Raw genomic sequence first — 69462 nt, forward strand, 5'->3', positions numbered from 1 at the left:
GCAATTTTATAGAGACACTGATCCGTACTGGTGAGCACAGCTGCAAGAGACGCGAGAAAAAGCGGACAGTTGGACAAGCGCTCGTCTATCTCTCTTTGCAAGAGCTACGGTGTGCAATATTTTTTTTATTAGTAAGTTGTGGTATGCAATGCAAGTGCTACATTGTTCCCGAGTAAAGGTGCAGAAGCTGCACCGTGTATTTGCTGTCTTTGTTTGGGCGTCCACATGGGAGAGGTGCAGCCGCACGAACTTGTTTCGGCAGGTGAAGGCCGGTGGTTTAGGACTGGGACATTTGTTTGTGCGACAGATAGTAAACAGGTTTTTATGTTTTAAAAAGAGTTAACAAAATGCAGGTGTCACCCGGAGCCAAGTCTTTCTTTTTCAAGTTACACACTGGAACCTTAACTGTTAAGTCCTTTCTAGAAGAAAGGGGTTTATTTCTACCGTGAGGTTCCCACTGCCTTATATGAGAGCAGCTTGAGACAATAGACCACGTTTTTCTTCATTGCTGGCAGGGGGTATTTTTCTGGGACGTGCTCTAAAGAACCATTAGAAAAGAATTACCGCTACACTCTCACGGGATCGGGCACCTGCCAACCGATAATGAGGACGGCGTCCCTTTTGACCAGATTATGCTGATGGGCCTCCACAGTATGTGGCGCACCCGAGTGGCTGTCTATTCTTGTGATCGGGACGCGCGACCAACACACATGTATTTTCGCGAAGGCGTACACAGATTCCTGGAGACTTTGAAAGCGCAAACAGATGTTCCTGAGTGGCTGTCAAGGCTGGAGCCTTTGGTAGAGCTCCGGGAATTTTGAAGATGACAACGCCAGGCCTCAGTGGCAGTTAGGCCACTTGTGCCTTCTGGCGCACTATATATTTTGTGATTTTTTGTCGTATACTGTGTCGAAGACCGGCAATAAAAAAAATAAAAAAAAATTAAGAAATTGAAAATGAAGGTAGCGTGGCCGAGCGGTCTAAGGCGCTAGTTTAAGGCACCAGTCTCTTCGGAGGCGTGGGTTCGAATCCCACCACTGCCAGATCGTTTTGCTTTTTTACGTACGCGCGTCGGCGAAAGGCGCACGCAATCGTCATAGTGCAGCACAACCGTGGTAGCGTGGCCGAGCGGTCTAAGGGGATTCTACTTCCGGCCGTGATAGCAAACGGACGCGTGTGGAATGTGCTCCGCCGGAGCGGTATCAGCGGCCCAGTCGGGCCGCGGAAACAGGTTTTTTGCTGATGAAGCCCTGGACTATCAAGTTATTATATTCTGCCGTCGCTGCCAACAGGTGCGTCTGTAGCGAATACTGTTTTTCTTCACGGGGATTTAAAAGCCAGGCCTTACCGTGTAGAAGACTTTCGGGACACGTTGGTTCATCTCGGAGTGCTTCCTGAAGTGATAGCTTTGGGGGCGTTCCAGATGAACCATGTTTGGGCCGTCACTTTTAAAAGTGCAGAAGCTACAAAGAAGATGGTAGAAATTGGGGAAGTTCTGGTCAAGGAGAAACGGTGCCTTGTGGTTGACCCCGAAAATCAAGAAGTGCGCATCAAGCTTTACTGGGTGCTACATAATGTTCCGGACGAAGAAGTGCGCTCTGCTCTAGCACCGTACGGGAAAGCAAGCGATATCTACAAGGAGCGCTGGCGAGTGCACGGAATAGCTGACAAAGGCTCGTCTACGCGCACGGTTGGTCTGAAGCTCAAGCCTGGTGTAACTCTAGAAGATTTACCCCATCAGTTGCGCGTTGCAGGAATCATGGCTCTACTCGTGGCGCCGGGACGCCCACCGCTATGTTTGAGGTGCCATGCCACAGGCCATATCAGGCGCGACTGCCGGATACCGCGTTGTGCCAAATGTCGGCGATATGGCCACGATGAAAGCGTCTGCGTGCGAACCTACGCAAACGTGGCCGGAGTCAAAGCAAGTGATGAACTGTCGACAGAACATCTAATGGACGAGGCAGACGCGGCCGAAACTACCCCCGAGGCAGACAGCTCGCGAACTATTGGTGCAGCAAACGTGTCACATGTGAAGCAAAAGGCTGCAGTCATTATTGCGGAAGACGCAGCCATCGCTTCAACAGAGGCTGTGAGGACACAGGCGATGGGCGCTCCAACGAGCCAACACATTGCACCTGGCGCGAGTGTCGAGCAAAGCCCTGAGACTACAGACGTCATTATGGCAAGTACCAGCAGCCCTGCACCAAAACGACTCCATGAGGACGGCAAAGAAGGGCACAAGACCGACCAGAATGCAACGGATGAGCCGCCTGTGAAAACGACACCCCATCGAAGGACTACATTTAAACCCGCACCGAAAATACCGCTCGAGCCACGGCCCGAGCGGAAACCGCCGGCCCCGCCGGTGACGTGACAAGGTGTCGAGCCTTCTTTTTTTCCAACCGGACACTATCAGCGGAAGGGACTGGAAAGACAGTGCGTTGACGTCGTCACGGCGAAGTCTAAATTCTAATCAAAATGGCTGGAACGACTGGGATTTTCTATAAAAAATGTGAGTGTTTTGCCGTCTTGTGATAAGCAAGGGATACTATGCGGTTTGTGTTTATAAAAAAAAAAATGGCTGTTACTCTCCAAACGCCTCTTTATGTAGGCACTCTTAACGTGCGGGGCCTGTCGACACGGAGAAAACAATACCAGCTGAGTCGACTTTTTATGGAAAATGAATTGGACGTAATTGCCATACAGGAAACGAAGATCGAAAGTCGGGAAGGAACAAACCGCATGGTTGAACCTTTTAGGGCGTACTACAATGTATGCGTTGCGCATGCAATAGGTACAGCCGGTGGTTGTGCGCTGTTCTTGAAGCACTCCACAGGTATATCTGTTGATAGTGTGTACGCGTGTGACACTGGACGACTTATTGTATGTGACATAACGTTGCAAGCCCAGAAGTTCCGAATAGTTTGTTTACATGCCACAAATGCACCAAGTGAGCGCAGATTGTTTTTTGAAAGTGTTGAACATTATCTGAATTGTGACAGGGCAATTATAATGATGGGGGACTTTAATTGCGTATCCAGAGTAGAAGACAGGACAAGAGATGCACCGATACGAGATGCGAGTGTGTCGGTACTAAATGCGCTGACTGAAGGTCACCTGTTAGAAGATGTAGGGTGCTTCCTGTCAAATGGCACATTGCCTCGGTTTACCCACTACCAGGGGGACAGCCACGCTAGATTAGATCGTATTTATGTTTGGCAGATTTGGCACACGTCTGCAATAAGTATGACATTAAAAACGTTTTCTTTAGCGACCATAGTTTGGTTGTGTGCGCTCTAGGTCCGAGGAAACCGGCGAAATTTAACTGGCAGCTGTGGAAATGCAATGTTAAACTCCTCAATGATGAGGTATATATGAAGGAAACAAAAGAAAAAATCGGAGACCTACTGGCAAATGAACCGGAGTGTTATGCGGAGGTGTGGGAACATTTTAAGGAAAACGCAAAAATCTCAGCCATCGAAAGAGCCGGGGCACTGCGGAGGAAGCAAAACAAAGAAGAAACTGAGCTCCAAAGCCAGCTTGATTTTTATTTGAATGCAGAAGCTAGAGCCCCGGGTAACTTTGCCAGAGAAATAAAAGAAATTAAAAGCAAACCAGAAATTATTAATACAGAAAAGTACAGGGGCGCAGTTGTACGAGCGCGTGCGGAAAAAATGTATATGGGTGAAACCCCGACCAAACGCGCTCTATCAGATGAAAAAAGCTATGCGTCGCGCAACGAAATAAAGCGATAATGTACAGAGATGAAGTTGTGCAAGACGAGGAACTGATACGTCGCGCATTTGTTGATTATTATCGGGATTTAGTTGGCCACGAACCACAGATTGTGGAAGGTTTTCAAAGCGATTTCCTGAGACACATGCCAAAACTTGAAGCAGAAGTTAAAACGAATCTCGAAGCACCAATCAGCGTTGCAGAAATTGAGGGGGCAATCGATGAATTGAGTGCAGGGAAATCGCCAGGCCCTGATGGTTTTGGCTCAGAATTCTACAAGGCTTTTAATACTGAGATAGCAGTTGTCCTGCATAACGTAATAAAGGAGGCATACAGAACAAAGAAGTTGCCTCCTTCTTTCAGGCAGGGCCATGTTGTACTTTTTCCGAAACCAGAGGATCCAGCTGCCTTGCTCTCTGTACGAGCGTATCGACCGATAACTCTAACGAACACGGACTACAAGATCTTCGCTAAAGTTTTGGGTAGGAGACTGCAAAGTGTTATAACCAGGCTTGTGGGGCCGCATCAGACTTGCGGCATAAAAGGAAGGTCCATTGTAACAAACATACACGTGGCTAGAACCGTCCTGGAGTGCTGTGATGCGTACTGTGGTAAGGTCGCCATGGTACAACTGGATTTAGAGAAGGCATTCGACAGAGTTGTGCATAAAGTCCTTTTCAACATTCTAGAACAAATCAATGTCGGGAAGGTCCTATCAGAAGGTATAGAAATGTGTTACGCAGACATTTCTAGCAGGATTAAAATTAATAAATCATTAACTGCCAGTTTCCAGATAAAGTCCTCTGTTAGGCAGGGATGCCCTTTGTCTCCTTTACTGTTCGCGCTGTACCTGGAACCTTTCTGTTTGAAAATCATGTCATCGAGTGCAATAAAAGGTTTTAGGTTGAGCACAAGCGAGGTTAAGCTACTTACGTACGCTGACGATATTGCAGTTTTCTGTTCTGACCAAGAAAGTGTCAGGAATGCCATCAGTGTGGCGAAGAGTTTTTGTAAAGCGACAGGAAGCGTTATCAACTGGAGCAAATCTTTGGGCTTTTGGCATGGGGATTGGGACGACACCCCGGACGTCTTTGAAAGCATGCAGTGGACGGTTTCGCCAACGAAATACCTCGGGGTGCCTTTAAATCACTACAAAGACACTAGTGATTATTGGAGAAATGAAGCGGAACAAATAAAAGAAAAATCGACAAAATTTGGAGGGAGAGACTTATCTATATTTGCAAGGTCAACAGTATGTAACCTTTTTCTTGTAGCCAAGATTTGGTACGTTCTGCAAAGTACTGTGTGCGACGAGAGCAAGCATTCAAAGACTCCACAGGGTGCTAGCAGTGTATATATGGGGATCAACTTGGGAACGTACAAGCCGTACAAATTTATTCCGGTCAGTGAAAAGTGGCGGACTGGGCTTGGCGCATTTGTTTCTAAAACAGGTAGTGTCCAGATTTCTCTTTATGTGAGAGCAAAGCAATGCTTTCCTACGTACTGTGTTTCAAATGCGATTGTGTGACGATATGCCAGCGTTTATTGTGTCGTCTGATCGGGTTGATGGGCCGAAAGTACGAGGCTTCCTGCGAGAAGTCGTCTGGTCTTACGAGTTCCTCGCAGCACGGTTCTCATTACAGTATCTAAGCAATGTCACACGAAAGAAACTGTACAAAGATGTTGTTGATGTATGTATGCCAGAACCACTGTATCGCACCATGTTGTCAACAGGAGCAAGGCAAAGACGCACTGAAAAGGGTGAAGCGGATGCCAGTACGGTCCACGGTGAAAACGTTCTTCTTTTACTTGCACACCGGAACTCTGCCCGTTAAACCGTGGTTAGAGCAGAAGGGTATCTTCGTGCCTTGGACGATAAACTGCTTATTGTGCAAGCAACCAGAAACTATCGACCATATTTTTCTTGATTGCGTAGATTCCACCTTCTTATGGGACATACTGCAACGTACTTTAAAAAGAGAGTTACCGATTACCCCATATGGCATCCGCTTCCTCCCAACCGATAATGATGAAGGGGTGCCGTATGACATGTTTATGGCTTTATGTCTTCACAGCATCTGGAAAACAAGAATGGCAGTGTATCATGCAGATATGAACGCCCAGCCAGCCAGAGAGTACTTCAAAGAAAGTATCGCGTTTATTCGTGAGATATATAAAGCACAGATTGATCCACCAGCATGGATGCCTGTATTAGATGCTCTTGTCAACCTGAAGCGGTTTTAAATACCCACGCTTGCCCAAAACGGGCAAGCGTTTTTAATTACTTTATGTAGTGTGAATTTGCGATTGTATCGCTTTGTTTCAATCCTGAGAAAGGTAATAAAAAAAAAGTAGCATGGCCGAGCGGTCTAAGGCGCTGGTGTCGGAGGCGTGGGTTCGAATCCCACCGCTGCCAGATCGTTTTGCTTCTTTACGTACGCGCGTCGGCGTAAGGCGCACGCAATCGTCATACTACAGCACAACCGTGGTAGCGTGGCCGACGCGATTCCACTTCCGGCCACCACAGCGGACGGTCACGGAATGTTGTGCTCCGTAGGGGCGGTTCATGCGGCCCAGCCGGGCCGCGGTATCAGGCTTACGGAAACGTCTTCACAGGATTACCAGCTTGTTTTGCCGCATCTGCCATCAGGTATGACCGTGTGTAATACCGTGTTTTTGCACGGTGATTTGAAGGCCAGGCCCTATCGAGTCGAACATTTTCGCGATGCGCTTGACCGTCATAAGCTGTTGCCGGAGGTGGTGGCCCTCGGGGCCTACCAGATGAACCATGTCTGGGCTATAACATTCAAGGACGAAGTCGGAAAAAAGAAGCTGCTGTCAGCGAAGGCCTTTAGTGTCAAAGAACACCGCTGCGTCGCCATTGACCCTTGCAACCAGGATATTAGAATGAAGCTGTTCTGGCTGCTTCACACGACTCCCGACGAGGACGTCAGAGCAGCCTTGGCGCCGTTCGGAACGGTGACCGAAATTTCCAGGGAGCGGTGGCGAGTACCAGGGTGCGGCGACAAAGGTTCTCACACGCGTCTGGTATCGTTACGGCTGAAGGCTGGTATGACCATGGAAGACATCCCGCATCAGCTACGAGTATCAGAGGACCATGCGCTCGTGATTGTTCCAGGCAGAGCTCCGCTCTGCCTCCGATGCCGCGGCACCGGCCATATACGGCGCGAGTGCCGTGTGCCACGCTGTGGGCTCTGTCGTCGTTTCGGCCACGACGAGACCCAGTGCGTGAAAAGCTACGCTAACGTGACCGGGTCTGGCCGGAGCGACGCGTTAGACGAGCACTTGATGGATCAAGCGGACGCGGAAGAGACTGCTGGAGCGGGCGGAGACCCACGAGGCACGGAAGAGAAGCCAGTGGTCATGGCAAGCGTCAAGTGCCAACCCAGAAAGGGCAGTAGCGAGGCAGTGGCCAAGAATGAAGTGCAAAGTGAACCGTCTGCAGAAAATTCTACGGTGCGTGAAAGTGAGGGGGACGCGGAGGCTGCCGAGGGCGTTCTGCGACAGGGCAACTCTGGCGCTGCCTTCATCGAAGAATCCGGCGAGAAAATGGACCAGGCCAGCGCCGTCTCAAAAAGACCTCGCGAAATACCCGATCAAGATGTCAGGCTTGAGCAAGACGACGGTGACAGCAGCGAAGGGCCACCCACGAAGGCTTCCTCTTTCCGGCGGTCTACACTCAAGCCCAAGCCGAACGTTCCGCTCGAGAGGAGGCCGACGCGAGAACATCCACCTGAGGGGCGCCAGACGCCGACCAATCCGCCAGGTGGTCGGCAGACGCCGACCGTCCCACCAGACGGGTGACAGACGCCGACTGTCCCACCAGATAAGCGGACAACGCCGACAGTTCCCCCGCGGTAGCGGGGTGCTGTTCGGTAGAAGGCTCAGTAAGGACTAGGTGCTGCGGAACCTTTAAGTGAATGATGAGTAGCGCATTTGGTAACGTCATGCCTTCGCCGTATGAGACGGAGCTTATAATGGTGTAGGGTTTTGTTTTTTGTAAGTTTGGCGGTCTTTTGATCTCCGAAATGTATTGTAGTTTGTGCTTGCTCTCCTCTTTCAATGGCAAATAATCATGGAATAGCAATACGTATTGGCACGCTTAACGTACGAGGGCTAACGGCTAGACGGCGACAAGCACAATTAAGTCGCCTGATGCTGGAAAACGACATAGATATTCTTGCTGTTCAAGAAACTAAAATTGAAAGCGAAGAGCAAACGGACAAAATGGTTCAGGTTTTTAAATCCCGTTACAACACTTGTGTTTGTCATGGAGTAGGTAAGGCCGGTGGCTGTCTTTTATTTTTGCGTAATTCAATAGGTATTGTTGCGCAGAGTGTAATGTCGGCCCAAGATGGGCGATTGGTCCTATGTGATTTCTCTTTCAATAATATTGATTGGCGAGTTGTCTGTGTGTACGCTCCAAACAAAATTAGTGATAGAAAATTTTTTTTTAACTTTGTTGAGTCACACCTGACGTGTGAAAGAAATGTTGTTCTTCTTGGTGACTTCAATTGTGTTTGCATGTCCGAAGATAGGGTGCCCAGTAAAATAATACGGGATACAAGTGCGCATCAACTCTGCGCAATCGTGGCAGACTATGATTTAGTAGACGTTGGAAGCATATTAAGCGGTAACAGCGTTGTTTTTACTCATTTCCAAGGGCAGAGTCACGCTCGACTAGATCGTTTGTACGTATCAGCAAACCTTGCGCGAACAGTCAATAGCTACGCAGTAAAGCACGTGAGCTTCAGTGATCACAGCCTAGTAACGTGTACATTGGGCACGAAACATAGAGGGTCTCACTTTAACTGGGAACTGTGGAAAATGAACGAAACGATCTTAAGTGATGAATGGTTTGTCAAAACGGTAAAAGGAAAAATGGACGTAATGCAAATAGATGCTACAACAAATTGGGCTGAGCTGTGGGAGCAGTTTAAAATTGAAGTGAAAATGAGTGCGATCGAGAGGGCTGGTGTGATGCGTCATAAAGCTAAACAAAGAGAGAAAGAACTGCAAAGCATGCTCGATTATTTTCTAAACGCGGAGTGCACAATACAGGGATTGTTTTCGAAACAGATTAGAGAAATTAAACGCGAACTTGAAAGGGTGGACGCTCAAATTTACCAAGGAGCCGCGATAAGAGCACGATCCGAGAGACTGTGGCTGGGAGAGGCGCCAACTAAGCGCGCGCTCAGTGACGAAAAGGGTTACGCATCCAAAAACATAATAAAAGAAATTTGTTTTAACAACACAATGTCAAAAGACCCAGAAGTAATTGAAAAAGCTTTCGTTGAACACTACCGAGCGTTGCTCGGTAGGCAGGTGCCCGTAACAGAAGAGTTTGTGAACACCTTTCTAACACTTCTGCCAAAATTACAAGACGAAATAAAAGAGGGACTCGAGAGACCGATCTCTGCGAAAGAAATTACAGAAGCCATAGAAGACTTGGGTAAAGGAAAGGCGCCTGGACCAGACGGCCTAGGAGCAGCTTTCTATAAAACTTTCAAGGCCGAAATAAGCGAGATACTGCACTGTGTAATATCAGAAGCTCATGAAACTAAGCACTTGCCGCCATCATTTAGAAAAAGTCATGTTGTGCTTATACCGAAAACCACCGATACGGTAAAGCTGAAATCTGTCGCTGGATACAGGCCCATAAGTCTTACGAATTCGGATTATAAAATCTACATGAAGGTGCTCGGAAAAAGGATGCAGTCAGTTATTAAATCCATAGTAGGCCCACACCAAACATGCGGTATTAGGAATAGAACAATATTGTCGAATATTCACATCGCTAGGAGTATATTGGAATGCTGTGATGCGAACCTCGAAGGTGTAGCAATGGTTCAGTTAGACCTAGAAAAAGCTTTTGACAGGGTTGCTCACAGCATACTTTTTGCCCTGCTAAAACATATTAATGTAGGCGAAGTGATTCAGGACGGAGTAGCCATGGCTTATGAGAACTGTTCCGCTCACCTTATAATCAATAAAAGACTCAGCGAAAATATACCAGTATTATCCAGTGTGCGCCAGGGGTGCCCTTTGTCGCCCTTACTTTTTGCGATTTTTCTTGAACCTTTCTGTTTGAAGGTACGAGAAAACGAAAACATTCGCGGCTACCGTCTTTTAACTCAGGAAGTAAAAATACTAGCTTACGCAGATGACATCGCACTTTTTTGCATTGACCAAGAGAGCATTCGGGAGGCAGTCAAGGATGCAAGAAAGTTTTGCAGTCTAACGGGGAGTGCCATAAGCTGGCCAAAAAGCTTAGGCTTCTGGCACGGTGAATGGGACAGCCGGCCTGCAGTGTTAGAAACAGTACCGTTCACAGATACGCCAACCAGTTATCTTGGTGTTCCTTTGGAATACTATCGCGATACCACGACGCAATGGACTGAACAAACTGAGCGGGCTAAAGCACAAACAACGAAGTGGGGAGGCAAGAATCTGTCAATATTCACGAGAGCCACTGTCTGCAATTTATTTCTTGTCGCTAAAGTGTTTTATATGTTGCAAGTTTTATGTATATCCCGAGTGTGTGTACAAAAGTTGCACAGGGTTTTTGCTATGTTCGTGTGGGGATCAGGATGGGAGCGCACGAGTCGTCTGAATCTGTTTCACGCTGTGCAGAAAGGAGGGTTGGGTTTGTCGCATTTATTTTTGAAACAAGTAGTGTCGCGTTTCATGTTCTTGCGCGACGAAAGCGATTGTTTTTTGCGGTGCGTTATCCAGACGCGATTGGGTGACGCACTGCCAGAATATGTTGTGACGTCGTATGGCATACGTCAAGTGGTTGTCCGAGGTTTTTTGTTTGAAGTGATAAGCTCTTTCCGTTTTCTAAAAGTACACTTTTCTTTGGAATACCTGAACACTGTCGCAAGAAAGCGATTATACCGAGATTTATAATATCATGTGTCCAGTACCAATATACCGTGCAGTATATGCACTGGGGCGTGAGCAGAATGTCTTAAAAAGAGTAAAGAAAATGCCTGTAAGAGCAACAACAAAAACTTTTTTTTTCATGCTACACACTGGCACGCTTCCTGTCAAGCCATGGCTGCAGGAGAAGGGGATCTTTGTACCCTGGAGTGTGAATTGCCAGATATGTCAGAAACCGGAGACAATGGAGCATATTTTTCTGGAGTGCAGGGACTCAGTCTTCCTTTGGGACATTCTACAAAGGACACTAAAAAAAGAATTTCCTTTAACACCTTTTGGAATCCGTTTTTTACCGTTTGAAGAGACAGAAGGCGTGCCATGTGATATGGTGATGTTACTCTGCATGCACAGCGTGTGGAAAACACGAATGGCGGTGCGTAATGAGGATGTTGACGCAAAACCGGCCAAAGAATATTTTGCTGAAAATGTATTGTACATTCGCGAAGCGTTTAAAGCGCTCAGCGAACCACCTGAGTGGTTAACAGCATTTGAACAGCTTACAAACATTCAGCCTTTTTAAACCAAAATTAAACGACAAGGTACACCCGCACATTGAACTGTCTTTTTTGTTTTGTAATCGCAGCGGAGAATAGCTGTGAATCGTGTATTTGTTATAAAACAGGCAATAAAGAAAAAAAAAAAGTGGTAGCGTGGCCGAGCAGTCTAGCACTTGTTTAAGGCACCAGTCTCTTCGGAGGCGTGGGTTCGAATCCCACCGCTGCCAGTTCGTTTTGCTTCTTGACGTACGCGTGTCGGCGAAAGGCGCACGCAATCGTCATACTACAGCATAACCGTGGAAGACGGCGTTCCGAACGGTCGCTTTTTTCATGTTCTCCGCTCCAAAGGTTTTATCGGCCCCTGGCCGAGGTACTGCTCAGGCTTCAGCCAGCAGCAATGACTACCGTGTTGTGTTACCCCGTCTTCCTACCGGTAAGCTGGTTGCGGACTCCGTTTTCCTGCATGCTGACTTAAGTGGTCGACCGTACAGAGCCCAAGACTTCAGAGACGCCCTTCGGAACGTTATTGACCTGAAGGAAATAAGTTCCATCGGACAATTTCAGATGTCGCACGTGTGGATGGTGACGTGCAAATCATCAATTACAAAATCAAAGCTAGTCACGTGCGGAGAATTATCCGTAAAAGGTAGACGCTGCCTCGTTATTGACCCCGAGCCCACGGAAGTAAAAAGGAAGCTTTTATGGCTTCCTGAGCGTTTGGAAGACGATTACATTCGAGATGCGCTCCAGGCTTACGGGAAAGTGAAGTCCATATCGGTAGAAAGCTATAGAGTATCGGAAATGGAGCAAATGCGTACCCTCAATCGTGACGTGGTGTTGACTCTTGCCGATGGAGTCGGCGTGGGCGACGTTCCACATCTGCTACACGTTTGTGGAGTGCAGAGCCTTGTATTGATCCCAGGCCGGCCCCCGCTTTGTCTCCGCTGTAACAAGGTTGGACACATTCGTCGAAACTGCAGAACCCCACGTTGTGAAGCCTGCCGACGCTTTGGTCACACAGATGAAGAATGTGTTGTGACATACGCCGACAAGTTACGGCACAGGACAAGGCCTCCAGAAGAAAGCTTGCAGGAACACATAATGGATGTTACTGAGGTTCTCGATGCAACGGGAGACGTTCCCTCTTGCGCGGATACCAGCTGTGCCAGTAAGACCCCTCTACATGTTAAAGAGAATGACATCGCAGAACTGCCCGTGGAAAAGGAAAGTACCAAAGAGAAAGAAGCGCCCGCTACCACGCAGCCAGTTGCCGCCCAGCCAGCGAATGAGACAGCCGCTGATGACTCATCTGCTGCACCGAAGCACCTCAACACGTGCGCTGTGCTGGCAGAGGACAACCGAAGTAGCGCGGATACGTCAATTCCGAAGCGCCGTGCGACTAACAGATCAGAGTCAAGCACGGACAGCGAGACGGCCAGTACCACAAGAAAAGCACGTCGGCGCAAAACATCGACACATTCAGGAAAGTGCCGGCGATCACGGTCCAGGAGGCCTGGTGAGAGTTCGGAGGGAGCCTCGCCGTTACCCTCTAGGACCGACCGCATAGAGAATCAAGTCTAAATAGTGGGTAGTCACCATGGCCCTGTCCCAGCAACTTCTCTTCGCAACTTTGAACGTGCGAGGCCTTAGGTCTTTGCAGAAACAGGCGCAGCTTCGCCGGCTTTTGTCTAGGAAGCGCCTCGACTTCGTCGCCGTGCAGGAGACGAAGATTGAGAGTGATGACGAGACAGAAAGGGCTTTGCGACCTTTTCTGTCTGAATATAACGTCTGCGTTTCACACGCTCTTGGTTTATCCGCGGGCTGTTTCCTGTTTCTGAAAAAGAGCCTATTTTGTTCAGCACTTAGTTACCATGTAGACACTGAAGGTCGATATATATGTTGTGATTTTGTGTTGCAGGGTGTGCCATGGCGATTAGTCAACGTCTATGCATTTAATGACGCTGCAAAACGAATTGTCTTCTTTGATACTGTGCGTAGTCTAATGGACTGTGATCGTTGCATTGTGTTAATGGGAGATTTCAATTGTGTATGTGATCCGTGCGATCGAAGCGGCATTAACACTCAGCGGGACAGGAGTGGTGAAGTTTTATCTAACCTATTAGAAAGTGCAGGGCTCATTGATATAGGAGTGTCGGGACAGGGAGCTCGCTCTTATACACGAATTCAAGGTCGCTCTTATGCCCGCCTTGATCGGATTTATGTTTCTTCATCCCTCCTCTCCCGGGAACTGTCCTGCACTACTATCCCAGTTTCGTTCTCTGATCATTGCATGGTTATCGCAAAAATTGGTGAGAAATCTGTAACTAATTTCCGACCACAGTGGGCACTCTGGAAGCTTAACTCTGAGCTCCTAAATGATCAGGAATTTATTAATCGCGTGCGCATGACCCTAAAAAATTCTTTTTCTACTGACTTGCCGTTATTTGCAGCTTGGGAACTCTTTAAACAAGAGGTTCGTACAGTGGCTATAGAAATTGGATCGCTGAAAGCATTCCATAGAAAGAATGAAGAAACAATACTTCTTAAAAGCCTACACAACCTTTATCAGATGGAATGCGAAATGCCAGGCACTTACATTGTTGACATAGAAAATCGTAAATGTGAGTTGCAAAAGTATGACGCACTGCGTTACAGAGGTGCGCGAATTCGATCTCGAAACATGCGTGCTCTGCAATCTGAGCAACCAACACGTCAAGCTTTACTTGACGAGCGACGTCACGCTGTTTCCAAAGTAATTCCGGAAATATACTCCGAAGGTAGTCTTCTAACAAATACTAATGACATAATTTCTCAGTTCGAAACTTTCTACACTATGTTGTTTAGTGCCCCTCCGGATGATCACGATGCAAAAGTTTTAGAGAGTTTTGTATCTCTTGTAAAACCATTACAGGATGATGAATGTGCAGTTATGAGTGGTAGCCTTACGATCCAAGAAATTGAACTAGCTATTGATCAGCTGCCTATGTCGAAAACACCCGGCCCTGATGGACTTTCCTGTGAATTTTACAAAACTTTCAAACCAATTATCAGCCCCATATTATTGGACATTTTTATTACAAGTTTAGAGGTAGACGCCCTTCCGCAATCTTTTTGCAAAACCCACACAGTTTTAATTCCAAAAAGTGCAGATAAGGAGAAACTGCGTTCTGTTGAAAGCTACCGACCAATCACACTGTCAAACGTGGATTATAAAATTTTTGCAAAAGTTTTATCGAATAGATTGCAATTTGCGATGTCAATTCTCATTGGTTCCCATCAGACGTGTGGAATTAGGGGCCGATCCATTCAAACCAACATACATATCGCCCGTACACTCCTTCAATACTGTTACGGTTCCACTGAGCAGCTTGCAATGCTCCAGGTAGACCTTGCTAAAGCTTTTGATCGTGTCAGTCACTCCTATTTATTTACTCTTCTGGAGCATGCCAATGTTGGCTCCGTTGTGCTTAAAGGCGTTAAGCTTTGTTATACGTGTTGTACTACTCGTTTAGTTATTAATGGCCAACTCTCTAAACCCGTTTCCATTTGCTCTTCGGTAAAACAAGGATGCCCTATGTCCCCATTACTATTCGCCCTTTATCTGGAACCGCTATGCTTAAGTGTTATTCAGTCGAGTTACATCCATGGCTTCAATATACTGGGTCATGAAGTAAAAGTCTTAGCTTATGCAGATGATTTAGCGTTCTTCTGCACGGATAAGTCGAGTGTTGAAAAGGTAGTATCAACAATAGAGGAATTTGGCAGCGTATCAGGAGCACGAATGAACTCCGCAAAAAGCTTAGGCTTATGGTTTGGCTCATGGTGCTATACACCAGAACAGTTTGCAGGCGTTAATTGGACCGGTGTCCCGCCAAAGTATCTCGGCGTGCCGCTAGACGCATATAAATTAAGCGCACACTATTGGAAAGAACAAGTTTCGGCCCTGCAAAGTTACGCCCAGACATTCGTTCCACACCGACTTTCTATTTTTGGGAAAGCCGAGGCCTGCAATAAGTTCTTGGCAACAAAAATTTACTATGTATTGCAAGTTATACATTGTGCCAGGCTCTACATCCAACGCTTTCACCGAATCTTTGCAACCTTCGTATGGTCTTCAACTTTTGAGCCCATGAGGCGAGACAATATTTTCAGGCCCGTTAGTGAAGGTGGGCTGGGTTTAGTGCATCTTTATGTGCGGCAAATAGTGTCTCGTTTCTTCTTTTTTCGCGATACATCGCATCCTATACTTCGGTCATTCATGCAAGTCACACTTGTTAATGCGTTACCCGACTTAATTGTTTCTTCGAATTTTTCTTCGCGTTTATGCTTGTGGGGATTCATGCAAGAAGTTTACTTGGCGATTCGTTTCCTGACAGTTCGGTTTTCCACTGAATACTTGTACTCTGCGTCGCGTAAAACGTTATACAAAGATCTATTGTGCATGCTTTTTCCGCCTCCATTTTACCGATCACTATACATTCAATGGCCAGGTCACGATGTTCTAAAGCGAGTTCGTAAAATGTATGTATCCCCTTGCTGCAAAACGTTCTTTTATAAACTTCATAGTGAAACCATACCGGTTAAAACATGGCTACAGAAAAAGGGTATCTTTGTCTCTTCTGTTAACTGTCGCCTTTGTGACGTGCCAGAGACGATTGAACATTGTTTTATTAGCTGCACTGACGCCATACTATTTTGGGATGTCCTCCAACGGACTTTACAAAAAGACTTTGACATCAACGCTCATACTGTGCGATACCTGCTGCCGACCGCTGATAATAGTGCCCCTTTTGATATGTTTTTTCTCATCGGAATGCACAGTTTGTGGAAAACGCGAATGATGGACAGAAACGCCGAAACGGTTGTACCTACAAGGGTGAATTTCATCCAAATGACCCTACACCTAAAGCAGGTTTATGATGAACTTGATACCCAGCCGGACTGGTACCCCATTTTGGTGAGGTGCCTATCCTTACCACCCTTCTAAAGTGGAACCACATTTCTACCCACAGTATGCACGATGCCTTTTCTCTGAGTGACTGTCAGTGTGCTCTCCATTCTCTGACTATGCACAACTGGTGAATATCGGGTTCTTGCTACTGTAATAAATACCATGAAAGAAAGAAAAAAAAAAAAGTGGTAGCGTGGCCGAGCGGTCTAAGGCGCTGGTTTAAGGCACCAGTCTCTTCGGAGGCGTGGGTTCGAATCCCACCGCTGCCAGTTCGTTTTGCTTCATTACGTACGCGCGTCGGCGAAAGGCGCACGCAATCGTCATACTGCAGCACAACCGTGGTAGCGGGGCCGAGCGGTCTAAGGCGCTGGTTTAAGGCACCAGTCTCTTCGGAGGCGTGGGTTCGAATCCCACCGCTGCTGGTTCGTTTTGCTTCATTACGTACGCGCGTCGGCGAAAGGCGCACGCAATCGTCATACTACAGCATAACCGTGGTAGCGTGGCCGAGCGGTCTAAGGCGCTGGTTTAAGGCACCAGTCTCTTCGGAGGCGTGGGTTCGAATCCCACCGCTGCCAGTTCGTTTTGCTTCTTTACGTACGCGCGTCGGCGAAAGGCGCACGCAATCGTCATACTACAGCATAACCGTGGTAGCGTGGCCGAGCGGTCTAAGGCGCTGGTTTAAGGCACCAGTCTCTTCGGAGGCGTGGGTTCGAATCCCACCGCTGCCAGTTCGTTTTGCTTCTTTACGTACGCGCGTCGGCGAAAGGCGCACGCAATCGTCATACTACAGCATAACCGTGGTAGCGTGGCCGAGCGGTGATTTCGGCTTTCTGCCGCGCTAGCGAGCGGACGTGCCGATCATGAGCTCCGTAGGAGCGGCTTCAGCGGCCCAGCAGGGCCGCGGTACCAGGAGTTTTGCCTCAGAAGACCCGGAATACCAAGTTTTGCTGCCTCAATTGCCGACAGGTCGGATAGTTTTAAATACAGTTTTTCTGCATGCGGATGTGCGTGCCAGGCCGTATCGTGTGGAACATTTCCGAGATGCGTTGGCTAGCTTAGGCCTACTTGCTGATGTCATCGCCCTAGGGGCGTATCAGATGAGCCACGTTTGGGCGGTTACTTTCAAGAGTGACGAAGGCGTGAAAAAGCTTTCAAGCGCCAAGAACCTCAAGGTAAATGAACATCGGTGCATTGTCGTTGATCCTGCCAATCAGGCCGTGCGGCTGAAGCTGCATTGGATGCTCCATAACGTGTCGGACGAGGATATACGAACAGCCCTGTTACCGTTCGGAAAGGTCACGGACGTTTTCCATGAAAAGTGGCGTGTTCAAGGAGTTCAAGACAAAGCATCGTCGACACGGGCGGTGTCCCTGGTACTGAAGACGGGTATGACCGTAGAAGATCTGCCCCATCAACTTCGTGTAGCTGGTGAGCAGACCCTAGTTGTGGTACCGGGCAGAGCACCCCTTTGCCTGAAGTGCCGAAACACCGGACATGTCCGACGTGACTGCCGCGTCCCGAGATGTGCAGTATGCCGTCGCTACGGCCACCAGGATACGGAATGTGTTAAGACTTACGCATCCGTCGCAGGACCTGCGCTTCGAGAGGACGTGGCTGACCTGTTAATGGACGAGGCTGACGTTGATGAGGCTTCCCGCGTGCTAGTACCACCGGCGGACAGAGTTGCAACACCTTCTGGGCCGGTTGCTAAATCCACGAAGGTGGAAAATGTGCTGCCTACGGGCCCGAAAGATGCAGTGCAAAGGGCATGCGACGAAGGAGCCAAAGAAGAATCGGCCGTAAAATCCGCCACTGCCGAGGAGGCCGCCACGGAGCACGGACCGGCAACTCCCTTGATGGACGTCGAAGAATCGAGTGCAAGCAATGCGGCTATGAAAAGAGCGAGGGACTCGACCGGAAACCTGGACGGCAACCTGGACGGCAACCTTGACAACGGGGCCAAAGACGAGCCGCCGCCAAAAGCGCAGGCGGGTCGTCGTGTGCCCGTGCGCCTGAAGCCAAACATCCCGCCGGACAGACGGCCGGCGGCAAAACCGCCTAAGTAGGACCCGGCGCCTACTGGGGCGCCCGGACTAACGTCGTGAAGAGATGGCGTCCTTTTTGGAATCGGGCTTCGCGTACCCTTTAAAGGTACGCGTGTGGATCGAGTGGTTTTCAGTGCAGAAGTTATGCATGCAAATTTGGCTACAGTGTGTCCGGATCGCGTGTTCTTCAGCGGCACCGTGCGATCGGCTTGCTTTTGCAGATAAATGGCGGTGAAACTAGAGAGAGCACTGAGAGTTGCCACGTTAAATGTTCGTGGCCTTGGAGCGCGAAGGAGGCAATATCAACTTAGCCGCTTGTGTATGGAGAAGGAACTCGATGTAGTTGCCTTACAAGAAACTAAGGTCGAAACCCAAGAGCAGACCGATCGCATGGTGACGCCTTTCACGGCGCATTACAATGTGTGCGTGTGCCATGCGAATGGCACATCAGGCGGATGTGCGTTGTTAATACGGAAGAGTGCTGGTATTATTGAAGAAAGTGTAACTGTTTCTGAAACTGGCCGCTTGCTTATTGTAGATTTTTCCTTTTCTCACGATTTGTGGCGGTTCATATGCGTTTATGCGCCAAACAATGTGAATGATCGATTTTTGTTTTTTGAATGTATCGAGCAGTATCTAAGATGTGATCGCTTCGTCATATTTCTTGGTGATTTTAACTGTGTGTGTTCTCCGGAAGACCGACTAAAAAGGGAAAGGGTTCGCGATAAAAGTGCTCTCCTTTTGAGCAGACTAATTGAAGACCACAACTTAGAAGATGTTGGCCTAACCCTCACTGATGGTATGATTCCGCAGTACACGCACATTCAGCGAAATAGCCGAGCAAGGCTGGACAGAGTGTATGTTTCTGACGACTTGATCACCCTTTGTAATAGTTATAACGTCGCACCGCAATCGTTCACGGACCATAGCTTGGTAAGCTTCTCGATTGGGGAAAAATTTAAAAGAACACGATTCAACTGAAACATGTGGAAATTCAACGAAAAGCTGCTTGATGATGAACCATTTGTGCGCAGAGTTAAGGAAAAGATAACAGAGTTGATGACAAATGAGGATGAATATTTTACTGCCACATGGGAGGAATTTAAGATTCAAGTTAAGTTCATTGCAATAGAAAGAGGAAGCAGCCTTCAGCACGATAAAGTACAGAAACAAAGAGAGCTGCAAAGACAGCTAGAATATCTGTCAAGCGCACAAAATGCGGGTCACGATCTATTAGCTGAAAACGTAAAGAAAGTAAGACGCGAGCTTGAAGTTATCGACGCCGAGCGATACAAAGCAGCAGTTATACGCGCTAGAAGTGAACGCCTATGGATGGGTGAGATACCAAACAAACGGGCAATGAGCGATGAAAAGCGTCACGCGTCAAGAAATGAGATCCAACAGATACGTTTTCAAAACGAGGTGACGTCAGACGCTTCGTCGATTGAGAAAGCTTTTGTGGAGCACTATCGCGAATTGTTCGGCAATGTGACGCGTTCTGGACTGGTCTTCGAGAGTGAATTCATGAGCGAGATGCCAAGGTTGGATGACGACGTTAGAGAAAGTCTTGAGAGACCAATAGCTGTGTCCGAGATCGAAAGGGCGATAGAAGAACTGCCATCAGGCAAATCGCCAGGGCCGGACGGCCTAGGCGCCGCTTTTTACAAGGCATTCAGTCAGGAGTTTGCGTGTATATTGCACCGACTACTCTCAGAGGCGTATGAAATTAAAAAAGTACCACCCTCATTCCGGACTTCACACATAGTATTAATTCCGAAAACCGATGACCGGGAAAAACTCCTTTCAGTAGGTTCATACAGACCGATAAGTCTGACCAACACAGATTACAAAATATTTATGAAAGTACTGGCTCGACGATTTCAAAGCGTGATTCAGCAGCTTGTAGGGCCACACCAGACGTGTGGCATTAAAGGCCGCACCATTTTTACGAACACCCACATTGCAAGGAATGTGCTCGAATGTTGTGATGGCATTGGGGGTCGGGTGGCCATGTTGCAGCTAGACCTTGCGAAGGCGTTCGACCGGGTGTCACATGAGGTGCTTTTCGCTATACTGCAGTACTGTAATGCTGGGAGTGTCATTGTACATGGCGTTAAAATGGCTTATGAAGACTGTTACACGCAGCTTATAGTTAATAAGTGTCTTAGTTCGCGGGTGCCACTCCGCTCGTCTGTACGGCAAGGCTGTCCCTTGTCTCCTTTGCTTTTTGCCCTGTACCTCGAACCCTTTTGTATGGCAGTCATACGGGATGAAAACATTCGTGGTTTTAGGCTGCACGCCGCAGAAGTTAAAATGCTAGCTTATGCAGATGACGTCGCCGTCTTTTGTGAAGACAGGGAAAGCGTGGTCGAGGCTGTCCGCCTTGCAAGATCCTTTTGTAGGTACACTGGTGCCCAGATAAACTTCGAAAAAAGTGTTGGGATATGGCATGGAAGCTGGGACGCGACACCCACGAAATTCGCCGGTATGCAGTGGACTACAGTGCCTTCACTGTATCTAGGAGTGCCCCTTGAGCACTATCGGGACTCGACACAGTTGTGGACCGGACAAATAGAATCAATGAAAGAAAAGATAAAAGGATGGCAGGGCCGGGGATTGTCAGTGTTTGCACGTGCTTCAGCTTGCAATATATTTTTAATTGCCAAAGTTTGGTACATACTGCAAGTAATGTTCATGTCCCGTGTAAACGTTCAAAAAATGCATCGAGTGTTTGCTATCTTCATCTGGAACTCCACTTGGGAGCGATCCAGTCGAACAAATCTTTTTCGCACAGTTCGAAATGGGGGCCTTGGGCTCTCACACTTGTTCATTAGACAGATCGTATCGCGGTTTATCTTCCTGCGAGATGAAAGAAATGTTTTTCTACGTACAGTCATTCAGGCGAAAATGGCAACAGAACTGCCTGAATTTGTTGTGTCCACATCTAGTGCTATCACTAGAGCGACTGGTTACTATCGTGAAGTCGTTGCAGCTTTTAGAATACTCTGCGCACGTTTTTCGCTGGAGTATTTGTGCTCAGTGAGAAGAAAGAAACTGTACGCAGATTTAGTTGACAGCATGTTACCTATCCCACTGTATAGGAGTGTTCACTGTGGATGCCCAGGAAAAGATGTGCTGAAACGAGTCAAAAGGATGCCTGTAAGACCTGCTGCGAAAACTTTCTTTTTCCACCTACACACGAACACCCTCCCCGTTAAAGTATGGCTAGAACAGAAAGGAATATTCGTACCCTGGACTACCGATTGCCTGCTGTGTAAAAAGCCTGAAACAATTGAACACGCCTTCATTGAGTGTTGGGACGCTGTCTTTCACTGGGACATCTTGCAGCGCACTCTTAAAAAAGAACTCCCCATAAACCCCTATGGAATTCGGTTCCTTCCAGTTGAAAGCGATGACGGGCCACCGTTCGACATGTTCATGTTGCTGGGCCTCCACAGTTTGTGGAAAACAAGAATGGCTATACGTCATGCTGATGTGAATGTGTGCTCTGCGCGAGAGAACTTCATTGAAAGTATGTCACTATTACGAGAAGTGTATCGTGCACAAGGCGAAACCCCAGACTGGGTTAGCATCCTTGATGAGCTGGTGTGCCTCAAGAAATTTTAGCGACCATCCCACCTGATGTGATGTGGGTGCACTGTGTATATGAATTTGTTTTTTTTGTGTGTTAATGTCTAAGCAGGCAATAAAGAAAAAAAAAAAAAAGCGTGGCCGAGCGGTCTAAGGCGCTGGTTTAAGGCACCAGTCTCTTCGGAGGCGTGGGTTCGAATCCCACCGCTGCCAGTTCGTTTTGCTTCTTTACGTACGCGCGTCGGCGAAAGGCGCACGCAATCGTCATACTACAGCATAACCGTGGTAGCGTGGCCGAGCGGTCTAAGGCGCTGGTTTAAGGCACCAGTCTCTTCGGAGGCGTGGGTTCGAATCCCACCGCTGCCAGATCGTTTTGCTTCTTTACGTACGCGCGTCGGCGAAAGGCGCACGCAATCGTCATACTGCAGCACAACCGTGGTAGCGTGGCCGAGCGGTCTAAGGCGCTGGTTTAAGGCACCAGTCTCTTCGGAGGCGTGTGTTCGAATCCCACCGCTGCCAGTTCGTTTTGCTTCTTTACGTACGCGCGTCGGCGAAAGGCGCACGCAATCGTCATACTACAGCATAACCCTGGTAGCGTGGCCGAGCGGTTTAAGGCGCTGGTTTAAGGCACCAGTCTTTTCGGAGGCGTGGGTTCGAATCCCACCGCTGCCAGATCGTTTTGCTTCTTTACGTACGCGCGTCGGCGTAAGGCGCACGCAATCGTCATACTGCAGCACAACCGTGGTAGCGTGGCCGAGCGGTCTAAGGCGCTGGTTTAAGGCACCAGTCTCTTCGGAGGCGTGGGTTCGAATCCCACTGCTGCCAGTTCGTTTTGCTTCATTACGTACGCGCGTCGGCGAAAGGCGCACGCAATCGTCATACTGCAGCACAACCGTGGTAGCGTGGCCGAGCGGTCTAAGGCGCTGGTTTAAGGCACCAGTCTCTTCGGAGGCGTGGGTTCGAATCCCACCGCTGCCAGTTCGTTTTGCTTCTTTAGGTACGCGCGTCGGCGAAAGGCGCACGCAATCGTCATACTGCAGCACAACCGTGGTAGCGTGGCCGAGCGGTCTAAGGCGCTGGTTTAAGGCACCAGTCTCTTCGGAGGCGTGGGTTCGAATCCCACTGCTGCCAGTTCGTTTTGCTTCATTACGTACGCGCGTCGGCGAAAGGCGCACGCAATCGTCATACTGCAGCACGACCGTGGTAGCGTGGCCGAGCGGTCTATGGCGCTGGTTTAAGGCACCAGTATCTTCGGAGGCGTGGGTTCGAATCCCACTGCTGCCAGTTCGTTTTGCTTCATTAAGTACGCGCGTCGGCGAAAGGCGCACGCAATCGTCATACTGCAGCACAACCGTGGTAGCGTGGCCGAGTGGATAATGACTTACATATAGTAGGAATCCAAGAAACGAAAATTGAGAGCCAAGAGCTAACCGACAGAATGGTGTCCAATTTTAGAGCGCACTTTGATGTGTGCGTTTGTCATGCGGTTGGTGGATCAGGCGGCTGCGCTATATTCCTAAGAAATAATTTTGGCATTTGTATGCAGTCAGTGTTTTCGTGTGAAACTGGGCGCCTCTTAGTGGCTGATTTCTGTTTTGAGGATGTGGATTACCGTGCTATTTGTATCTATGCGCCGAATATTGAAACGGACCGTCGATCTTTCTTTGAGCGTCTTGAAGCGTACGTAAACTGTTCCAAGGTCGTAATACTGCTGGGTGATTTTAACTGTGTTTGCTATGCTGAAGACCGAGCAAAATGTTCACGCGTTCGTGATAAGAGTGCCGAATTTCTTAACGCAGTGGTGCATGATTATGACCTGGAAGATGTGGGTAGTGTTTTTGCCAGCGGTACTCGCCCGCGTTTTACCCACTTCCAACGTGACAGCCACGCTCGATTAGATAGATTATACGTGTCAGCCGAACTAGTGCCCTTATGTTGCGAATATGATGTGCAAGCTGTAGCATACAGTGATCACTGCTTGGTAACTGCCACGTTCGGGAAAGGACAGAGCAAACGGCCCTTTAACTGGGATCTCTGGAAAATGAATGCGCAGTTGTTGAATAACGATCCTTTTGTCGATGCTGTAGCGAAGGAACTAGAAAACCTGACTTCAGCCAAGCCATTAAGCTTTGCCATTCAATGGGAAGAATTTAAACAGAAAGTAAAAACAATGGCCATTGAAAGAAGCAGTGTCATTCGACACAATCTGAAACAAGCAGAAACAAAGCTTCGCCAGCAACTGCAATTTTTTATTAGCATGGAAAGTGTCGAGCCTGGTGTGTATGTTAACGAATTAAAGGAAGTGAGAACTGAACTAGAAAAGATAGATACAGAAAAATACAGAGCAGCACTTGTGAGATCAAGGTCTGAGAAGTTGTGGGCGGGAGAAACTCCAACGATACGAGCTTTATCAGACGAGAAAAAGTACGCTTGTCGGAATGAAATCCGCCAGCTAGCTAAAGGCAATCACATTACATCCGACAAAAATAACATCAAGCAAGGGATCGCCGATCACTTTAAAGCAATTTTAGCTCATCCGCGGAATCCTAAATGTAACTACCAGAATGAATTTCTCTCGCTGATGCCAAAGCTCGATGAAGAAGTCAGGACACGGCTGGAACTGCCAATTAGCCTGAGTGAGATAGAGTGCGCAATAGACGAGTTAACCATCGGTAAAGCACCTGGGCCAGATGGCTTGGGGGCCACTTTCTATAAAACCTTCAAGTCTGCATTGGCCCCTGTTCTTCACGAAGTTATCAGCGAAGCGTATGAGCGAAAAAGATTGCCCTTGTCATTCACAACCTCGCATATCGTGCTAATTCCGAAGAGTGATGACGAGGAAAAACTTTCGTTGCCAGGGTCATATCGTCCGATAACTCTAGCCAATGTCGACTATAAAATATTCACGAAAGCTTTGGCCAAACGACTGCAAAGTGTAATTAAGACATTGGTAGGGCCGCACCAGACTTGTGGCATTAAAGGCCGCAGCATTGCAACGAATGTACACACGGCTCGAAGTGTGCTTGAGTGCTGCGATGTGATTGGCGATCACGTCGCGATGATGCAGATCGATTTGGCAAAGGCTTTCGACCTCGTCTCGCACAAGGCTTTGTTCTCCATGCTGGAACATGCGAACGTTGGCAAAGTCATAACGGAAGGCGTCATGATGGCGTACAGAGAATGCTTAACGCGCATCATTGTTAATGGGGAGCTCACCGATAGCTTTCCCGTGCTCTCGTCGGTGCGGCAAGGATGCCCGCTGTCGCCCCTTCTATTTGCTGCTTATCTCGAACCACTCTGTTTGGCGATCAGAAATAACGAGCGCATAGCAGGCTATCGGCTGCAGGCAGCACACGTTAACATTTTGGCATATGCCGACGATATCGCGATTTTCTGCACAACCAAAGCGAGCATTAAGGAGGCAACGACTGTGGTTGAAAACTTTTGTGATTCAACTGCAGCCCAGATAAACTGGGATAAGAGTTACGGCTTCTGGCATGGTAGTTGGGAAGACACGCCGGAGACCTTTTATCGACTGAAGTGGTCGACGTTACCAACCCAATACTTGGGTGTGCCTCTCGGAAATTACCGTGAACCTGAATCGTACTGGCTAGATCAAGTGTCGAAAGCAAAGGAAAAGGCTGACGGGTGGAGAGGAAAAGAATTGTCAATGTTTTCTAGAGCCACTGTTTGCAACCTTTTTTTAGTTTCTAAGATATGGTACGTTATGAATGTGTTGTGTGCTGCGAGGGTAAGCGTACAAAAAGTTCACCGTGTCTTCGCCATATTCATTTGGGCCTCCACCTGGGAGAGGATGAGTCGAATGAACTTGTTCCTCCCGGTCAAGAAAGGTGGGCTTGGTTTAGCTCATTTGTTTCTGCGACAAGTTGTCTCACGCTTTGTGTTTTTACGGGATCAAAACGATCCTTTTCTCCGGACAGTGATACAGGTACGGCTGTGTAGACAACTTCCAGGATTCATTGTTTCGACTGTTCACGATATGCCAGGAGCAGTGACTGGTTACCTACGTGAAGTGGTATGTTCATATAAGATGTTGAACGTACGTTTTTCACAGCAATACCTGTCTACCGTTACCAAGAAAAAACTATACAGAGATCTCGTGGACACGATGTTCCCTCCACCTTTGTACCGTTCTCCGCAACGTGGAGGCCCAGGACAAGACGTTTTAAAGAGGGTGAAAAAAATGCCAATACGGCCGTCAGCTAAATCTTTTTTCTTCAAATTGCACACAAACACACTTTCCGTTAAGACCTGGCTTCATGAGAAGGGTATTTTCATCCCCTGGAGCACCGACTGCTTATTATGTAAAAAACCGGAAACAATAGAACATGCATTCTTAGACTGCTGGGACGCCATCTTTCACTGGGATGTTCTGCAGAGAACATTGAAAAAACAGTTACCCCTGGACCCATATGGAATACGCTTCTTACCGTTTGATAACGCCGAGGATGTCCCGTATGACCTTATTATGATCCTGAGCCTCCACGCTATGTGGAAAACTAGATTGCAATTTCAAAACGGAGACATTGTTGTTCGATCGGCTCGGGAAAACTTCATTGAGAGTGTTGTGTGTGTAAGAGATGCGTTCAAAGCGCTGCCTGATCCACCACAATGGATCTCCTTATTTGGTGAATTAGCGTTGTTAAAAAGATTTTAATACCGTGTTGGCCAAAGTGTGGTCCACACGTTTTATCTTTGTAAACCTTGATTGAGTACGTCGAAGTCGGCAATAAAGAAAAAAAAAGTGGTAGCGTGGCCGAGCGGTCTAAGGCGCTGGTTTAAGGCACCAGTCTCTTCGGAGGCGTGGGTTCGAATCCCACTGCTGCCAGTTCGTTTTGCTTCTTTACGTACGCGCGTCGGCGAAAGGCGCACGCAATCGTCATACTGCACACAACCGTGGTAGCGTGGCCGAACCATGGCGTACCGGAGTTGCTATACGAGACTTATAATTAATCAAAGGCTGGGGGCCCCCATTAACGTGAAGCGCTCCGTTCGCCAGGGTTGTCCACTCAGCCCACTCCTGTTTTGTGTTTACATAGAAACGCTATGTCAGGCCATCATTGAAAATGAATACATTAAGGGATTTTGCCTCCAAGCAGCAGAGGTGAAGTTATTGGCATATGCTGACGATGTGGCCGTATGTTGTAAAGATACGCAAAGTGTATTGAACGCTGTGAGTATCGTCAGACTGTTTGGTAATGCCACTAATAGCTTCGTGAACTGGCAGAAATGTTTGGGGTTTTGGCACGGGGGATGGGCGTCCACCCCAGACCACTTTTCGAACGTCACCTGGGTCACGACGCCAGTTAAGTACCTTGGCGCACCCCTTGATGCCTACAAGGACAGTAGCGAGTACTGGAAGGAGCGGACAAAAGAAATAAAAGAAAAAGCCGACCGATGGAACGCCGGTCACCTGTCAATGTTCGCGAAAGCAACAGCGTGCAACATGTTTCTCGTAACAAAGATCTGGTACGTAATGCAGGTCCTACAGTGCTCTCGGATTAATGTGCAGAAACTGCACCGCGTGTTCGCTGTTTTCGTGTGGGCATCGAGCTGGGAGCGATGTAGCCGAGATAATCTCTTTCGGCGCGTGAAGGATGGTGGTCTGGGGTTGGCGCACCTCTTCTTGCGTCAACTAGTAAACAGGTTCTTCTTTTTTCGAGACACAAATGACCCATTTCTACGCACCGCTATCCAAATGAGGTTGTCAAGATCACTTCCCGAATTCGTTGTAGGCACCGAAATAATGCCAGGACCAGTTCGTGGTTTCTTTAGGGAAATAATTCAGAGTGTTTCCTTTTTGCGTGTTCGTTTTTCTAGTGCATATTTGTGGAGTGTAAAACGGAAAACGTTATATCGTGATTTATGTGACAGTGTATTGCTGGTACCCATGTACAGAGCCCTGTACAGTGGAGGCCCAGGCCTAGATGTATTGAAAAGGGTGAAGAAGATGCCAGTTCAACCAGCCACTAAATCGTTCTTCTTTAAATTACACACCGGTACTCTACCTGTTAAAATCTTTCTTGAACAACGTGGGTTCTACATGCCATGGGGAACCCACTGCCTTATATGTAAAAAAGCAGAAAGCATAGATCATGTCTTCATCCACTGTTGGGAAGGGGTCTTTTTCTGGGACGTGTTACAAAGGACTCTAAAAAAAGAGCTACCTATAGATCCCCACGGAATCAGGTTTCTGCCAGTATATGACGACGAAGGTTTCCCGTACGACGTCATCATGCTTACGGGCCTCCACTGTTTATGGCGCGCAAGAATGGCGGGCTACCATTGTGACCCGGATGCCCGACCAGCGCGTGTATACTTCCGGGAATGCATGCAACGGTATGTGGAAGTGCAGAAGTTGCAACAGCCTGTTCCTGAGTGGCTGTCGAGGGTTGAACCCCTTACAGCACTAAAGGAATTTTAATCCGACAACGTCGTGCCACAGTAGCGGACGGCAACGAATGTAAATATTACTGTTCTTTGTTCCGTTTGTGTATTCATTCGTTTTTGCTTCTTTGGTCTTTGTTTATATCATTTAAGGAATGTGTGTTGTGGTGACATGTCGAGGATTGGCAATAAAGAAAAAAAAAAAAAAAAAAAAAAGGTAGCGTGGCCGAGCGGTCTAAGGCGCTGGTTTAAGGCACCAGTCTCTTCGGAGGCGTGGGTTCGAATCCCACTGCTGCCAGTTCGTTTTGCTTCATTACGTACGCGCGTCGGCGAAAGGCGCACGCAATCGTCATACTGCAGCACGACCGTGGTAGCGTGGCCGAGCATTCTGCTTCCGGCAGCCGAGCTGAGCGGTCAGCAGAGTCATGGGCTCCAGTGGAGCGGCGACAGCGTCCACTTTTGGCCGCGGAAACAGGCAAAGTGACGATAAGGAGTATGCATTTATCTTGCCCCAACTGCCTAAAGGACAAGTGGTGATTAACACCGTCTTTTTGCACGGTGATATTCGCGCCAGACCTTACAAGGTCGAAGATTTCAGAGACGCCCTACTGCCGACGGGACTATTGCCTGACGTGGTATGCATAGGGGCGTACCAGATCAACCACGTCTGGGCAGTGACCCTCAGCGATGCGACTGCCACAAGAAGGATGCTGGACCTCAAGGAACTACAAGTTAAGGGACGACGGTGCGTCATCGTTGACCCGCAGGACCAGCAGGTTAAGATTAGGCTTCACTGGTTGCTGTACGGCGTTGCCGACGAGGACGTCCGGACGGCGTTCGCGGCTTTCGGCAAGGTGGAGGAGGTGAGCCGTGAGCGGTGGCGCGTGGAAGGCATGGGCACCAAGACCTCAACGACCAGAACCGTCCTCCTCAAACTGAAGGGCAGCGTGAAGGTGGAGGACCTTCCTCATCAGATCCGCGTCGGCGGTGAGCTGGCCTTGGTCGTCGTTCCTGGTCGACCGATGCAGTGCCTACGCTGTCACGGCACGGGACACGTCCGCCGAGAGTGCAGAGTCCCTCGCTGTTCCCGGTGCAGACGTTTCGGCCACGTCGACGCTGATTGCGTCAAGTCTTACGCCGCTGTGACAGGCCCACCAGCTATTGACGTGGCGGCAGAGCACGTGATGGACGTGGCCGAGGCGGAGGACGCGGCTAAAGGAACCGGTGACATGGGGTCGACAGCGACAACTACAGGGACGACGACTTTGGAGGTAGACGTAAAGGCGGCTGAGGCTACCCAGAAACAGAGTAGGGCGGAACAGGTCGCTACGACTGAGGTGCAGGCGACGGGAAGCGTCAGTGAAGACGCACCTGACGACGCGACCGCAATGCAGCAGGACGAGGGCGTCACCGACGACGACCGTACTGGGGCTCTTGCGGCTTCCGTCAAGCGCTCCCACGACCAGACGAAGGACCGCGAGGATCGGGCAACCAGCACCAGCGACGGACCGCCGACGAAGACGCCTCATGGGAGGCGGATGGGATTCAAGCCAAAGCCCAACGTACCGCCTGAAAAGAAGCCTGTCGACAAAGCGCCCACGCCTAAGGATACCAACAAGCCGGGAGGTCCCGGAGGCGGCTAGCCGATGGCTAGTCGTGAGCGGTAAGCACCATGCTCCGGGCCTACTTTTCTTTTAGATCAAGATGGCTCAAATACCGTCCCTTAGGATTGCCACATTAAACGTGAGAGGGCTGGCGGCTAGTCGTAGGCAAAGTCAGGTCCTACGGTTGGTCACTGACCACGACATAGACGTACTAGCCGTCCAGGAAACTAAGGTTGAAGGAGAGGAGGGGACCGGGAGCATGGTGCGACGTTTCACGACTAGGTTTTTTGTGGTAGTTAGCCATGCGTTAGGCACGGCTGGAGGGTGCGTTCTTCTTGTGAAAAAGCTGCCTGGACTGCAGATTCAAAATATTTTTTCGTGTCAGTCAGGAAGGATTGTTCTCTGTGATATTGTTATGTGTGATGCTGAGTTCCGCGTTATATGCGTATATGCGCCGAATTCAGTAGATGAGCGCGTCCGTTTTTTTTCGAACCTTTCACAATATGTATGTTGTAATATGCGCGTGATGCTGTTAGGTGACTTTAATTGTGTGTTAGGTGCTGGAGACAGAGTCAATAATACAGGTGTGCGTGACCGAAGCAGTGAAGTGTTATCAAATTTAGTTAATGAAAATGAACTCGATGATGTTTTTGAATGTCTGGAAGGGGGGCGTCAAGTGACTTTCACCCGTTTCCAGGGCAGCAGCCACGCGCGTTTGGACCGAATTTACATTTCATTGGATACAATTCCAAGATGCCACAGTTATTGTGTAGTACCAGTGTCGTTTTCAGATCACTGCCTGGTGAAATGTAACGTAGGTATAATGAAAAGGAGACATGTATTTAACTGGGATATGTGGAAAATGAATGCCTTGTTACTAAATGACCAGCCCTTTTTACAGGTAGTACGGGATGCGGTTAATGAAGTTCAATGTGATGCTGCGGGAACAATCGTCGACAAGTGGGAAAGTTTTAAACAAAAGATTAAAATGAAAGCTATAGAAAGATCCAGTTGTAAAAAATTCGAGAAGGAAATGAAAGAAAAGGGTTTAAGAACACTGCTTGGGCAGCTGCTAACGCTTGAGTGCAAAGAGCCTGGTGCGTACAAAGACGATGTGCGAAACGTCAAAGAAAAACTTGAACTGTTTGACAAGGAACGCTATCAAGGTGCCATCGTGCGAGCACGAGCAGATGCACTAGCGGCAGGGGAGACGCCCACGAAAAGGGCGCTCGGTTTAGAGAAGGCGTATGGACGAAGAAACCATGTCGACCAGATTTTAGTGAATGGGAATGTCGTTGACGACAGTAATAGCATTCGTCAAGCCTTCTTTGAGCACTACCAGTCGCTTTTTGCATTTCAGGAAGCGAATGTTGACGGTTTTAAAGCAGGTTTTCTGCATCGCATGCCACGTTTGAGTGATGATGTTAAAAAGCGATTAGAAGAAAAAATAATGGAGAGGGAGGTCGAAAAGGCAATCGACGATTTGAACATGGGTAAATCACCGGGACCTGATGGACTCAGCGCAGGTCTATATAAAGCGTTTAAAAGAGAGCTGGCGCCTTTGCTAGCACACGTATTTAATGATGCATACGAGAAGAAATCGTTACCACCTTCCTTCGGAAAAACGCACACCATTCTAATACCGAAGAGCGATCAAATAGACAAACTCAGATTCGTGTCATCCTACAGACCGATTTCACTAACAAACGTCGATTATAAAATATTTATGAAGGTTTTAGCTAGCAGGCTTCAAGGCGTCATCAGGGAAATAGTCGCAGACCATCAAACTTGTGGCATCAAAGGGCGATCTATTTTTTCAAACATCCATAAGATGCGATGTGTGCTCGAGTGCTGTGACGTCACCGGTGGCGGTGTTGCAGTTCTTCAGCTCGACCTAGAGAAAGCGTTCGATTGTGTTGCTCACGTTATTTTGTTTGCCATCTTAGATCATGTTAATGTCGGTTCCATCATCACTGAGGGCGTGGCCTTGGCGTACCAGAATTGCACAACAAGATTAATTGTTAATAAGTCTCTGGGGGCCCCCATTAACGTCATGCGTTCAGTGCGCCAAGGCTGCCCCCTCAGCCCGCTGTTATTTGCTATCTACGTAGAAGCAATGTGTGTAGCAATTAATGAAAATGACGAAATGCGGGGTTTCAGATTGGCAGCGACAGAAGTGAAGTTGCTTGCATATGCAGATGACATTGCAGTGTGTTGCACTGACCAACCGAGCGTAACGGAAACAATATCTGTAGTTAAGCATTTCTGTGCCGTAACGGGTAGCAGAGTGAACTGGGGCAAATCGCTAGGGCTGTGGCACGGGGACTGGTTTTCTGCACCCGACTGTTTCGCGAACGTGAACTGGGTGAGAACTCCGACAAGGTATCTGGGTGTTCCCCTAGACAGGTACAATAGCAGCGACGAATACTGGAGGAACCAAACCAAAGAACTGAAAGAAAAAGTAGATAAATGGAAAGGTTATAACCTGTCTATTTTTGCAAGAGCGACAGTTTGCAACGCGTTTTTTATTACTAAGTTATATTACGTCCTGCAAACACTGTATTGTTCTAGAGTAAATGTGCAAAGGCTGCACAGAGTGTTTGCGGTTTTCATCTGGGGATCAACATGGGAACGGTGCAGCCGAACAAATTTGTTCAGAAGAGTGAAGGATGGGGGTGTGGGGCTGGCGCATCTTTTTGTTCGTCAAGTTGTAAACCGATTTTTGTTTTTTCGCGATGTGCGCGACCCTTTTCTGCGCACCGTATGTCAGCTAAGGTTGAGTAACGCTTTGCCGGCACATGTTGTTAGCACGGCAAGCATGACGGGAACGCTGCGTGGTTATTTCAAGGAAGTGGTCGACAGTGTACACTTCCTTTCTGTTCGTTTTACAAATGATTATCTTTGTGAAGTGAAAAGGAAAATATTGTATAGAGATGTATGCGACATAGTGTTCCCAGTGCCCTTATACAGATCCATATACAGTGGAGGGCCAGGACAGGACGTACTTAAACGAGTAAAACATATGCAGGTGCCACCAGGGGTAAAGACCTTCTTCTTTAAGCTACACACCGGAACGCTCTCCGTGAAGACGTTTCTGGAGGAAAGGGGTTGTCTCGTACCTTGGGGGTCGCACTGCTTGATATGCAAGAAGCCCGAAAATATAGATCACGTTTTCCTACATTGCTGGGCGGCAGTTTTCTTCTGGGACGTCTTAAAGCGAACCCTGAAGAAAGAGCTACCGGTGGACCCCCAAGGTATCAGGTATCTGGCCATTAACGATGACGACGGGGTTCCCTATGACTTTGTTATGTTGAATGCTCTACACTATATATGGCGGGCCCGTATGGCAGGGTACCATTGCGATCCTGACGCTAGGCCAGCTCGTGCTTATTTCAAAGAATGTATCTCGCGATTTATTGAAATTCAGAAACTAGAGGAATGTGTACCGGATTGGCTGTTAAGGCTAGAACCCCTGACAGCCATGAAGGAATTTTAGTTTGACAACGCCAGTCCAATATGGACAGACGGCTCAATTGTGCGGTTCCTATCCTTAGGCACCTTCCGTTGGTGTTTCTTTTTTTGTGTGTTTCTTCCAATGGTTGGAATTTGTGATAAGTGTGTGATAACTGTATCGTCTGAGTAATGTCGAAGACCGGCAATAAATAAAAAAAAAAAAAAAAAAAAAAGTGGTAGCGTGGCCGAGCGGTCTAAGGCGCTGGTTTAAGGCACCAGTCTCTTCGGAGGCGTGGGTTCGAATCCCACCGCTGCCAGTTCGTTTTGCTTCTTTAGGTACGTGCGTCGGCGAAAGGCGCACGCAATCGTCATACTACAGCATAACTGTGGTAGCGTGGCCGAGCGGTCTAAGGCGCTGGTTTAAGGCACCAGTCTCTTCGGAGGCGTGGGTTCAAATCCCACCGCTGCCAGATCGTTTTGCTTCTTTACGTACGCGCGTCGGCGAAAGGCGCACGCAATCGTCATACTACAGCACAACCGTGGTAGCGTGGCCGAGCCATTCCACTTCCGGCCACAACAGTGAACGGTCCTGCAAGCATGTGCTCCCTCGGAGCGGTTACAGCGGCCAATGGCCGCGGAACTAGGTGTTCTGACAAGCAGGCTGAAGATTACCAGGTTCTTTTACCGCATCTGCCCACAGGTGTTTCCGTTTTGAATACGGTTTTTTTGCATGGTTGCCTTAAGGAAAGGCCGTATCGCTGCGAGCATTTCCGCGACGCACTCGACCGCCTTTCACTGCTGCCGGAGGTGGTTGCCCTTGGGGCGTACCAAATGAATCACCTGTGGGCAGTGACGTTCAAGGACGAGGAAGGAAGGAAGAAGATACTCGCTGCAGACACCTTCAATGTCAAGAATGAGCGCTGCATGGTTATAGACCCCTGCGACAGAGGAGTACGCCTGAAGCTCTACTGGCTACTCCATGGTGTGCCGGACGACGATGTGCTAACGGCTCTGGCGGCCTTTGGAAAGGTGACTGAAATCACGAGAGAAATGGAAGGTGAAAGGATGCATTGATAAAGGATCAACAACGCGCTCCGTAACACTAAAACTGAAAGTGGGCGTCACCATCGAAGATTTGCCTCATCAATTGCGTGTTGCTGAAGATTTCGCACTCGTCCACGTTCCAGGCAGAGCTCCGCTCTGCCTCCGGTGCCGCGGCATCGGCCACATACGTCGGGAGTGCCGTGTTCCACGTGGCGGGCTCTGTCGTCGCTACAGCCACGACGAGACCCAGTGCGTGCGCTCCTACGCCAGCGTAGCAGGCCCAGCGCGGAGGGATTTGGTTTCCGAGCACATGATGGACGCAGTTGATGCAGAAGAAGCCACCAGAGAACATGGCGAGGAAGGAAAGACTGAGGCAGCAGTGCTTCTGCACACCCCAGGCGGAGACGCCAACGAGCCGAGTAGCGAGGAAAACCCTGGGCCTATCGCTACCGCAGTGAGCAAGGCACACCGAAAGAAGACGCAAACAACACCCAAGACCACAGCAGCGATTCTCTTCCGGAAAACAAGAAAGCCACAGAGGAAATTTCCACAGATGTCGATATGGCAGCGTCTGGCAGCGGACCTGCAAAGAGAACCCGAGAGGAAACTGGGGACACCTCTGCAAGAGGTGATGTAACAAGCACCGGAGAACCTCCCACAAAGGCTGCAACGTCGAGACGGCAGTCTTTCAAGCCAACGCCAAACCTTGCGCCGGCCCGACTGACTAATTCAAAACTGCCGCCTTCTTAGCGGCGACTTTTTCTTTTTTCTTTTTTTTCTTCCCTTGTACAACCCCGCTCAGTCAGCGGAGTACTTGTTAGCGTTAATACCCTGGAACGGCCACATACATGGAAGCCTTGTCAGCCCATGCCCCTGTTTGACGTAAAAAAAAAAAGTGAGTAAAATATTGGCAATAATCCCAACTTGATATGGCGGTAAACTTTAAAAATGCCTTGCGCATCGCAACTATTATTTCAAGAGGCCTTTCTGCACGAAGACGGCAATATCAGCTAAGTCGCATTCTCTTAGAAAGTGATATAGACTTGTTAGCGGTCCAAGAGACCAAAATCGAAAGTGAAGAACGTACTGATAAAATGGTTGAAGTCTTCCTTAGCAGATATAATGTATGCGTGAGTCATGCAGTTGGTAGGTCCGGTGGTTGTGCTATCTTTATTCGAAAAATCATTGGGGTTATTGAATCTGTGTCTAGTAGTGAAAATGGCCGGCTAGTATTTTGTGATTTTGTGTTTGCTGAAATTGCCTGGCGTGCTGTTTGTGTCTATGCACCGAATAGAATCAATGAGAGGCAAGATTTCTTTAATACTGTGCGACCTTGTCTAGAAGGCGAAAGGAGTGTATTACTTCTTGGCGACTTCAATTGCGTATGTCGACCTGAAGATCGATCTAGTAACAGAAATCATAGAGATAAAAGTGCCGAAGTGTTACGCGTAATGATTGAGGAGAATGAACTCGAAGATATTGGCTTAGTGTTGACGCATGAAGACCAAGCAAAATACACTCACTTTCAGAATGTGTCTCATGCTAGATTGGATCGAATTTATGTGCCTGCTCAATTTGTACCTTTGTGTTCCCAGTACCATACGCAGCATGTGAGCTTTAGTGATCACTGCTTAGTCATGATTACGTTAGGTGCAAAGAAAAAAGTGTCAAAGTTCAACTGGGAGTTGTGGAAATTCAACAACAAATTACTAAAGGATGAAATTTTTGTTGCAAAGATAAAGGAATATATAAACAGTATGCAGCTGAATCAAACATGTAATTTTATACCGGTGTGGGAACAATTCAAGATAGACTTCAAGATCGCCGCTTTGGAAAGAGCAAGTATTTTAAGGCAGAAAGAAAAACAGCAAGAAAAGGAGCTGCATATTGCGTTAGATTACATGGTCAGCGCAGACAATGCTAAGCCCGGGTTGTTCTCGAAAGAAATAAAAGAAGTAAAGCCGAAGCTTGAGATCATAGAAACAGAAAAGTATCGCGGCGCAATGATAAGGGCGCGGTGCGAGCGCCTATGGTTGGGTGAGACGCCCACAAAGCGCGCGCTCAGCGATGAGAAGAGACATGCAGTATCGAAGGAAATTAGTGAAATCAGTTTTCAAAATAACGTTACTCGAGAGAGTGAAATGATAGAGCGTGCCTTTGTTGAATAATACAGAAAACTTTTTAGTCATAAAGCATGCGATACTGAAAGGTTTCGAAGTGTTTTTCTACCGCTCATGCCTAGTCTTGATGACGAGACAAAACAGTCACTTGAAAGGCCAATAACAGTCGCAGAAGTTGAGCAGGCCATAGACGATCTAAGTCCTGGTAAATCACCTGGCCCAGATGTTCTCGGGGCAGCTGTATATAAGTTCTTCAAGAGTGAAATGGCAGAATTTCTACACCGAGTTATTGAAGAGTGCTATGAAAAGAAACTAACACCAGCGTCCATTTCGAACATCCCACGTCATACTCATTCCGAAAACTAATGACCCGGTCAAACTGCTTTCAGTAGAAACATACCGACCGATAAGTTTAACGAATACTGATTACAAGGTCTTCATGAAAGTTTTGTCTCGCCGTTTCCAAAGTGTTGTAAAGTCCCTTGTATGTCCGCATCAGACATGCGGAATTAAAGGAAGATCTATTCTTACAAATATCCATGTAGCAAGAACTGTTCTTGAATGTTGCGATGCCATGCAGGATCGAGTTGCTATGCTTCAACTAGATTTGAATAAGGCATTTGACAGAGTCGTGCACGAAATATTGTTCCTTATACTGAACCACGTCAATGTAGGATCTTTAGTTCTAGAGGGCGTGAAAATGGTGTATGACAAATGTACAGTGAAACTTGTGATTAATAGGAAACTGAGTGAAAGTATTTGCGTTGAAACTTCTGTAAAACAAGGCTGTTGTTTATCATCCCTCCTTTTTGATCTTTACCTCGAACCCTTTTGTTTAAAAGTACTTGCAAATCCGATTATTCGGGGCTACACTTTTTTCAATACTGAAGTTAAGGTCCTTGCTTACGCTGACGATATAGCAGCATTTTGCGAAGATGAAAGAAGCGTGCGTGAAGTTGTACAAGAGGCTAAGGATTTTTGTACAGCAACAGGAAGAGTGATTAATTGGTCAAAATGCTTTGGCTTCTGGCATGGCAACTGGTAACACGCGCCAGACACGTTGTGCAACATACAATGGAACACCACACCGGATAGCTATTTGGGAGTTCCACTGAAACACTATAAGGATAGCAAGGACTATTGGGCAGATGAAGCAGGAAGAGTTAAGTTACAAACAGAAAAATGGGGGCGACATAATTTTTCTATGTTTTCGAGAGCCGCTGTTTGTAATGCGTTTCTAATTGCTAAGTTGTATTATATACTGCAGCTGATAGGAATTACTAGACTTTCTGTACAAAAACTGCATAGGGTCTTTGCAGTGTTTATCTGGGGGTCCACTTGGGAGCGCATGAGCCGTTGCAACCTTTTTCATCAAGTTAGAAACGGGGGCTTGGGACTATCACATTTATTTTTCAAGCAGATTGTGACGAGATTTTTTTTTTCTTGCGTGAACAGGCTGACGTTTTTCTTCGAACTGTAATCGAAGTGCGGTTACAGGATTCCTTGCGAGACTACGTAATATCAACGTATTGTTTGAGGCCAGCAGTCTTATCTGGTTACCTACAAGAAGTTGCACCTTCGGTGCAGATTCTTAAGGCAAGATTCTCCTATGAGTACCTAACGAGTGTGACACGTAAGCGCTTATACAAAGACCTGCTTGATGTTTTTTTGCCGATTCCTGTGTACCGTGAGTTGTACAAGCTGGGCCCTGAGCGGGACGTCCTCAAGCGTATAAAGCGAATGCCGGTGAAACCTTCAATGAAATCTTTCTTTTTCCAACTGCATACCGGCACACTACCCGTGAAGCCATGGTTACAAAGCAAAGGCCTTTTTGTTCCATGGTCTGACAATTGCTCCATTTGTAGAAAACCGGAAACAATTTAACATGTTTTTCTCGACTGCCATGACGCGATGTTCCTATGGAATGTACTTCAAAGGACTTTAAAAAAAGACCTGCCTTTAAGCCCTTCCGGAATCCGGTACTTACCTTGTGCTGAGCCAGAAGGAGTACCCAGTGATATGTTCATGGTCATGTGCATGCACAGTATCTGGCGAACAAGAATGGACGTCGGACATGCGAATTTGTATCCCCAATCGGCAAGACACTATTTCGTAGAAGCTGTCATTTATATTAGGGATGTTTATAAGGCCCTAAATGATCCTCCGGGGTGGATTACTGTTTTTGATGAATTGGCCAAAATTAAGCGATATTAAAACATACGAACTAGGCGAATGGCTAGGGATTTGATGTATTTTGTTTGCTGTTATGTTTGTACAATGTTCCATCACAAGGTAATAAAGAAAGAAAAAAAGGTAGCGTCGCCGAGCGCTACAAGGCGCTGGTTCAAGGCACCAGTCTCTTTGGAGGCGTGGGTTCGAATCCCACCGCTGCCAGGTCGTTTTGCTTCTTTACGTACGCGCGTCGGCGAAAGGCGCACGCAATCGTCCTACTGCTGCACTTACGTGATAGCGTGGCCGAGCGGCCACTGGCCGCGGTAACAGGCTTATCGACAATAACGAGGAAGCGAGCTGTCCTGACGAGGAAGCGAGCCCAAGGAACCTGTCGCGAAAAACACCGTGTTTTTGCATGGCGACGTGCGAGCAAGGCCCTATACTGTCGAAGACTTCCGAGATGCACTCGTCCCGACTGGATTGCTGCAGGAGGTCATGGCCCTTGGAGCCTACCAGATCAATCACGTATGGGCAGTCACCTTCTCGAGTGATGAGGCAACGAAAAGGATGTTGGTGTTGAAAGAGCTCAACGTGAAGGGGCGTCGCTGCGTAATCGTCGACCCTGAAGACCAACAGGCCTCCGCCTTCATTGGCTGCTGTATTGGGTGGCGGACGAAGATATAAAGGCAGCGCTAGCAGCCTTTGGCAAGGTCGTGGAAGTGACGAGAGAACGGTGGCGTGTCAGAGGTGAAGCCGACAAGGACTTAACGTCGCGGACCGTTCTCTTGAAGTTGAAGAGCGGGATGAAAGTCGATGACCTCCCGCACCAAATCCGAGTTGCCGGTGAACTGGCCCTTGTCATAGCGCCTGGACGGCCGATGCAGTGCCTACGATGCAAGGGTGTCGGACACGTCCGTCGCGAGTGCAAGGTACTGCGTTGCGCTCGATGTCGCGGCTTTGGACACTCCGAAGATCAGTGTGTGCGCACGTACGCTGCAGTCGTGGGGCCACCAGCGAACGAGGTCGTCGCGCAGATGAGGATGGACGCTGCTAAAGCTGAGGACGCTGCCAAGGGGGATGGTGACAAGGAGAGCGCCAGCAATGCAGAGGCGACATCGAAGGCAGCGAAAGATACAAAAGATGTATTTGTTATCCTCGAAAAGAAAGATGGGACGACAACGGGTCTTGCAGAAGAGCGGGCGAAAAGCAAGGAAAACTGCCTTGTAGTTGATGAAACCGCATGCGAGACAGAAGGTGGGGATCCGCCCCCAACCAGCGACCCTATGAATACGAGCGGCAACGCTACCTTTAAGAGGCCGCTAGACGCTACCGACGGGGAAACAGCTGCAAAGAACCATGCCGACGGGCCACCTGCAAAGACAACTTTGACGAGAAGGAGCAGCTTCAAGCCCTCTCCAAACATTCATCAAGATAGGAAGGCCGGCGACAAGTCACAACCGTCAGCGGACCACACCAGACCACCGGACGGTCCCGGAGGCGTCTAGCCGCTGGCTAGACGTTGCGGTGAGCACCGTGCTCCGGGCCTCTCTCACTTTACCGTATTAGCAATAGCAACCAACCCAACGCTTAGCTTAGGCACGCTAAACGTGAGAGGTCTGGCCGCCAAGCGTAAACAAAGCCAAGTGTACCGGATGATGGTGGACCAAGACCTCGAAGTTCTGGCCGTGCAGGAGACAAAGGTTGAAGGGGAGGAGGAGACCCGGGGCATGGTGCTAGGGTTTACGTCTTTGTACTACGCGGTAGTGAGCCATGCTAAAGGTGCGTTGGCGGGTGTTATTTTATTTATTAGGAAACTTCCCGGCTTATCTATCGAAAATTAATTTTCATGCCCTTCAGGCAGGTTAGTGTACGTTGACTTTAATGTTGGTAATGATTCGTGGCGTGTTTTGTGTGTATATGCACCCAATGTTTGTGAAGAGCGCACTCTGTTTTTTTCATCCATAAGGACGCACATTTGCATGAACAGAAAAATGATAATTCGGGGGGACATTAATTGTGTACTCAGAGATCGGGACAGAACAGGCCGAAGAACAAATGACAAAAGCTGCCATGTCCTTACTGAATTATTAGCCGAGTTCGACCTAGGCGACGTGGCTGACTGTCTGGTTGGAACAGGCGACGCTCATTACACACACTTCCAGGGCAATAGTCACGCTCGTCTAGATAGAATGTACGTGTCACTAGACGTAATACCCCTGTGTAACAGCTACGGTGTCACGCCTCTTTCATTCACTGATCACTGTTTGGTCAAGATGTATGTTGGACGCAAAGCAACACACCACACTTTCACGTGGGAGATGTGGAAAATGAATTCCAAATTGTTAACTGACAAGCTTTTTCTAAGCAAAGTACAGGAATATTTGAAAGAAGTGGGAAATAACAACGTGGTGCGAGTCACCGAAAGGTGGGAAAATTTTAAACAACGAATTAAACTAGCCGCCATCGATCGCTCCTGCAAAATAAAGTACGAAGGAAGTGTTAAAGAGAAAGAACTAAGGGTGGTGTAGGAAAAGTTAACGGCCTTAGAGTGCAGCCAACCGGGCGCATACAAAGACGATTTGCGTAGCATCAAATCGAAATTGGAGCTATGCGATGAAGAGCGATATCGGGGAGCGATTATACGCGCAAGGGCAGAGACATTGACAGCAGATGAGGCTCCAACTAAACGTGTGCTCGGTCTTGAAAAGAGGCACGCACGGCGTAACAACGTAGATGTACTCTAAGTGGATAATCACGAAATAACCGACATTGAGGACATAGGACATCTGTTTTTCCAGCACTTTCAACAGCTTTTTGCATCGAGTCCTGTTGACGTAGATGCCTTTAGAGCCACGTTTTTGGGACGCATGCCGCAACTCGGCGACGACACGAAGAACAGACTAGAGGCACCGATATCAGCACATGAAGTGGAAAAGGCAATTGATAATATAAAAACTGAAAAATCGCCGGGTCCGGATGGCCTTTGCGCCACCTTTTATAAACAGTTTAAATCAGACTTGTCGCCTCTTCTCGCTGACGTCTTTAACGAAGCGTATGAAGTAAACTCATTGCCATGTTCTTTCGCGGAAGCGCACACTGTACTCATCCCTAAGACCGACGAGCCTACGAAACTAAAACATGTAACGTCGTACAGACCAATATCACTTACCAACAATGATTACAAAGTATTCACGAAGATGATCGCTGGCAGGTTACAATCAGTAATGGAAACCATAGTAGGTAGTCACCAAACATGCGGCATCAAGGGACGTACCAATAGCACAAACATACACATAATGAGATCAATTCTAGAATGTTGTGACGCCTTAAGGTCGCGAGTTGCTATTCTCCAACTTGATTTGGAGAAAGCTTTTGACTGTGTTGCTCATGTTATTTTAATTGCCATTCTAAAGCATATAAATGTCGGGTCCATAATTACTGACGGGGTGGTCATGGCGTACCGGAACGGAAGTACTAAGCGTATAATTAACAAGTCAGTGGGGGCCCCCATCAGCATTCAACGTTCCGTGCGTCAGGGCTGCCCAGCCAGGCCACTCCTGTTCTGTATTTATGTAGAGACTCTGTGTTCGGCAGTGATTGAGAACAAATGTATTCATGGGTTTACAGTACAAGCATCAGAAGTTAAACTTCTGGCCTATGCTGATGACGTAGCCGTGTGTTGCAAAGAAAAGGAGAGCGTTTTGCAAACGACAAATGTTGTTAAAAAATTTGGCGAAATCACTGGACGTAGAGTAAATTGGAGCAAGTGCCACGGTATTTGGCATGGGGTGTGGCCTAAGACCCCCGCTATCTTTGAGAATGTGACGTGGTCGACAACGCCAGTAAAATACATGGGTGTACCCCTTGAAGCTTATAAACAGAGCGATGAATACTGGCAGTGCGAGCTTAAAAGGGTTAAAGAGAAGGCTGAGGCGTGGAAAGCCAAACACCTTTCAGTATTTGCCAGGGCTACTGTGTGCAACTTGTTTTTCGTAGCTAAGCTATGGTACGTTATGCAATTCATTTTTTTTTTGTAACAGAGCCAATGTACAGAAATTGCACAGAGTTTTTGCCGTGTTTGTGTGGGGTTCTGGATGGGAGAGATGCAGCCGCAACAATCTGTTCAGACGGGTGAAAGATGGAGGGATAGGGCTGGCCCACCTGTTTGTGAGGCAATTAGTCGGACGGTTCTTTTTCTTCAGGAACAATGATGATCCATTTCTTCAATCGGTCTGCAAGGTTAGACTTGCGCATTTGTTACCAGAGTTTATTATAAGCTCTCAATGTGTACCGGGGGCAGTGTTCGGTTTCTATAAGGAAATTGTGCTGAGTGTTCGTTTCCTTGCTGTACGGTTTTCCAAAGAATATTTGTTTACGGTCACAAGAAAAAGGCTGCGCAATGATCTATTGGACAGCCTTTTGCCTCCACCTCGGTACCGAACTATATACAGTCGAGGCCCAGGCCAGAATGTTTTGAAACGTGTTAAAAAAATGCAGGTACCGCCTGGTGTGAAAACGTTCTTTTTCAAACTACACACAGGAACACTATCAGTTGCAACATTTTTAGAAGAAAGGGGCTTTTACATGCCATGGGGCTCACATTGCTTCATATGCAAACAACCAGAAACAATAGACCATGTTTTTTTTACACTATTGGTAGGGAGTTTTCTTTTGGGATGTTCTACAGCGAACAATAAAGAAAGAATTTCCTCTTGATCCACATGGCATAAGGTATTTACCGATAGATGACGAGGACGGAACACCATTCGATCAGATAATGTTAACTGGCCTCTACTGTATATGGCGAGCCCGCATGGCTGGCTTCTATTGCGATCCCGATGCAAGACCAGCCCGTGTTTTCTTTCGAGAACAAATAACACGTTTTCTTGATGTGCTTGCTACACATGAGTGCCCTCCGCCTTGGATGGCCAGGATAGAACCCCTGGCTAATCTTAAAGAATTTTAAACAACGCCAGCTCACATATAACAGGCGGCTTTTACTTATTAATTTTTCTTAACGGATGAGAAGTTCATCTGTCTGTGTATATATTTTCATTATGTTGTCCTTCCGATGTACTGCTGATCACCGGCAATAAAGAAAAAGAAAAGTGGTAGCGCGACCGAGCGGTCTAAGGCGCTCGTTTAAGGCACCAGTCTCTACGGTGGCGTGGGTTCAAATCCCACCGCTGCCAGATCGTTTTGCTTCTTTACGTACGCGCGTCGGCGAAAGGCGCACGCAATCGTCATACTGCAGCACAGCCGTGGTAGCGTGGCCGAGCGGTCGGATTACACTTCCGCCCACCGAGCGTGATGGACATGTATATCATGGGCTCCGTAGGAGCGGCTTCAGCGGCCCAGACGGGCCGCGGTAACAGGATTTCTGCCTCCGACAACGAGTACGAAGTTGTTTTGCCTAGTCTGCTGACAGGGCGTTTCGTTTAGAATACGGTTTTCCTACACTGTGATATCAGGGCCCGCCGATACCGGGTGGAAGATATTCGCGATGCGGTCGCTCAGTTATCGCTCCCGCCGGAAGTGGCTGCTCTCGGGGCCTACCGTACGAGCCATGTGTGGGCCGTGACCTTCAAGGACAGCGACGCGGTGAAAAAGATCGTCAGCGTTGGAGAGCTGCAGGTCAAAAAGGGCCGGTGTCTCGTCATTGACCCCGCCAAACAGGACGTACGCCTGAAAGTGCACTGGCTGCTGCCCAGCGTTCCTGACGAGGACGTAAGCCTTGCGTTCGCGCCGTTTGGAAAGGTCACGGACACCGTCCGCGAGCGCTGGCGGGTTCACGGCGTGGCTGATAAGAACTCAACAAGGCTGGTTACGCTGAAGTTGAAGCCTGGCGTGAAGCTCGACGACCTTCCGCATCAGGTGAGCGTCGCCGGCGAATTGGCTCTCGTGGTTGTGCCGGGCAGGGCTCCTCTCTGCCTACGCTGCCGCGGCACGGGCCACATTCGTCGGGAGTGCCGTATTCCACGGTGTGGTGCCTGCCGACGCTTCGGTCGTGACCGGACCCATTGGCAACGAGGATAACTGTGCCCTACTCATGGACGAGGCGGACGTGGAAGACACGTCGTCCGCGGTGGGTGAAGCAGCTGGCTGGCGTCGTGGCAAAGTCGGTGGTAAGGCTTGAAGCTGAGGAGAAACAAGTCGCTCAAGCTGTAGCCACAGGACACCAACAAGCAACTGCAGAGGGCATTGCGGCCATGCCGAATGCTGAAGAGAAAAACCCCGCCTGAGACGGAGGCGACCTCCTGCCTCGTTGAACCTGAAGGCATGGATACCCTTACCGGCCCAACTAGCCAACCGACGGGGAAACGGCCCCACAACCAGACCGTTAACCGGACGGCGAAACAGGACGGCAGTGGCGGAGACGAGCCACCGCCCAAAGCGTCAGGTATAAGAAGGTCGACCTTGAAGCCGCGGCCGAAAATTACGGTCGATACACGGCATGCGGGTAAACTGCCTCCGTAATTCCGTGCTGTCTCGCTCGAGTGGGGTTGCGGGGTTGGTGAGTGCAATAGCCGTCATCCTGCGCGCCAGTTTTTTAGAACCTTGCCAGGAAGGGGGGCCCAAGTTGCACTTGAGTGCCCTTTCCGGAAGGTTGAGCTGCGTCTCCTTTAGAGGCATTCGACGTGGTTATCGGCGCCCCTTTATGAGCGCTCATACTTGTGTAACTGTCATGGGCACCATTCTACCGTGTAGCCATGGCGGTTAATGTCGAAGGAACGCTACGTGTAGCTACGTTAAATGTACGAGGGCTCAGTGCAAGAAGACGGCAATGTCAGCTAAGTCATCTCCTCTTGGATAATGACTTACATATAGTAGGAATCCAATAAACGAAAATTGAGAGCCAAGAGCTAACCGACAGAATGGTGTCCAATTTTATAGCTCACTTTGACGTGTGCGTTTGACACGCGGTTGGTGGATCAGGCGGCTGCGCTATATTCATAAGAAATAATTTTGGCATTTGTGTGCAGTCAGTGTTTTCGTGTGAAACTGGGTGCCTCTTAGTGGCTGATTTTTGTTTTGGGGATATGGATTACCGTGCTATTTGTATCTATGCGCCGAATATTGAAACGGACCATCGATCTTTCGTTGAGTGTCTTGAAGCGTACGTAAACTGTTCCAAGGTCGTAATACTGCTGGGTGATTTTAACTGTGTTTGCTAGGCTGAGGACCGAGCAAAATGTTCACGCGTTCGTGATAAGAGTGCCGAATTTCTAAACGCAGTGGTGCATGATTATGACCTGGAAGATGTGGGTAGTGTTTTTGCCAGCGGTACTCATCCGCGATTTACCCACTTCCAGCGTGATAGCCACGCTCGATTAGATAGATTATACGTGTCAGCCGAACTAGTGCCCTTATGTTGTGAATATGATGTGCAAGCTGTAGCATACAGCGATCACTGCTTGGTAACTGCCACGTTCGGGAAAGGACAGAGCAAACGGCCCTTTAAGCGGGATCTCTGGAAAATGAATGCGCAGTTGTTGAATGACGATCCTGTTGTCGATGCTGTAGCGAAGGAACTAGAAAACCTGACTTCAGCCAAGCCATTAAGCTTTTCCATTCAATGGGAAGAATTTAAACAGGAAGTAAAAACAATGGCCATTGAAAGAAGCAGTGTCATTCGACACAACCTGAAACAAGCAGAAACAAAGCTTCGCCAGCAACTGCAATTTTTTATTAGCATAGAAAGTGTCGAGCCTGATGTGTATGTTAACGAATTAAAGGAAGTGAGAACTGAACTGGAAAGGATGGATACCGAAAAATACAAAGCAGCACTAGTGAGATCAAGATCGGAGAAGTTGTGGGCGGGAGAAACTCCAACGAAACGAGCTTTATCAGAGGAGAAAAAGTACGCTTGTCGGAAAGAAATCCGCCAGCTAGCTAAAGGCAATCACATTACATCCGACAAAAATGACATCAAGCAAGGGATCGCCGATCACTTTAAAGCAATTTTAGCTCATCCGCGGAATCCTAAATGTAGCTACCAGAATGAATTTCTCTCACTGATGCCAAAGCTCGATGAAGAAGTCAGGACACGGCTGGAACTGCCAATTAGCCTGAGTGAGATAGAGTGCGCAATAGACGAGTTATCCATCGGTAAAGCACCTGGGCCAGATGGCTTGGGGGCTACTTTCTATAAAACCTTCAAGGCTGCATTGGCTCGTGTTCTTCACGAAGTTATCAGTGAAGCGTATGAGCGAAAAAGATTGCCCTTGTCATTCACAACCTCGTATATCGTGCTAATTCCGAAGAGTGATGATGAGCATAAACTTTTGTTGCCAGGGTCATATCGCCCGATAACTCTAGCCAATGTCGACTACAAAATATTCACGAAAGCTTTGGCCAAACGACTGCAAAGTGTAATTAAAACATTGGTAGGGCCGCACCAGACTTGTGGCATTAAAGGCTGCAGCATCGCAGCAAATGTACGCACGGCTCGAAGTGTGCTTGAGTGCTGCGATGCGATTGGCGATCACGTCGCGATGATGCAGATCGATTTGGCAAAAGCCTTCGACCTCGTCTCGCACAAGGCTTTGTTCTGCATACTTGAACATGCCAACGTTGGCAAAGTCATAACGGAAGGCGTCATGATGGCGTACAGAGAAGGCTTAACGCGCATCATTGTTAAGAGGAAGCTTTATCTCGGGCCCAACTCCGACGCGGCCTATTCAAATACATGTAAAACGCAAAAACGTTTTTCTGAGATAACCCCTGGGCCAATTTTAACGAAATTTATTGCATTTGAGAGAGAAAGCTAAATTCTAGTGACTGTTGGAAGCGGAATTTCGATTTAGGGCTTGAATTTTCTTAAAACGATTTTCAAATATTTGGCCATTTGAAAAAAATAGAAGCACGAAGCCTACAATTTTATAACTCTGCATCAAGAACTGATATCGCGGTTCTGTAAACGGCATTCATTAGACCATTGAAAGCGGACAAATTCGATATGTCATGTTACATCTTACGTGAATTTACGTTGGTTACAAGGGCTTTGCAAAAGTTGTATTTCCCTATTATTAAATTTTTTTATATTCTTGTGTAGCATATCAATTTTGTCCGCTTTAGATATACTATTAGATGCAATTCACAGAATTGTATTATCATTTTTAGTTGTTGAGTTGCAGAGTTGTAAACTTGATAGTTTCGTTTTTTGAAAATTTTGGATTTTTGCCAATTTTCAATAAAAAATTGACAGCCTAACTCAAAATTTCGAAACCGACAGTCACTAGATTTTAAGTTTTTCTTTTAAATACAACAAACCTCGTCAAATTTGGTGGAGTGGTTGCCGAGAAAAACGAATTCTCCTTTTACATGTATTTAGATAGGAGCACTCGAGCTGAAGCTTCCTCTTAATAGGGAGCTAACCGATAGCTTTCCCGTGCTCTCGTCGGTGCGGCAAGGATGCCCGCTGTCGCCCCTTCTATTTGCTGCTTATCTCGAACCACTCTGTTTGGCGATCAGAAATAACGAGCGCATAGCAGGCTATCGGCTGCAAGTAGCACACGTTAAAATTTTGGCATATACCGACGATATCGCGATTTCTGCACAACCAAAGCGAGCATTAAGGAGGGAACGACTGACGTTGAAAAGTTTTGTGATTCAACTGCAGCCCAGATAAACTGGGATAAGAGTTACGGCTTCTGGCACATGGTGTTGGAAAGACACGCCGGAGACCTTTTATCGACTGAAGTGGTCGACGTTACCAACGCAATAGTTGGGTGTGCCTCTCGGAAATTACCGTAAACCTGAATCGTATTGGCTCGATCAAGTGTCGAAAGCAAAGGAAAGGCTGACGGGTGGAGAGGAAAACAATTGTCAATGTTTTCTAGAGCCACTGTTTGCATTTTTTTTTAGTTTCCAAGATATGGTACGTTATGAATGTGTTGTGTGCTGCGAGGGTAAGCGTACAAAAAGTTCACCGTGTTTTCGCTATATTCATTTGGGCCTCCACCTGGGAGAGGATGAGTCGAACGAACTTGTTCCTCCCGGTCAAGAAAGGTGGGCTTGGTTTAGCTGATTTGTTTCTGCAACAAGTCGTGTCACGCTTTGTGTTTTTACGGGATCAAAACGATCCTTTTCTCCGAACAGTGATACAGGTACGGCTGTGTAGACAACTTCCAGGATTCATTGTTTCGACTGTTCACAATATGCCAGGAGCAGTGACTGGTTACCTACGTGAAGTGGTATGTTCATATAAGATGTTGAAAGTACGTTTTCCACAGCAATACCTGTCCACCGTTACCAAGAAAAAACTATACAGAGATCTCGTGGACACGATGTTCCCTCCACCTTTGTACCGTTTTCCGCAACGTGGAGGCCCAGGACAAGACGTTCTAAAGAGAGTGAAAAAAATGCCAATACGGCCGTCAGCTAAATCTTTTTTCTTCAAATTGCACACAAACACACTTCCCGTTAAGGCCTGGCTTCATAAAGAAGGTATTTTCATCCCTTGGAGCACCGACTGCTTAATATGTAAAAAACCGGAAACAATAGAACATGCATTCCTAGATTGCTGGGACGCCATCTTTCACTGGAATGCTCTACAGAGAACATTGAAAAACAGATACCCGTGGACCCATATGGAATACGCTTCTCACCGATTGATAACGCTGAGGATGTCCCGTATGACCTCGTTATGATCCTGAGCCTCCACGCTATGTGGAAAACTAGACTGGAATTTCAAAACGGAGACATTGTTGTTCGACCGGCTCGGGAAAACTTCATTGAGTGTTCTTTGTGTGAGAGAGATGCTTTCAAAGCGCTGCCTGATCCACCACAATGGATCTCCTTATTTGATGAATTAGCTGTGTTAAAAAGATTTTAGTACCGTGTTGGCCAAAGTGTGGTCCACACGTTTTATCTTTGTAAACCTTGATTGAGTACGTCGAAGTCGGCGATAAAGAAAAAAGCCTGGCCGAGCGGTCTAAGGTGCTGGTTTAAGGCACTAGTCGCTTCAGATGCGTGGGTTCGAATCCCACCTCTGCCAGAGTGTTTCGCTTCTTTACGCACGTGCGTCGGCGGAAGGCGCATGCAATCGTCATACGGCATTAGAAACGTGGTAACGTGGCCCATTCCACTTCCGGCCACCGCCGTGAACGGTCGAGGAATGTTTCGCTCCTCTGGGGCGGTGTCAGCGGCTATGTCTAGCCGTGGAAACCGGAATGCTGCCAGTGCCAACCAGGATTATGAAATTCTTTTACCTGCTCTACCAACCGGTCGTATTGTTTTAAACACTGTATTTTTTTCATGCGGATGTTCGTGGACGGCCCTACCGTGTCGAAGATACTCGTGATGCACTAGGTGCTTTGGCAATGCTCCATGACGTTGAAGCGTTAGGGGCATACCAAATGAACCATGTGCGGGCGGTCACGCTGAAGACTACGGATGCTAAGAATAGCTAGCTTGCTTTCTGCAACTGAAGTGACCGTGAAGGAGTACCGTTGTCTCGTCGTAGATCCAAATAACCAAGATGTTCGACTAAAGCTGCATTGGGTCCTTCATTATGTGGACGACGAAGACATACGGACCGTGTTTGCACCCTACGGAAAAGTCACCGAAGTCGCAAGAGAGCGATGGCGAACGGTAGGGTTATCGGACAAAGGTTCTACTACGCGTATTATCAGTCTTCAGCTCAAGGCAGGCTACACGAAGGAAGGCATCCCACATCAACTACGAGTAGCAGGTGACCTGACATTAGTCGTAGTGGCTGGACGAGCTCCACTCTGCCTACGGTGTAAAGGGACTGGCCACATACGACGCGAATGTCGTGTTCTTTGGTGCGCGCTGTGCAGACGTTTTGGCCACGCTGAGGAAGAGTGCGTGAAGACTCATGCGAAGGTTACAGGCCGATCTGCGCGGGACGACAACGCAGAGCTACAAATGGATGAATCGGAACCTGAGGATGTTTCTACCAGCAAGACCAGAGAACCCGAACAAGAGGAAACGCCCCCTTCGTCGCATTCGCCCAACGTAAACAAAGAGAAAGAGGATAACGGTGAGCAAGTTGTGCAACCTGCGCTGCCTCCTGCTACGAATACCAGTGCGTCTAACAGTTCAGGAAAAAAACCCATCAAGAGTCAATCAACGCCTCTGGAGAAATCCGAAGATGTCGACATGAAGGATTCGAAGACCGGTGCAGGGAAGAGAACACGCGAGGAAACAGCAGCAGCGAACGGGGCCTCAAACGAGCCCACTGCCGGCGAGCCACCCCCTAAAGCGGCCCAAGGGCGCCGCACGAGCTTCAAGCCATAGCCCAACGTACCACTGGACCGTCATATTCCGGGGGGCACGTAGCCCCCTGGTTCAGTGAATCCCGGGTAAGCCTCCTGGTTCCGACGCTACACATGCTAAAAGTGGGCGAGGGCAAGCTAAGGGGCTGGAACCCCAGTTCCTTCTTTCTGAGGCACTCATGGTGTGTTAGCACGTGGCAACTGAAGATAGAAAAGCTTCCAGTCAACATTTTCAGCCTCGCACAGAACAAGGTTAGCGCCATGCGACCTGTTTGATCATTCTCATAAATGGCAGTAAAACTTGACGCGCCGCTTAGCATAGGCACGTTAAACGTGCGGGGCCTTTCTGCAAGGCGTCGACTGTACCAAGTAAGCCGTCCTTTACTGGAAAATGACCTTGACATCGTAGCAATTCAAGAAACCAAAGTCGCAAGCCAAGATCAAACAGATCGCATGGTAGAACCTTTTACTCGACGCTATGTATGTGTGTGTCACGCAGTAGGCTCGTCCGGAGTGTGTGCCTCGTTACTACGCAGCCCCCTGGTAATTATAGTAGAGACCGTGACAGTGTGTAAAACTGGGCGGTTAGTCGTGTGTGATTTTCTTTTCTCTGCTTTGAAGTGGCGAGCAATATGTTTGTACGCGCCTAACAGAGAAACCGAGCGCTCAGTTTTTTTTGAAAGCCTTGGATCCTTTTTAAATTCTGAAAGAATGATTCTAATGCTTGGCAATTTTAACTGTGTGTGTGCTTCTGCCGATAGAATAAAGAACGAACCGGTACGCGATAATAGTGCCCTGAAATTAAGCACGATAGTTCAGGATCACTGCCTAGAAGATATTGGTCATATTGCAGCTGGCGGAAAACGGCCACACTTCACTCACTTCCAACGCACAAGCCATGCACGCTTGGACAGATTATACGTATCTGCAAATATAGTGCCGCTGTGCCAAGATTATAACGTAAAACATGTTTCATTCAGTGATCACAGTTTGGTTATGGTTTCCTTAGGAGCAAAGCACAAAGGGTCGTCATTCAGTTGGACACTTTGGAAGTTTAATGATAAGCTTCTGGACAGTGATAACTTTGTGAGCAAAGCAAAAGAATGCATAGAAAGACTACTGTGTAAAACGGATAGTTTCATCGCTAAATGGGAGCTGTTCAAGCAAGAGATTAAGATCATTGCAATTGAGAGGGCATGCGTACTACGCCGCAGTGAAAGAAACGAAGAAAATGTGCTCCGTAGTCAGACTATTTGCTGAACGCAGAAAGCACACAGCCAGGAGCATTAAATAATGAAATTAAATATGTCAAAAACAAACTGGAAGCAATGGTTATCGAAAGATATAAGGGAGCCATTGTTCGCGCTCGTGGCGAAAGACTGTGGTTGGGAGAAACGCCTACTAAGCGCTCACTAGCGGATGAGAAAAGTTATGCCGTCAAAAATGAAATAAAAGAAATACAGTACGAGGGCGTTATTACAAAAGACAAACGGATAATTGAACTTGCTTTTGTAGAGTACTTTAAAAATCTGTTAGGTCATAAAATTGATACTGCAACCGGCTTTGAAAATGAGTACCTTCACTTAATGCCAAGGTTAGATGATGACGTGAAGACCCGCCTTGAAGCAGATATTACCGTACGCGAAATTGAAGACGCAATTGATGAATTATCTGTAGGCAAATCTCCAGGCCCGGATGGTTTAAGCAGTTGTTTTTACAAAGCTTTTAAAGTGGATCTGGCAAAAGCCCTGCATCATGTAATAACCGAAGCATATAATGAAAATGCAGTGCCCCTATTTTTCAACTGTTCTCACGTTGTATTAATACCCAAAACAGATGACCCAGTTAAACTTCTATCGGTCTCATCCTATCGACCGATAAGCTTAAGCAATGTAGATTACAAAATATATATGATTACAAACCGTGATCACAGTTTTGGTAGGACCCCACCAGACATGTGGGATCAGGGGACGCTCGATATTTACTAACATTCATGTTACCAGAAGTGTACTTGAATACTGCGATGACTTTTCAGAACGGGTAGCGAGGTTACAGCTTGATCTAGAAAAAGCTTTCGATTGTGTATCACATCAAATTCTCTTTAGTCTTTTGGAATATATTAATGTTGGGTTTGTGATTGCGACTGGTGTGAAAATGTGTTACAGTCACAGTTCAGCTAGCATAATCGTAAACAAAAGTGTCAGCGAAAGTTACAAAGTTTAGTGTAATATTAGGCAAGGGTATCCATTATCATCATTATTGTTTGCAATTTTTCTCGAACCTTTCTGCTTAAAAATTCTTCATAATGATACAATACATGGTTTCAAATTACTCGCAAGTGAAGTTAAAATAATGTGTTATGCTGACGACATATCAGTCTTCTGTGGCGATAAGGAAATCGTTAAGGAGACCATTAAAGAAGCAGAACTTTTTTTGCTCGCTCACGGGCAGTATAATAAATTGGAACAAATGTTTAGGCTTCTGGCAAGGGCCGTGGGAGAACACGTTAGATTATTTCGCTAACATGAAATGGACTGTGACACCTGTCAAATATCTCGGAGTGCCCTTAGAACATTATCGCGATACCACGCAATACTGAAACGAGGAAACCAAACGTGTTAGGGAACAAACAGATAAATGGGGTGGGCGGGATTTCTCCGTTTTCGCGCGTGCTACAGTTTGCAACGTGTTTTCAGTCGCGAAAGTGTGGTATGTTCTTCAAGTGCTTTGTATGTCTCGTACCAACGTGCAGAAGTTTCACAGTCTTTGCAGTGTTCGTGTGGCGTTCAACATGGGAATGATGCAGCAGAACTAATTTATTTCGATGAGTGCGTAGCGGCGGACTAAGTTTGTCATTTATTTCTCAAACAAGTCGTGTCAAGATTTATTTTTTGCGCGACCAAAATAACGGATTTCTGCGAACAATTTTACAATTACGAATGAGTGATGTAATTCCTGAATACGTTGTATCAAATGTCACAAAAAAAGGGAGTGTTCGCGGCTTTCTTCGTGAAGTCGTTATGTCTTTTCGAATGCTAAAAGTGAGATTCTCAATGGAGTACCTAAGTAATGTACCTAAAAAGCGTTTATACAGGGATCTGATTGATATTATGTTGCCAGTGCCCATATATCGTGCCATGTATTGTGTAGGCTCAGAAGGAGACGTGTTGAAACGTGTTAAAAGAATGACAGTCCGCTACTCAGTTAAGGTGTTCTTCTTTCAGCACCATACCAATACCTTGCCAGTTAAACCATGGTTGCAAGAGAGAGGACTGTTCGTACCGTGGTCAGTTATTTGTCTCATTTGTTCAAAGCCTGATACAATCGAACACATTTTCTTAGACTGCACGGATGCAATATTCCACTGCGATGTCTTGCAGAGAACGCTGAAAAAGGAGCTCCTTATATCACCCTACGGTATCCGCTTTCTCCCAGTTGAAAAAGAAAACGACGTGCCCTATGACATGATCAGGACGCTGAGCCTACACAGCATATGGAAAACACGAATGGCCGTACGAAATGCTGATGTGGACGCCAAACCAGCCACACAATATTTTGTTGAAAGTGTTTCACAAATAAGAGAAGTGTATAAATCTCAGGCTGAACCACCAGACTGGTTACCTGTACTGGATACACTGGTGACCTTAAAGCGTTTTTGACACGTGCATTTCGAGAAGTATATGTAATGGCTATGTAACACTTTGTTTTGTTCTTACCTTAGTATGGTCAATGTCCTGTATCTGTGATTATCCGGCAATAAAGAAAAAAAAGTGGTAGCGTGGCCGAGTGGTCTAAGGTGCTGGTTTAAGGCACCAGTCTCTTCGGAGGCGTGGGTTCGAATCCCACCGCTGCCAGATTGTTTTGCTTCTTCCCGCCCGCGCGTCTGCGAAAGGCGCACGCGATCGTCATACTGCAGTATAACCGTGGTAGCGTGGCCGAGCGATTCTGCTTCCGGCAGCCGAGCTGTACGGACGTGTGAATCATGGGCTACGAACGAGCGGCTTTTGCGGCCACTGGCAGCGGTAACAGGCTTATCGGCGATAACGAGGAAGCGAGCTACCAGTTTATTTTGCCACCACTGCCCAAGGGACCTGTCGTGAAAAACACCGTGTTTTTGCATGGCGACGTGCGAGCAAGGCCCTATAGGGTCGAAGACTTCCGAGATGCACTCGTCCCGACTGGATTGCTGCAGGAGGAGGTCATGGCCCTTGGAGCCTACCAGACAACTCACGTATGGGCAGTCACCTTCTCGAGTGACGAGACAACGAAAACGATGCTGGCGTTGAAAGAGCTCAGCGTGAAGGGGCGTCGCTGCGTAATCGTCGACCCTCAAGACCAACAGGTACGCCTCCGCCTTCATTGGCGGCTGTATTGGGTGGCGGACGAAGATATAAAGGCAGCGCTAGCAGCCTTTGGCAAGGTCGTGGAAGTGACGACAGAACGATGGCGTGTCAGAGGCGTAGGCGACAAGGACTCAACGTCGCGGACCGTTTTGTTGAAGGTGAAGAGCGGGATGAAAGTCGATGACCTGCCGCACCAAATCCGAATTGCCGGTGAACTGGCCCTTGTCATAGCGCCTGGACGGCCGATGCAGTGCCTACGTTGCAAGGGTGTCGGACACGTCCGTCGCGAGTGCAAGGTGCCGCGTTGCGCTCGATGTCGCAGCTTTGGACACTCCGAAGATCAGTGCGTGCGCACGTACGCTGCAGCTGTGGGGCCACCAGCGAACGAGGTCTTCGCGCAGATGACGATGGATGCTGCTGAAGCCGAGGACGCTGCCAAGGGGGCTGGTGATAAGGAGAGCGCCAGCAATGCAGAGGCGACATCGAAGGCAGCGAAAGATACGGAAGATGTATTTGTTACCCTCGAAAAGAAAGATGGGACGACAACGGGTCCTGCAGAAGAGCGGGCGAAAAGCAAGGAAAACTGCCTTGTAGTTGATGAAGCCGCATGCGAGACAGAAGGTGGGGATCCGCCCCCAACCAGCGACCCTATGGATACGAGCGGCAACGCTACCTTTAAGAGGCCGCTAGAAGCTACCGACGGGAAAACAGCTGCAAAGAACCATGCCGACGGGCCACCTGCAAAGACAACTTTGACGAGAAGGAGCAGCTTCAAGCCCTCTCCAAACATTCATCGTGATAGGAAGGCCGGCAACAAGCCACAGCCGTCCGCGGACCACACTAGACCACCGGACGGTGCCGGAGGCGTCTAGCCGCTGGCTAGACGTTGTGGTGAGCACCGTGCTCCGGGCCTCTCTCACTTTCCCGTATTATCAATGGCAACCAACCCAACGCTTAGCTTAGGCACGCTAAACGTGAGAGGTCTGGCCGCCAAGCGTAAACAAAGCCAAGTGTACCGGATGATGGTGGACCAAGACCTCGACGTTCTGGCCGTGGAAGAGACAAAGGTTGAAGGGGAGGAGGAGACCCGGGGCATGGTGCTAAGGTTTATGTCTTTGTATTACGCGGTAGTGAGCCATGCTAAACGTGCGTCAACGGGTGTTATTTTATTCATTAGGAGACTTCCCGGCTTATCTATCGAAAATTATTTTTCATGCCCTTCAGGCAGATTAGTGTACGTTGACTTTACTGTTGGTAATGAGTCGTGGCGTGTTCTGTGTGTATATGTACCCAATGTTTGTGAAGAGCGCACTCTGTATTTTTCATCCTTAAGGACGCACATTTGCATGAACAGAAAAGTGATAATTCTGGGGGATTTTAATTCTGTACTCCGAGATCAAGACAGAACAGGCCGAAGAACAAATGACAAAAGCTGCCATGTCCTTACTGAATTATTAGCCGAGTTCGACCTAGACGACGTGGCTGACTGTCTGGTTGGAACAGGCGACGCTCATTACACACACTTCCAGGGCAATAGTCACGCTCGTCTAGACAGAATGTACGTGTCACTAGACGTAATACCCCTGTGTAACAGCTATGGTGTCACGCCTCTTTCATTCACTGGTCACTGTTTGGTCAAGACGTATGTTGGACGCAAAGCAGAACACCACACTTTCACGTGGGAGATGAGGAAAATGAATTCCAAATTGTTAACTGACAAGCTTTTTCTAAGCAAAGTACAGGAATATTTGAAAGAAGTGGGAAATAACAACGTGGTGCGAGTCACCGAAAGGTGGGAAAATTTTAAACAACGAATTAAACTTGCCGTCATCGGTCGCTCTTGCAAAATAAGGTACGAAGAAAGAGTTAAAGAGAAAGAACTAAGGGTCGTGTTGGAAAAGTTAACGGCCTTAGAGTGCAGCCAACCAGGCGCATACAAAGACGTACGTAGCATCAAATCGAAATTGGAGCTATGCGATGAAGAGCGATATCGGGGAGCAATTATACGCGCAAGGGCAGAGGCATTGACAGCAGATGAGGCTCCAACTAAACGCGCGCTCGGTCTTGAAAAGAGGCATGCACGGCGTAACCACGTAGATGTACTTAAAGTAGATAATCACGAAATAACCGACATTGAGGACATAGCACATCTGTTTTTCCAGCACTTTCAACAGCTTTTTGCATCGAGTCCTGTTGACGTAGATGCCTTCAGAGCCACGTTTTTGGGACGCATTCCGCAACTCGGCGACGACACGAAGAACAGACTAGAGGCACCGATATCAGCACGTGAAGTGGAAAAGGCAATTGATAACTTAAAAACTGAAAAATCGCCGGGTCTGGATGGCCTTTGCGCCACCTTTTATAAACAGTTTAAATCAGACTTCTCGCCTCTTCTCGCGGACGTCTTTAACGAAGCGTATGAAGTAAACTCATTGTCATATTCTTTCGCGGAAGCGCACACTGTACTCATCCCTAAGACCGACGAGCCTACGAAACTAAAACATGTAACGTCGTACAGACCAATATCACTTACCAACAATGATTACAAAGTATTCACGAAGATGATCGCTGGCAGGTTACAATCAGTAATGGAAACCATAGTAGGTAGTCACCAAACATGCGGCATCAAGGGACGTACCATTAGCACAAACATACACATAATGAGATCAATTCTAGAATGTTGTGACGCCTTTTTTTTTCAACCTCCGATAGGCTATAAATAAAAGACAAGTTCATCTAAAACAATAATTTTATTACCAAAAGATTAGTACAGTTACGGTTACTTTTCGACATAATCACCGAAGAGATTGAGGCATTTGTCATATCTGAGGACAAGCTTTGCAATACCCTCTTCAAAAAAAGTTGCCGCCAATGAATTCAAGTAGTCCTCGACGTTGGTTTGAAGGTCGCCATTGGTTTGAAAGCGCTTACCACCAAGCCACGTCTTCAGTCCAGGAAAAAGATGAACGTCGCAGGGTGCTAAGTCTGGACTGTATGGCGGATGATCGAAAATGTCCCATCCAAATTGTTAGAGAAGCCGTTGAGTTGCTCCAGCAGTGTGTGGACGGGCATTGTCATGGATCAGAAGAACTCCAGTGGTCAGCTTTCCTCTTCGTTTGTTCTGAATGGCTCTACGCAAACGTCGTAAAGTTTCACAATAAACAGCTGCAGTGATTGTGGTTCCGGGCTCCATAAACTCCACAAGCAACACACCTTGTTGATCCCAAAACACAGTAGCCATGGTCTTTCTTTTGTTTAAGGGTTTTTTTGAATTTCTTTGGTTTGTTTGGTGAATTTGAATGCATCCATTGTTGCGATTGTCGTTTTGTTTCCGGCGTGTCGTATTGAATCCAGGTTTCATCCCCAGTCACGATTGATTCCAAAAGGTTGTCTCCTTCATCCTGATAACGCTCAAGGAACTCCAAAGCTGACGCCATTCTTCGAGTTTTGTGGCCGTCCGTCAACATTTTTGGGACCCAACGTGCACAAAGTTTTTTGTAGCGTAACCGTTCAGTAACAATAGAGTACAAAACAGACCTTGAAACTTCTGGAAATTCCGCAGATAAAGCAGTAATGGTGAATCTGCGGTTTTCTTTAACCATTCTGTCAACTCGTTGAACCAGGTCATCTGAAACGACAGATTTGCGTCCTTGGCCCCCTTCATCATGCACATCATTTCGTCCATCTTTAAAATTTCGACACCATTCACGCACAACACCATCACTCATGCAGTTTTCCCCATACACTCGACTCATTCTCCGATGGATTTCTGCAGCACCATGGCCTTCAGCCTGTAGAAAACGAATAACACTTCGCAATTCACACTTGGCGGGAGCAACAATAATGGCAGCCATGTTTATGTGGCTGTAGCACAATGCCGACTGACGCCTGAATGTCAACAATGGCGGAGTGTGTAGTGCGAGAGCTGCGCAGTTACCTACAGCGCATGTCCGCTTTCTGCTGCCCGCGTAGCGCCTGCACGGAGCGATCGGAGATTGAAAAAAAAAACGGCCCTCGTACTTGGAGCCTTTTTGTTTACGTTTGTTTGCAACACCATGTATTCGAGGCTACACGTCTTTCAGCAGTGAAATTAAGGTCTTAGCGTACGCGGACGACATAGCCGTGTTTTGCACTGATGCTAGAAGCGTGCAGGAAGTTGTCTGTGTAGCTAAGGCGTTCTGCATAGCAACTGGTAGCGCGATCAGTTGGCCGAAATGCCTTGGATTTTGGCATGGCAACTGGCAGAGCACACCCGAAGTGTACTGTAATATGAATTGGACCATCTCCCCAGGAAAGTACCTCGGTGTCCCGCTAAATAACTACCGCAATGCTGATGAATATTGGTCTGAGGAAAATAAATGCGTCAAAAGTGCTACCGATAAATGGGGTGGCCAAATACTTTTCAATGTTCGCAAGAGCTTCCGTTTGTAATATGTTTTTAATTGCAAAAGTGTTCTACGTGTTGCAAGTGATGGCCATGGCAAGAACTTCGGTTCAAAAAATGCACCGAGTGTTTGCGACCTTTATTTGGGAATCGCAATGGGAACGCACAAGCCGGTGCAATTTGTTTCACAAGGTGAAAAATGGTGGGCTAGGGCTCTCACACCTATTTTTCAAGCAGCTGGTGAGCAGATTCTTCTTTGTGCGGGATCAAACTGATGTTTTTCTGAGAACTGTGATCCAAGCACGATTGCGGGATTCTTTATCTGACTTTGTCGTATCATCTTTTTCTTTGGAAGCTGGACCGCTCAGTCTCAGTCCTTATTTGGGTGAAGTAGTCACTTCTGTACGCCTGCTCAAGGCAAGGTTTTCATATGAATACTTGTGTGGTGTTACGAAAAAGCGTTTGTACTCTGATATTCTTGATGTATTTTTACCATTACCGGTTTACCGAGCGGCCTACAAGCTAGGTCCTGAGCGCGGTGTGCTAAAGCGTGTTAAAAGAATGCCAGTGAGACCCTCAGTAAAAGTGTTATTTTTTCAAATACATACCGACACTCTCCCTGTAATGCCGTGGTTACAAAGTAAAGGTTTCTTTGTACCTTGGTCAGTAAACTGCTTAATCTGTAATAAGCCGGAAACCATAGAGCATATTTTTCTGGACTGCCACGACGCCGTATTTCTGTGGGACGTCCTACAAAGACCATTTAAAAAAGAATTGCCAATAAGCCCTTTTGGAATCCGGTTTCTTCCACGTGCAGAAACACGGGAAGTGCCGAGTGATATGCTAATGCTGCTTTGCATGCATAGCGTATGGAAGACGAGAATGAATATCAGGCATTGTCATATGCAGGCTCACTCAGCAAGACACTATTTTGTTGAGAGTATTACATACACACGCGACATGTTCAGAGAACATGTCGCGCAGGAACCCCAGGAATGGCTACCTGTACTAGACCAATTGGCTTCTGTGAAGCCATTTTAAGCGCCTTATACTGGCCGAGCTGTGGCTGGTGTTTTTAGAATATCTACATATTCTGTATTTCATCCTTTTTGTTGGTGTTTGTGAAAAGGCAATAAAGAAGAAACAAAAGGTTGCGTGGCCGAGTGGTCTAAGGCGCTGGTTTAAGGCACCAGTCTCTTCGGAGGCGTGGGTTCGAATCCCACCGCTGCCAGATCGTTTTGCTTCTTTACGCACGCGCGTCGGCGAAAGGCGCACGCAATCGTCATAAGCAGTAGAAACGTGGTAGCGTGGCCGAGCGGTCGATTCTACTTTCGGCTACCGTACGGTAGCCGATTGTCTAGCCGGTACGGTAGAATGTCGCAGAATGTCTTGCTCCGTTGGGGTGGTTGAAGTGGCCCAGCAGGGCCATGGAATCAGGTTTACGGATACGACTACGCAGGAATATCAGCTTGTTTTGCTTCATCTGCCATCAGGTATGACGGTTTCTAAGACAGTGTTTTTGCATGGTGACTTAAAAGCAAGACCGTATCGCGTAGAACGTTTTCGCGATGCGCTTGCCCGAGTACAGCTTATGCCAGAAGTGCTGGCCCTTGGGGCCTATCAAATTAATCATGTGTGGGCGATAACCTTCAAGGATGAAGACACGAAGAAAAAAATGCTTTCACTCGAGGCGTTCAGCGTCAAGGAGCACCGGTGCGTCGTTATTGACCCGTGCAAACAGGATGTGCGGATGAAGCTTCACTGGCTCCTGCACACCACGCCCGACAACGAAGTTCGAACAGCTTTGGCACCTTTTGGCAAAGTTATTGAAATTTACAAAGAGAAGTGGCGTGTCTCAGATTGTTACGAGAAGGGCTCTTACACACGTTTGGTGTCCTTGCGCCTGAAGTCCGGCTTGATGGTCGAAGACCTGCCGCACCAGTTGCTCATAGGTGAAGACAACGCACTTGTATTCGTATCTGGTAGAGCGCCGCTCTGCCTCCGGTGCCACGGCACCGGTCACATACGGCGCGAGTGCCGGGTACCGCGCTGCGGTGCCTGCCGCCGCTAGGGCCACGAGGAGAGCCAGTGTGTACACAGCTATGCCAATGTAACCGGAACAGGCGGAAGCAACATTGTGCAAGAGCACCTTATGGACCAGGCCGACGCCGAAGAAGCTTCTGTGGGAAGTGGGCATCAGGCGAGCAGGCAAGAGAACCCGCCTGTAGCGTCTTCTGTAAAGGACGAAGAATTAAGTACAGTGGACGAAAAACGACAACCGGCCCACCCAAGCACACCCGAAAGTACTCCCGAGATGGAAACAAATCTTGGAGGTGGCGCATCGACTTCGCAGAATGACTCGGAGAACGAGGCACTCCCGAAAAGTGAAAAAGAAAGTCAACCTGCAACAGCTGTTACTAAGAGATCTCATGAGAAGGTGGCTAGCGACGAGGATTGCTCCGACCCAACGAGCGCTGTGGGACCACCGCCGCTGAAGTCAACGACCCCTCGTCGGAGCAGCTTCAAGCCCAAGCCGACGGTCCCACCAGACCGGTTGCAAGGGCCGCGAGTGCCTCCGCGCTAGCGGGGGTACTTTCGTGTCTTCTTGTTCAACTGTATGTACGGGGACAATCATGTAGATACTTTGGTTGAGTTGAGTGTCTTCAAGGTTGAAGCCGGGCTCATTACCAGTCTGGACGAATCCGCCTGCTGTGCACACTGAGCAGTGATGTAAGTCTCCCTCTCCTGTCTTTGCGTAGCGTATTAGGTATTGTAAAAAAAATAAGACAATTGACCCAAATCTTCTTGCACTTCGGTTTGCAACGTTGAATGTACGGGGATTGACAGCAAGACGACGGCAAGTGCAAGTTAGTCGCCTAATGCTCGATAATGACATGGATATTTTGGCTATTCAGGAGACAAAAATCGAGAGTCAGGAAGCAACAGACCGGATGGTCGAGACCTTTAAAGCAAGATATAATGTTTGTGTGTGCCATGCTGCTGGCAAGTCCGGAGGATGTGCCCTTTTTTGCGTAATAGTATCGGAATATTAGAGGAAGCAGTCCTCACCAGTGAAAATGGTCGGCTAGTCCTGTGTGATTTTTCTTTTAATGAAGCTGAGTGGCGCCTTTTGTGCATCTACGCCCCGAATAGAGAGAGGGAGCGCAAGGTTTTCTTCGAGTATGTTGAACCGTTTTTGTCTTGTGAAAGGAATGTTGGGCTTCTTGGTGATTTTAATTGTGTATGCTTGCCTGAGGACACAGTGAAAAATGTACCTATTCGAGATGTGAGCGCTGATCTATTGAACACAATTACACAAGAAAAATATATGTTTGATGTGGGGGATGTACTCCGTGGTAATTGTGTGCAGTATACGCATTTCCAAGGTGCGAGTCATGCCAGGTTAGATGGCGCATACATTTCAGCAAGCCTTATGCCATTATGCTTCAAATACATGGTAAAGCATGTAAGCTTCAGCGACCGTAGCCTGGTCATGTTTGAAATAGGCACAAAACGAAAAATTTCACAGTTTAATTGGAATCTTTGGAAGCTTAACGAAAAGTTGCTACATGATGAAACTTTTATGCGGGCAGTGACAGAAAAAAATTGAAGCTGTTAACTCTGATAAGTTTGACAGTGTTGGTGCGTTGTGGGAACAATTTAAAATCGATGTTAAAATTACTGCAATTGATAGAGCGTGCGCACTGCGGCACAAATCTAAACAAGAAGAAAAAGAACTGCGAAATACTCTGGACTATCTTTTAAATGCTGAAACCACAATACCTGGACTGTTCTCAAAAGAGATTAAAGAAGTTATAAGATGGAAGCCATGGAAGCTGAATAATACAGAGGGGCCGTGATAAGAACGCGGGCTGAACGGCTCAGGCTGGGGGAAACCCCAACCAAGCGTGCACTGGGAGACAAAAGATGCTGCGGCGCAAAGAACGAAATCAAAGGAATTTGCTATCGTGATGAAGTCACTACTGACCAAAATGTGATCCAGAAAGCATTTGTTGAAAGATACACGGGTTTGCTGGGGTGTAAGACACCTGTACACGAAGGTTTCTTTACAGAATTTATGCCACTAATGCCGAGGTTGGACGATGATGCGAAAAAGACACTGGAAGCTCCCATTAGTGTTAATGAAATCGAAACAGCAATAAAGGAGTTAAGTGTAGGAAAGTCGCCTGGGCCTGATGGCCTTGGCGCGTCATTCTACAAAGCTTTTAAACAGGAATTGGCTGGAATACTCTACCATGTTAATAATGAAGCGTATGACAGCCATGGAATGCCTCCATCTTTTAAAACAAGCCATATTGTACTAATACCTAAAACAGATGACCCCTCGAAATTACTTTCAGTGGAAGCATATCGGCCTATAAGTCTTGCAAATGTTGATTACAGGATATTCATTAAAGTGTTAGCTAAAAGACTGCAAAGTGTAATAACATTGGTAGTTGGTAAACACCAAACATGTGGCATAAAGGGGAGGACAATTTTTACGAATGTTCATACAGCTCGAAGTGTACTGGAGTGCTGCGATACGGTATGCGGGCACGTGGCGATGGTACAGCTGCACCTTGAGAAAGCCTTTGATAGGGTAGCACACGAGGCGGTCTTTAGATTACTGGAATATACTAACGTTGGCAAGGTAGTCCTAGATGGGGTAAAAATGGCTTGCACTGATTGTACTACCAATCTAATAATTAATAAGACATTAAGTGATCGAATATCAGTTGTAACTGGTGTGAAACAGGGAGATCCGATTTCAGCATTATAATTTGCAATGTTCTTGGAACCTTTTTGTCTTAAAGTGCAAAACAACCAGAATATACGAGGTTTCCGTTTCTTCACACATGAAACCCGTCGTGGTTGCTCAGTGGCTACGGTGTTGGGCTGCTGAGCACGAGGTCGCGGGATCGAATCCCGGCCACGGCGGCCGCATTTCGATGGGGGCGAAAACACCCGTGTACTTTGATCTAGGTGCACGTTAAAGAACCCCAGGTGGTCAAAATTTCTGGAGTCCCCCACTACGGCGTGCCTCATAATCAGAAAGTGGTTTTGGCACGTAAAACCCCATAATTTAATTTTTCACACATGAAATTAAAATCTTGTCTTACGCAGATGACATTGCAATTTTTTGAGGAGACAAAACAGGCATTAAAGAAGCCGTAAAAGGTGCGAAAGAATTTTGTAGCTTTACTGGCAGTGCCATAAACTGGCAGAAGTGTTTAGGTTTCTGGCACGGAGAATGTGAAGATAAGCCAGAATACTATGAAAGCACAAAGTTCACAACTGTGCAATCCAGCTACCTTCGTGTTCCGCTTCAATATTATAAAGATGCAATGAGCCAGTGGGCAGAGCCAACTGAAAAAATGAAAGCACAGACATCAAAGTGGGGCGGACGAAATATACCTATTTTCACCCGTGCGACGGTGTGTAACTTGTTTTTGGTAGCGAAAGTGTTTTATATGTTACAAGTGTTGTGTATGTCAAGGATTTGTGTGCAGAAATTGCACAGAATATTTTCTGTTTTTTTGTGGGCATCTGGTTGGGAAAGGATGAGTCGTGTAAACTTGTTTCATGCGGTGGGGAATGGAGGTGTAGGTTTATCTCATTTGTTCTTGAAACAGGTCGTGTCGAGGTTTGTGTTTTTCCGCGACCAAACTGACGCGTTTTTGCGCACTGTTATGCAAGTGAAATTGTGTGATGCATTGCCTGATTTTATTGTTACGTCACACACGCTTCGTAATGTAGCTGTGAAAGGATTTGTGCGTGAAGTTGTGGATAGTGTCCGTTTTCTCAGAGCGCATTTTTCAGTAGATCATCTGATCATCTTTCAGATGTTTCCAGAAAGAAGCTTTACAAGGACCTTATTTATGTCATGTGCCCTACACCGATTTATCGTTCAGCATATCATTTAGGACAAGAGCGGAATGGGCTGAAACGTGTAAAAGGTTTCCCTGTAAAGGCTTCTACCAAAACTTTCTTCTTTATGTTACACTGCGGCACACTCCATGTCAAACCTTGGCTCCAAGAAAAAGGTATCTTTGTGCCTGGGAGCGTCAACTGCATCATTTGTAGAAAGCCAGAGACAATAGAGCACATTTTCTTGAATTGCTGGGATTCCAGATTCTTATGGGACATCCTACAGAGAACTCTCAAAAAAGATTTCCCATTAACACCTTTCGGGATAAGGTGTCTGCCTGTTGAGCAAACAGAGAAAGTGCCGTATTACCTAATAATGTTGTTGTGCATGCACAGTCTCTGGAGGACGCGAATGGTGGTCAGAAATGCAGACCAAGTTGCACGACCACCAAAAGAGTATTTTGTTGAAAATATTGTATATGTACGCGACGTATATAGGTCTTCATGCGAGCCCCCAGAATGGCTATGGATCTTTGACCAACTCACGGCAACGAAATACCTTTAACCAAGCTGTATCTTATATAATACAGCCAGTGTTTTTATCACCTTTTTATTCATTGTGAATGTGGTTTTCCTTTGAATTCAAAATTGTGAATTGAGCCATTCCATGTTTTTTTCGTATTGTATCGCCAATAGGCAATAAGTTAAAAAAAAACATAGCGTGGCCGAGCGGTCTAAGGCGCTGGTTTAAGGCACCAGTCTCTTCGGAGGCGTGGGTTCGAATCTCACCGCTGCCAGATCCTTTTGCTTCTTTACGCACGCGCGTCGGCGAAAGGCGCACGCGATCGTCATGCTGCAGTAGAGTCGTGGTAGCGTGTCCGAGCGGCCTAAGGCGATGGTTTAAGGCACGAGTCTCTTCGGAGGCGTGGGTTCGAATCCCACCACTGCCAGATTGTTTTGCTTCTTTACGCACGCGCGTCGGTGAAAGGCGCATGCGATCGTCATACTGCAGTAGAACCGTGGTATCGTGGTCGAGAGATTCTAATTCCGGCTACCGTACGGTGCGGACGCAGAATGTCTTGCTCCTCAGGGGCGGTTTCAGCGGCCCAGCTGGGTCACGGCATCAGGTTGAACGATACGACATCGCAGGAATAACAGATCATTTTACCGCAGCTGCCTTCAGGTACGACCGTTACGACTACTATTCTTTTGCACGCTGATGTAAAGACAAGGCCATACCGTGTCGAACATTTCCGAGATGCTTTAGACCGTCTGCAGCTCATGCCGGAAGTTGTGGCCCTAGGGGCGTATCACATGAATCACGTCTGGGCTATAACATTCAAAGACGGAAAAGCCAAGCAGAAGATTTTGACAGCCCCAGCCTTCATTGTTAAGGAGCAGTGGTGTGTTGTGATAGACCCTTGCAACCAAGACATCAGGATGAAGCTGTATTGGCTCCTGCACACCACACCCGATGAAGACGTGAGAACTGCCCTGGCGCCCTACGGCACTATTAGCGATATATCGAGGGAGACGTGGCGTGTGGCAGGCTGTAACGACAAGGGTTCCCACACGCGTCTGGTGTCGCTGCGCCTGAAGGCTGGCTACACCGAGGAAGACCTGCCACACCAGCTCCGCGTCGGTGAAGACCATGCACTAGTGCACGTACCAGGGACTAGTGCACGTATCTGCCTCCGGTGCCAAGGCACGGGTCACATACGGCGCGAGTGCCGAGTTCCACACTGCGGGCTCTGCCGTCGTTATGGCCAAGACGAGACCCAGTGTGTGCGTAGCTACACGAACGTAACAGGGTCCGGTAGAAATGACACCGTGAACAAGCACCCCATGGACCCGGTCGAACCCGGTCGATGCGCAGGAAACCACCAGTGTGGGTGGGGAAGTATCAAGCTCTGGCGGCAAGCCATTAACGCAACCCTCCTTTAAAAACGCTGAACGAAAGGACGACAGTGAGGACTGCAATGTCAACGAGCTACAAGAAACAGCAGAAGATGATAAAGTCTCGGATAACACAAGCGTTCCTGCGACCGCCATGGAAACCTATGAGTTAGAACCTAACAAGGAAGACGCCGACAAAGACGGAGGCAAAAGCGGCACTTCAGCTGTCTCAAAGAGGCCGCGTGAACGGAATGAAGACGTCGGCAAGCGAGGCGACGACTGCACTGGTGAGCCACTCCTGAAGACACCAGTCAGCACAAGAAGTTCGCTTAAAGTAAAACCCAAGGTGCCGCCAGACAAAGGGACCACACCGACAGTGCCCCGTGTTAGCGGGGTTGCTGACCGGAATAGCACTTGACGGTTGAACTGGGTTCGGACGAGCAGCGCTGTGTGTCGGTAATGTGTGCCGCCAAAGAACACGCTTCGGCCTCGTTTCACACAGCGAAGACGTCTTGTAGAGCGGCGTGAGACTGTGAGTCTGAGTCCCGGAATCATGAATCTATCGCACTGCGGTCGGCTTGACCCGTCACATTCGATGTCTTCTAAATTACCGTCAGCGCTTCGGATGGGTACGCTAAATGTAAGAGGGTTAACGGCAAGAAAGCGACAAGTACAGTTAAATCGACTGTTAATTAAAAATGATATCGACATCTTAGCGTTACAAGAATAAAAAATTGAGAGCGAGGAGCAGGCTGACCGCATGGCTGATAACTATAAAGCAAATTTTAATGTCTGTGTATGCAATGCCATTGGAAAGTCGGGAGGATGTGTCATTCTTTTAAAACGGTCTATTGGTATTATTGAAGAAAGTGTCACAACTTCTCAAGATGGCAGATTAGCACTTTGCGATATTGCTCTGCATGGTAAAAAATGGCGAATTATTTGTGTATACGCACCTAATACATGTTCTGACACAAAATTTTTTTTTTATTACGCAGCTAATTTCTTAAAGTGTGACAGAATTGTCGTGTTACTTGGTGACTTCAACTACGTTTGCATGCCTGAAGACACGGTTAGTAATAATCCAGTTGGTGACAAAAGTGCACTACAGCTTCGAGCTTTAACAGAGGAGTGTGACCTTGTGGACGTTGGTGATGTTCTTCGCGGAAATCATGCGCAGTTCACACACTTTCAGCTTCAAAGCCACGCTAGATTAGATCGCGTGTACATTTCCCAAAGTATCTTGGCTTTTTGTAGCAACTATATAGTGAAACACTTTAGCTTTAGTGACCATAGTCTTGTAATGTTCCAAGTAGGTAATAAAAAAAAAACAAGTGGGTTTAATTGGGACCTGTGGAAGTTCAATGAAAACCTTTTGAAAGACGAAGCGTTTGTTAAACTGGTGAGCCAAAAGTGCAAAGAAGCTCTGATTAATGATACCACAAGCTTTGCCGCGGTATGGGAGAATTTTAAAACTGAAGTAAAAATGCGCCCAATTGAGAGGTCAAGCATCCTACGGTACAAAGAAAAACAAGAAGAAAACGAGCTACAAGCCACACTTGACTATCTTCTAAATGCACGATACCCGGATTGTTCCGAAAAGAAATTAAAGAAGTGAAAAGACAGATCGAATGCATTGCTGAGGAAAGATATAAAGGCGCCGTGGTAAGGTTATTTGGTTAATAGATTATTTGTCATCAGTAAGCAAAAAACAATTGTATAAGGATTTAGTTGATGTGCTATGCCCTGCACCTTTATATCGTGCAAAGTATACATTAGAACTCGAACGGGATGTACTCAAACGTTTTAAAAAAAATGCCTATTAGAGCGTCAACTAAAACGCTTTCTTGCTGCGCAGTGGCACGCTCCCTGTTAAACCATGGTTAAAAGAAAAAGGTATCTATCTGCCTTGGGGTGTAAATTGTATGATATGTAACAAGCCAGAAACAATTGAACATATTTTCTTAGATTGCTCTGATTCAGTTTGCTTGTGGGACGTCCTACAGAGGACGCTTAAAAAGGATTTTCCGCTAACGCCATTCGGAATTCGGTTCTTGACATTTGCACAAACAGCGGACGTGCCATATGATGTTATGATGTTGGTTACAATGCACAGTATCTGGAAAACAAGAATGGATTTCAG

At 47.5% G+C, this 69462-nt stretch overlaps 2 protein-coding genes, 18 non-coding genes and 1 pseudogene across 20 annotated transcripts; all 21 read left to right on the forward strand.

Annotated features, from left to right (window-relative positions):
- Positions 1–961: 961 nt before the first annotated feature.
- TRNAL-AAG (transfer RNA leucine (anticodon AAG)) lies at positions 962–1043 on the forward strand. Its single transcript has one exon. It is a non-coding gene; the product is annotated as a tRNA-Leu (tRNA).
- A 138-nt stretch (positions 1044–1181) lies between these two features.
- On the forward strand, positions 1182–2377 carry LOC126543317 (uncharacterized; annotated as a pseudogene).
- Positions 2378–11528: 9151 nt separating this feature from the next.
- On the forward strand, positions 11529–12779 carry LOC126543319 (uncharacterized). Its single transcript, XM_050190444.2, has one exon. The coding sequence runs from the start codon at positions 11529–11531 to the stop codon at positions 12777–12779; it is 1251 nt and encodes a 416-aa protein (XP_050046401.2).
- Positions 12780–16336: 3557 nt separating this feature from the next.
- TRNAL-AAG (transfer RNA leucine (anticodon AAG)) lies at positions 16337–16418 on the forward strand. Its single transcript has one exon. It is a non-coding gene; the product is annotated as a tRNA-Leu (tRNA).
- Positions 16419–16489: 71 nt separating this feature from the next.
- Positions 16490–16571, forward strand: TRNAL-AAG (transfer RNA leucine (anticodon AAG)). Its single transcript has one exon. It is a non-coding gene; the product is annotated as a tRNA-Leu (tRNA).
- Positions 16572–16642: 71 nt separating this feature from the next.
- On the forward strand, positions 16643–16724 carry TRNAL-AAG (transfer RNA leucine (anticodon AAG)). Its single transcript has one exon. It is a non-coding gene; the product is annotated as a tRNA-Leu (tRNA).
- Positions 16725–16795: 71 nt separating this feature from the next.
- TRNAL-AAG (transfer RNA leucine (anticodon AAG)) lies at positions 16796–16877 on the forward strand. Its single transcript has one exon. It is a non-coding gene; the product is annotated as a tRNA-Leu (tRNA).
- A 101-nt stretch (positions 16878–16978) lies between these two features.
- On the forward strand, positions 16979–18275 carry LOC126543320 (uncharacterized). The gene has a single exon (XM_050190445.2). The coding sequence runs from the start codon at positions 17010–17012 to the stop codon at positions 18213–18215; it is 1206 nt and encodes a 401-aa protein (XP_050046402.1). The 5' UTR covers positions 16979–17009; the 3' UTR covers positions 18216–18275.
- A 3794-nt stretch (positions 18276–22069) lies between these two features.
- TRNAL-AAG (transfer RNA leucine (anticodon AAG)) lies at positions 22070–22151 on the forward strand. Its single transcript has one exon. It is a non-coding gene; the product is annotated as a tRNA-Leu (tRNA).
- A 71-nt stretch (positions 22152–22222) lies between these two features.
- Positions 22223–22304, forward strand: TRNAL-AAG (transfer RNA leucine (anticodon AAG)). Its single transcript has one exon. It is a non-coding gene; the product is annotated as a tRNA-Leu (tRNA).
- A 71-nt stretch (positions 22305–22375) lies between these two features.
- On the forward strand, positions 22376–22457 carry TRNAL-AAG (transfer RNA leucine (anticodon AAG)). Its single transcript has one exon. It is a non-coding gene; the product is annotated as a tRNA-Leu (tRNA).
- A 71-nt stretch (positions 22458–22528) lies between these two features.
- On the forward strand, positions 22529–22610 carry TRNAL-AAG (transfer RNA leucine (anticodon AAG)). Its single transcript has one exon. It is a non-coding gene; the product is annotated as a tRNA-Leu (tRNA).
- Positions 22611–22681: 71 nt separating this feature from the next.
- On the forward strand, positions 22682–22763 carry TRNAL-AAG (transfer RNA leucine (anticodon AAG)). The gene has a single exon. It is a non-coding gene; the product is annotated as a tRNA-Leu (tRNA).
- Positions 22764–22834: 71 nt separating this feature from the next.
- On the forward strand, positions 22835–22916 carry TRNAL-AAG (transfer RNA leucine (anticodon AAG)). The gene has a single exon. It is a non-coding gene; the product is annotated as a tRNA-Leu (tRNA).
- A 71-nt stretch (positions 22917–22987) lies between these two features.
- Positions 22988–23069, forward strand: TRNAL-AAG (transfer RNA leucine (anticodon AAG)). Its single transcript has one exon. It is a non-coding gene; the product is annotated as a tRNA-Leu (tRNA).
- Positions 23070–26552: 3483 nt separating this feature from the next.
- Positions 26553–26634, forward strand: TRNAL-AAG (transfer RNA leucine (anticodon AAG)). Its single transcript has one exon. It is a non-coding gene; the product is annotated as a tRNA-Leu (tRNA).
- A 1775-nt stretch (positions 26635–28409) lies between these two features.
- On the forward strand, positions 28410–28491 carry TRNAL-AAG (transfer RNA leucine (anticodon AAG)). The gene has a single exon. It is a non-coding gene; the product is annotated as a tRNA-Leu (tRNA).
- Positions 28492–33485: 4994 nt separating this feature from the next.
- On the forward strand, positions 33486–33567 carry TRNAL-AAG (transfer RNA leucine (anticodon AAG)). The gene has a single exon. It is a non-coding gene; the product is annotated as a tRNA-Leu (tRNA).
- A 71-nt stretch (positions 33568–33638) lies between these two features.
- Positions 33639–33720, forward strand: TRNAL-AAG (transfer RNA leucine (anticodon AAG)). The gene has a single exon. It is a non-coding gene; the product is annotated as a tRNA-Leu (tRNA).
- A 20880-nt stretch (positions 33721–54600) lies between these two features.
- Positions 54601–54682, forward strand: TRNAL-AAG (transfer RNA leucine (anticodon AAG)). The gene has a single exon. It is a non-coding gene; the product is annotated as a tRNA-Leu (tRNA).
- Positions 54683–60704: 6022 nt separating this feature from the next.
- TRNAL-AAG (transfer RNA leucine (anticodon AAG)) lies at positions 60705–60786 on the forward strand. The gene has a single exon. It is a non-coding gene; the product is annotated as a tRNA-Leu (tRNA).
- Positions 60787–69462: the final 8676 nt, after the last annotated feature.

This window comes from Dermacentor andersoni, chromosome 1 (assembly GCF_023375885.2).
Source record: "Dermacentor andersoni chromosome 1, qqDerAnde1_hic_scaffold, whole genome shotgun sequence".
In the NCBI taxonomy this organism is placed as follows: Eukaryota; Metazoa; Arthropoda; class Arachnida; order Ixodida; family Ixodidae; genus Dermacentor; species Dermacentor andersoni.

What these genes read in the sequence shown, in the direction of transcription:
- LOC126543319 (XM_050190444.2), top strand. Translation starts at nt 11,529, where the DNA reads ATGTTCTCCGCTCCAAAGGTTTTATCGGCCCCTGGCCGAGGTACTGCT.
- LOC126543320 (XM_050190445.2), top strand. Translation starts at nt 17,010, where the DNA reads ATGAGCTCCGTAGGAGCGGCTTCAGCGGCCCAGCAGGGCCGCGGTACC.